Below are 72,089 nucleotides of genomic sequence, written 5' to 3'. Positions count from 1 at the left end.
GGACCCCATTTTCCATAAGTGCATCTTGGAAATCAAGTCTCTGATACTAACTCTCATCTCATGTTTATCCTAGCGAGCTTGTGAATTTTGGTAAAGGAGGGAGGAGGAATTACACTTTTCCTCCCTTCGCTTTCTTGCTTACTTTCTCCTCTTGGTGCTATTCTCTCTCTTTCTCACTTAACCCAAGCTAAAACTAACAAAAAGCTAAACTAGCAAGAGTTAAAACCAAAAAAACTATGAATAGATTGTCAAAAGCCTTTTTATAATTGAGGCCTCTATTTTCTTCATTTTCCCTCAATTTTCCTCTAATTTCCCTCTCATCCAAATATATGTCTCTTCACCTTACTTTTCTCCTATTTTCCTTTATTTCTCATAATTAAATGCCAATTTTCTCTTTTTCTTTGCCAATTTCCTTAGACATTAATAAACCAAATGTTATGCCCGATAGAGTGCTTTGCCAAACATTCAGCTTGGAATACATGTCCCATGGCCTTGGTCTTAGTTTGCCTTTATTAACCTTTATTACATGAACTTTTAATGATCAGGTGCTCATGTCCTAAGTGTCGTAAAAATGCTCAAAATTTAAAGTGCTCAGAACTGGTTCAAAGTTGAATGACTGGAAAGTGCTCGTCCTCCTGATTTCGGCGCCGCAAACGGTTCGAAAAACGGTCGCCGTATGAGGAAGATATGGCAAAAAGAATAATTTGTCCATAACATTAGAAATTTTAATTTTTCAAAAAAAATTAAAAAAGAAATATTCCGCAGAATATTCCTTGGAATATTCCAGGGAATATTCCTTGGAATATTCTAGGGAATATTCCCTTCACAACAGCCAATCAGAAGCTGCCACGTGGCAGGCCCAGAGGCCGCCACATGGCCCCCAGATGACGTCAACAAGCAATGGGCGTATGTAAAAAACAATTTTGGCATCGGTCGGGTTTGAACACGAGACCTCCCGCAAGCAACTCCACAGGCTTACCGTTGCACCAACGTAGCCACATTTGACATGTGGGCAGCACAAACTATGTTTAAAGTTTGAATTTTGCTGGGCGGAAAAACAAAGGGGGCCAGCCCCGCCTTCCATAGGACCATGACCCAGAACCACGGGCTTAAGCCCCAACCGCCAGCCCAAACGGTCAGCACGGAATCCGAGGCAAAAAATTTAATGTAACTGCAATTTTGGCGGAAAATCTGGCAGGAGCGCCAAAATTGGCGGGCCCGCCATATTTGGCGGGCCTAACTGGACCTTCACTAAAGTTAGCTGGAGTTCTTTTAGGCTAAACTGGAGGGGATCATTAAATGGCCATAACTTTGGCTAGGAAAGGCGGTTTTGGACGAATTTTTTTTGTTTTTTTGGGTAATTTCGACCTTCTGAAGCCATTGGTGCAGGTCTTACAGCCATCTGAGGTCATTTGCAGAGGTTTTGGAGCCGTGAAAGTTCTAGGAGCCACTAGGGCCCAGTTTTGTGAAGACTGTATAGGGTTGCAGGTATCCATTGGAGGTGATCCAATAGTCAATCCTGAAGGATTCAAGTGTTATGAATCCATTTTTGCCATCTATTTCACCTGTAGATGCTTCTATTCAGCTGTATTTTCAATTTGAGCATTTAATAAAAACAAGGACAAGCCCGGTTGGGAGCTTTGGACCCAGCAGACGTAGCCCTGGAGGGGGTGAACTGCTTTATCAACTTCTTTTGCATATGTGGTTGATTTATTTTGCAGAACAAATTCATTTTAATGTGTTAAATAGTAAAAGGAAATAACTCTGCTATGCTTGAATGGGTCATGAACAGCTGAAAATTTCATGTGTTTTCTTTCTGCAAGACATGGAAATCTTTTAAACATGTTTAATTCTGAATTGAATACCTTGCAAACAAATTTCAAGTAGTTTCAAATTTAGATCAAGTTGGTATCAGAGCTCAGGGTTTTTGTGCAAAGATCTTCTAACTTTCTTGCAAGTATTGATGCTTACCAGGTTGAAACTTAAAAGAGGGGAAGGACAGTTGACTAGAGAACGAGAGAATCCTCAGTCAAGGAAGGCCAGAGAGCCATCACCTCCACTTTCAATTTCACCCTCAAGAGTCTCAACAGAAGTTTCAAAGATGTCTGAACATGAAGGAGAAATTCCTACAGAGACAGATCCAAGAGAAGAAGAAAGAGTCTTCAGAAAGGCTTTCTTAGATCTCACTGAAATGGTGAGGATATTGTACCAAGAAAGAAATGAGAAATTGGCTAGAGAAGGGTCCAAACATCCACATGAAGGAGAGGGCTCTTCAGGAGGTAAGAAGGATGATGATCATTCCAAGAAAGGACATGGAGGTAATGGTGATCCACCACCCCCATCTTCACCTTCTTCCTCTTCATCCTCGTCTTCTTCTGTTCATAAGCATAGATCCTCTGGAAAAAGTCCTTTTTTGAAGCTTGATGTAAAATTCGAATTACCTATGTTTAATGGTGAAGTGAATGCAGAAAAGCTTGACAACTGGATTAGGCAGTTGTAAGTTTACTTGAGGATCCAAAATATGCATGATGATGCCACAAAGATTCAGTTGGCTTCTTTGAGAATGGATGGAGCAGCATTGGTCTGGTAGGAGGCCAAGACTAAAGAGGAGATCAATAAATTTGGTAAGGTTACCTTAACATGGCCTGAATTTCTATTAGCCATTAAAAAACAATTTTATCCTCTTGCTCACATGCAGAAAGCCATTATGAACTGGCAAAATTTCAGACAACTTAAGGGTCAGAGTGTCCAAGACTACACCCAAGAATTCAGAAGAAGAGCTCTCTTGTTAGGGGTAGATTTACAGACCCAAGAAACCTTGCTGAAATACATCGGTGGCTTGCATAGCTACCTTAGACACACCATCTTGATGTTTAACCCTACTAGCCTGGACGAGGTTTGTGTCCAAGCTACCCATTTAGAGGCAAGGGGAAAAAACACATTTGAAGAGGGTAGAAACAAGCCCCCCAAGGGGAAAAACAAAGAGAAAACCTCCAAGGGAAAGGGCAAAAAGAATGCATCTGTCAAGCAGGAGAGTGAGAAAGTGATCTGTAAACACTGTTCTAAACCAGGCCATGAGGAGAAAAACTATTGGAAATTATATCCTGAAAAAAGACCTCAATCTAACAAATCCAAAGGGAAACAGAAAACTGCTGCTACTACATCTACACCACAAGATTTAGGGGAAGATTCAGGTGATGAAACCAAAATTACAGCCATGGGATTGAAAAACTTGAAGGGAAAAGAAGTTGAAACTCAAGCCAGCACTAGTACCTCAAACTGCCATGTACAAGCTCCTAATGAGGAAGAAAGAATTGAACTGTTTCATGTGAGGGTGATTTCAAAACATACTAAAATTGACACACTTTTTGATAGTGGGTCACAACCAAACCTTATATCAGAGGACTTGGTCAAGCAGCTTAAACTTGAGACCGTTCCACATCCGAAGCCATATCCACTTGGATGGATTTGCAAGGTTGCAAATTTACAAGTTTCAAGAAAGTGCACATTGCGCTTTGCAATTACTGCACATTTTATTGACACGGTTGAACTTGATGTGGTACCTTTTGATATAGCAGGAATTGTTTTGGGAAGTCCCTACTTGTTTGACAGGAAAGTTATCTTTCATCGCCATGAAAACAAATATCATCTTTTCAAAGATGGCAAGGAGTTCATTGTTAGAGATCATCGCAAGAAGACAAATATAGCGATGGTGAATGCAGGACAGGTAAAAAGGCTGGTCAATTCAAGTAAGAATTTTGTTCTTCTTATGATTAAGCCCAAGGTTGATGTGAATCATGAGTCATTTGAAAATTGTGATCCAAAACTTAAATCAGATCTATATGATGTAGTTGATGCATATCATGAGATGTTTCAGGAGCCAACAGGTTTGCCTCCTAAGAGGGAGATTCAGCATGAAATCCATTTGCATCCAGATTGTCCTCTTCCAAACATAGGCATGTACGCATGTCTATTATGGAGAATGCTGAAATAAAGAAGCAAATCAAGGACTTGTTGGACAAGGGTTTCATAAGGCCAAGTACTTCGCCATGTGGGTCACCGATTGTATTGATTCCAAAGAAAGATGGCACTTGGCGTATGTGTGTTGATTTCAGGGCCTTGAACAAGATAACGGTAAAGAATCGTTACCCACTCCCAAGGATAGATGATTTGCTAGACCAGCTGAAAGATGCTCGATATTTCACTAAGCTAGACTTGCGCAGTGGATATCATCAAGTAAGAATTGAAGAAAGTGACATTTGGAAGACAACCTTTAAAACCAAACAAGGACTCTTTGAGTGGCTTGTGATGCCGTTTGGTTTGTGCAATGCACCTGCAACTTTCATGCGGGTAATGGATGATGTCTTGTGTCCTTTTCTTGATGATTTTGTTATTGTCTACTTAGATGACATCTTAATTTTCAGCAAGTCTAGAGAAGATCATGTCATGCATGTTAAGAAAGTACTTGATGTTTTGAAGAAGAATCAATTATTTCTTAAAATGTCAAAGTGTGAATTTGGAAAGACTTCTTTGGTTTATTTGGGACACATAGTAGGAGGAGGTGCTTTGAGAATTGATCCTGCTAAGATTGAAGCTATTATGAAGTGGCCTACTCCCAAATCCATAACAGAGGTAAGAAGTTTTTTGGGTGCAGCTCAATATTGGAGGAAGTTTATCTCTAACTTCTCTTCTATAGCAGCTCCTATGCATGCAGTGACAAGTGTGAAGCATGCTTTCCAATGGGGAGGCAAGCAGCAAAAAGCTTTCGAATCTTTGAAAGAGAAGATTATTTCAGCTCCAGTCCTTGCATTACCGGATTTGAGATAGCCATTTGAGATACAAACTGATGCTAATGATTATGCTATGGGTGCAGTTCTTCTACAGCATGGTAAGCCTATTTCTTTTCATTCTGAAACTTTTAATGGTGCTGTTGTAAATTATCCTACATATGATAAGGAGTTGTATGCATTGGTACAAAGCGTCAAAAAGTGGAAACACTATTTGATGGGTAAAGAAATTGTTATACATACCGACCATCGGCCCTTACAGTACTTGCAATCACAAAGCAAGTTACAACAGTCACGACACTTCAGATGGATGGGCTTCTTGCAACAGTTCCATTTGGTAATAAGGTACAAGAAAGGTACCTTGAATAAGGTTGCTGATATGCTTTCGAGGCCTGTTATTGGTGTTGTTACTTTACTTAAGGATGATTCCATTGTACATGATAGTTACATAGAACAATATGCATCTGATGATGACTTTAAAGATGTGTATGCTAACTTGAGTAAAGGGAATCATGTAGAGGAAAATGATTATCACATGCATAACAATTTGCTGTTTCATTTGGGCAAGTTGTGTATACCACAGGGGGAGAGGATAAATGTCATAAGAGAAGCTCATTCTTCTCTTATTGCTGGCCATTTTGGTGTGAGCAAAACAGTTGCACATCTACAGAGGTATTGCTATTGGCCTCGCATGGTAGATTATGTTTCAAGGTTCATAAGAGGTTGTTCATTATGTGCTACAAGCAAGCCTAGAAATAGGAAGCTTGGTTTGTATACTCCTTTGCCGGTACCTTCTAGACCATGGGAGAGCATCTCTATGGATTTTGTAGGAGGTTTGCCAAAATCTAGAAAGCAGCATGATTATTTATATGTAGTAGTTGATCGTTTTAGAAAAATGTGTATACTTATGCCTTGTAAGAAAACTATAACTGCTGAACAAACTGCTGAATTATTTTTTCATCATGTATGGATTCACTTTGGTTTGCCTACTTCCATTATTAGTGACAGGGATTCCAAATTTGTGGGGAATTTCTGGTCCAACCTATGGGAGATGATGGACACAAAGTTGAAGAAAAGTACTGCTTTCCATCCGCAAACAGATGGACAAACCGAAGTTGTGAACAGAACCATTGTGCACCTCTTAAGATGTTATTGTAGCAAGCATCCCAAGCTTTGGGATGAACATTTGCACTAGATACAGCATGCTTACAACCGTGCCAAGCACTCTTCCACAAACACCTCACCGTTTGAAGCTTGTTTTGGTTACTTGCCAAAATCACCTCTTGATTTCATTCTTGAGAAAGATGTTGCCATTGAGGGACATAGTGATATTGACAAAGCTCGTTCATTCATTGAGAGAATTCAGCAAATACATCAGCAAATTCAAGAACAGCTTGAGAAGAGTCAAGGCAAGTACAAGGAAAGACACGACAAGCATAGAGTCGATCACAAGTTTCAAGAAGGGGATGAGGTATGGCTGTACATTAGTAAGGAAAGGCTGCAAGGAGAAGGTAAAAAGCTGAAGCCTATTCGTTATGGTCCATTCAAAATCCTCAAGAACGTTGGAAATAATGCTTTTCAATTAGATTTGCCTTCCTACATGCAAATGTATTCTGTTGTCAATGTGGAGAACTTACGTTTGTATGAACCTCCTTTGATTGTTGATCATGAAAGTGTTGTTCAGCTACCATCTATAGAAGATTTCTCGACAGAATTCTTAGATGAGCTGACAGAAGATACAATCCTTGACAAAAAGACACGCACTTCAACGAGGGGCAGTGTAGATTATGTTCGAGTTGGTTTCAAAGGCAGCAAACCGAACAAGGCAAAGTGGATGGAGGTGGACAGAGTGAGGGAGCTGTACCCTCACCTCTTTAATAGGTAGTTGAAGGCTTTTGGGGTCCAAAAGCTTCCCAATGGGGAGGCGTGATCAGGTGCTCATGTCCTAAGTGTCGTAAAAATGCTCAAAATTTAAAGTACTCAGAACTAGTTCAAAGTTGAACAAATGAAAAGTGCTCGTCCTCCCGATTCCGACACCGCAAACGGTTCGAAAAACGGTCGCAGTATGAGGAAAATATGGCAAAAAGAATAATTTGTCCATAACATTAGAAATTTTAATTTTTCAAAAAAAATTAAAAAAGGAATATTCCGCAGAATATTCCTTGGAATATTCCAGGGAATATTCCCTTCGCAGCAGCCAATCAGAAGCTGCCACGTGGCAGGCCCGGAGGCCGCCACGTGGCCCCCAGATGACGTCAGCAAGCAATGGGCGTATGTAAAAAACAGTTTTGGCATCGGTCGGGTTTGAACACGAGACCTCCCGCAAGCGACTCCACAGGCTTACCGTTGCACCAACGCAGCCACATTTGACATGTGGGCGGCACAAACTATGTTTAAAGTTTGAATTTTGCTGGGCGGGAAAACAAAGGGGGCCAGCCCCGCCTTCCATAGGACCATGACCCAGAACCACGGGCTTAAGCCCCAACCGCCAGCCCAAACGGTCAGCACGGAATCCGAGGCAAAAATTTAATGTAACTGCAGTTTTGGTGGAAAATCTGGCAGGAGCGCCAAAATTGGCGGGCCCGCCATATTTGGCGGGCCTAACTGGACCTTCACTAAAGTTAGCCGGAGTTCTTTTAGGCTAAACTGGAGGGGATCATTAAATGGCCATAACTTTGGCTAGGAAAGGCGGTTTTGGACGAATTTTTTTTTTTTTATTTTGGGTAATTTCGACCTTCTGAAGCCATTGGTGTAGGTCTTACAGCCATCTGAGGTCATTTGCAGAGGTTTTGGAGCCGTGAAAGTTCTAGGAGCCACTAGGGCCCAGTTTTGTGAAGACTGTATAGGGTTGCAGGTATCCATTGGAGGTGATCCAATAGTCAATCCTGAAGGATTCAAGTGTTCTGAATCCATTTTTGCCATCTATTTCACCTGTAGATGCTTCTATTCAGCTGTATTTTCAATTTCAGCACTTAATAAAAACAAGGACAAGCCCAGTTGGGAGCTTTGGACCCAACAGACGTAGCCCTGGAGGGGGTGAACTGCTTTATCAACTTCTTTTGCATATGTGGTTGATTTATTTTGCAGAAAAAATTCATTTTAATGTGTTAAACAGTAAAAGGAAATAACTCTGCTATGCTTGAATGGGTCATGAACAGCTGAAAATTTCATGTGTTTTCTTTCTGCAAGACATGGAAATCTTTTAAACATGTTTAATTCTGAACTGAATACCTTGCAAACAAATTTCAAGTAGTTTCAAATTCAGATCATTTAACCCGAAGCTATTACACATTCATATAATGTAACTAAGATCCCACCAAACCCTAGAATGGATCCATAACAAGAGCACATCATGTAATAAGAAATATACCATGCATGTAACCAAAATTCCACTAGAATAGCACCATGACAAACAAGTCATAAAATCACATATAAAATCAGAACTTGTGCTCATTAATCTCAATAAGAATCAACACATAATAACATATGAAAATTCCAACCAAGTTAGGGAGTTCCATGTACCACCCAGCCATAGATTGGGATGAATCAAATATTTCTTTCAGCTAATCACCCTCGTGCCATATTCCAAGAATAAATGCGGGATCTCATGGGATAAACTAAATATAACCAAATAGGAACTCCAGAGGTTAATCCACCCCCACCCTTAAGCCACGGTGATCTCACCTAAATCGGTATAGAGATCACCTAACCAAAACAAGCTTGGATGACTCAGAATTTATTCTCCATACCTAGAGGAATTTTCTTGCCTCCACCCACCTGTTAAGGGCTTCCTTGAGAAAGCCATCTCCACTCCCAACCCTTGGGATTTCCTTGAAACTACCTTGTTGGGTTGTGTTATATTCTTTCAACGACTAGCCCCAGTAGTTAAGGAGGGGGGTTAGAGTGGGGGCAGAGACCCCACTTCATTACATCGGGTGTAGCAAGGGGCTCACAGGGGGGACGACAACCCCCCTTGTCGAGGGGCTTGAGGGGGGGTAGCCCCCCTCTACGGGGTCCAGGGTAGCGCCCTCAGAAAAAAAAAATTTGGACCCTATATTAGGTGGGGAACCTACCTATGGTTTTGTGCATGGATTTCGCACATGGTTTTGGGCACGATGGTTATCAATCCATGGTATTTTGTAGATCCGGTCAAGGGAACTATAGTTATGTTCTAATCCAAGGTTAATGGATTGGTGTTTATGGATGCTTCAGCATGTATATATATGTACTGTAACATTGAAAGGAACATAATGAAAAATCAATCTGGTAGTCTCGGTTTTGGGATCTAGGGGAAAATCTCTGTGTATATTTTTTCTATGTGTTATGCGCTCGCCATTGTTTATTTTCTGTTCTTAGAATTCATATGCGGGTAATTTTTGTACGGGGTTAAAACCTACATTTGGTATCAGAGTTGTTTTGGCTTCAAGGGGATGCCTTTGCTGCTGAGGGATTTTGCTTGGGCTTGTGGTAGACCATGTTCACTAGGAGATCCATGGGATCGATTCTTGTGGTGAAAGAATATGGCGAGCAATGGAAAGATAGAGATTGAGAAATTTAGTGGTCAAATTTTTGAGTTGTGTTAACTCAAGATGGAGGATCTGTTGGTGGATAAAGATCACTAGATCGTAGTAGATCCAGGTACTAAACAAACGACAATGTCCGCTGAAGACTCGAAGAAGTTGGATCAGAAGGCAAAAAGCACAATACAATTGTGTGTCTCGGATTCAGTATTGCTAAATGTATCAGGGGAAGCTACGATGAATGCTTTGTGGGACAAGTTAGGGACTTTTTACCAATCTAAGTCTCTAGTGAATAAACTCTTCCTACGGAAAAATTTGTATAACCTGAGGATGAAAGATGGAGACTTAGTAACAGAGCATATGAACATATTTAATAATGTGGTAAGCTAGTTATTATCTACTGATATTAAAATTTTAGATAAAGATAAGTGCATCATTTTGTTGTGTTCTCTACCAGATACGTGGGATAGTCTCGTTATTGCAATAGGCAGCAATGCAACTGCCTTGCAGTATGATGAAATAGTCTGATCCTTACTGACGGAGGAGATGAGATGGAAAAATATGGAGGGAGAAATATGGAGAGCCAAAATGGTGATGCCTTGTCTGTATGAGGATGATCGCAGAATAGAAACAAAAATAATTCCTCGAGTGGGAGATCTAAATCTCTAGGAAAACCTGTAAAGGTGTGTTGGAAATGCGGAAAGGAAGGGCACTACAAAAGGGACTATAAATCTAAAGCTCCTAAGAAAGGAAATGGATACGATGATGCTCCTTCTACAGAGGCGAAAACCACCTCAGATGAAGTTGGGGATGTGTACTTGGCTTCTTCAAGTACACATGTAGATCATGAGGCATGGTTGATTGACTCAGGTGCATTCTTTCACTTCACTCCCCATAGAGAGTGGTTCTGCAAGTATGAGAAATATGATGGTGGTGATGTCTTCTTGGGGCATGACAGGAAGGCTAGAATCGTTGGTCGTGGAAAAGTCAAGTTGAAGTTACAAGGTGGAAGGATTAGAACACTTCAGGGTGTTCTACATATTCTTGCATTAGCCAAAAACCTTATTTCTATAAGCAAGCTAGATGATGCAAGTGTAAAAACAGTGTTCGAAAAAGATACCTACAAGATGGTTTGGGGAGCACTGTTATTGATGTGGGGAGTTCATATTGGAACTCTGTACAAGCTACAAGGTAGCACCATTATTGATGGGTGCAACAGTTCTGTGGTTTCTAAAAGTGGAGCAGAAAATCTAGTGGTCTCTGGAGAAAAGACCATGCTATGGCATCAAAGGCTTGGAAATATTGGAGAGAAGGGTCTTCGAATACTTCATGGTAAAGGTATGCTAGAAGGTATGTATAATAGCTCTCTGGATTTTGATTTTTGTGAAAATTGTGTATATGGGAAGCAAAATCGGGTGAGTTTCTCCTCTAATGGTAAAAGGGCGAAACATATATTAGAGCTTGTGCACAGTGATGTGTTTGGACCTCTGTCGGTTCCATCACTGGGTAAGTCTGTGTACTATGTATCATTTATATATGACTTCTCAAGGAATACATGGATCTATTTCCTCAAGAATAAATATGAAGTCTTTGATAGGTTTAAAGAATTTAAGGCTCTGGTGGAAAACTAGACAGAGAAGAAGATAAAGGTGTTGAGGACAGATAACGGTGGAGAGTTTTGCAAGAAAGAATTTGAAGAGTTCTGTAAGAAGTGTGGTATAGCATGGCATAAGACTACTCCATACACACCTGAGCAAAATGGAGTTGCAGAAAGAATGAACAAGACGTTGACGGAAAGGTCAAGAATCATGCTTAGTGGTGTCGGGTTAGGACAGGAATTTTGGGCAGAGGTGGTGGAGAATGCATGTTACCTGGTCAACAGATCACCTTCATCAGTGTTAGAGGATAAGACTCCACAAGAGGTATGGACTGGTAAAAAACCTTATCTTTCACATCTGAGGGTATTTGGATGTGATGCATATGTACATGTTCTAAAGGAGAAAAGAACAAATTTGGATAGTAAATCTAAAAAGTGCATCTTTATAGGGTATAAGGATGGTTTAAAAGGCTATAAGATTTGGAACCCAGTAATAAGGAAGGTTGTGTACGTCCGAGATGTGGTGTTTAGAGAGGTAAAATATGTTATCAAACATGAATTCCTACCAAAGGAACCTGAGAAGATAGAGTTTGAGCTAATGTAGGAAGAACCAGACTCTATAGCAGAAGAGGAATCAGAAGATGAAGAGCCACAAGCTCTGGTTGTGAGAAGATCAGTTCAAGAAAAAAGGCAGCCATAAAGGTATATTCCATCTACTTTCTGTTCAAAATTTGCTTTATCTATTACTGATGATGATCCCAAAACTGTGAAGGAAGCAGTAGATTTGGAGGATGTAAAACTCTAGAAAGATGCCATGGTTGATGAAATGGAATCTTTGCACAAAAATGAAGCTTGGGATCTGGTGGAGTTTCCGACTGGAAGGAAACCCATTGGCGGCAAATGGGTGTTCAAGAAGAAGATGAATGCAGAAGGAAAGGTGGAGAAATACAAAGCTTGGTTGGTAGCAAAAGGTTATTCCCAAGTGCCGGGAATTCATTTTGGTGATATTTTTTCTCCTGTTGCCAAGGTAGCTTCTATTATATTACTTTTATCTATTGCTTCTACTTTTGATTTTGAGGTAGAATAGATGGATGTGAAGACAATGTTTCTTCACGGGGATCTAGAAGAAGAGATCTACATGAAGCAACCTGAAGGCTTTGTGGTGAAGGGTAAGAAATAACTAGTATGCAAGTTAAAAATGTCTGTGTGTGGGTTAAAACAATCACCAAGGATGTGGTATCATAAATTTGATACATTTATACGGGGATAGCCTCACCAGAAGAAAAGTAGATCACTGCATATATTTTAAATTAATTGGTGACCATGTTATTTATCTAGTCTTGTATGTGGATGATATGTTGCTGGTTGGAAATGACAAACAAGTTATCCAGGATTTTAAGACCCAATTGTCCTCCAAATTCTACATGAAAGATATTGGTGCTGCAAACTATATTTTGGGCATAGAAACTCAACGAGATCAAGGAAAGAGGAAGCTATGGTTAAACCAGAGGAAGTATGTTGAGATAATACTACAGAGATTTAATATGCATGATACTAAATCGGCGAAGGTTCCTATTCCTGTAGGAGTAAAGTTATCTGTTGAACAGTGTCCCAAGACATCAGAAGAGGAAGAGGACATGTCTTGTGTTCCATATGCAAGTGAAGTCGGTAGTCTGATGTATGTAATGGTCTGTACTAGACTAGATATTACACATGTAGTGGGAGTATTGAGCAGTTTTACGTCAAAACCAGGGAAGGAGCATTTGACAGCAGTGAAGCGGGGTTTTAGGTATTTCTGTGGCACTAGTGATTATGGTTTGTGCTACCAAGGAAGACTAGGATTGGATAGAATTTTGTACATCCATGGCTTTGTTGATGAAGACTGGGCTGGAGATATGGATCAGAGAAGATCTACAAGTGGGTATGTGTTTAACCTATTTGGAGGTGCAATCAATTGGATGAGTAAGAGACAATCTGTAATGACACTGTCAACTACAGAGGTAGAATACATGGCATCCACTCATGCAAGAAAGGAAGTAGTTTGGTTGCAGAGATTGTGTTCAAGTATGGGGTTAGTACAACGAGCTACAAGGATAGAATGTGACATCCAAAGTGCAATTTTCTTGGCAAAGAACCCTGCTTATCATTCAAAGATAAAGCACATTGATGTTCAGTATCACATTGTGAGGGATATGGTAGAACTAGACAAAAAGGTGTTGCTAGTAAAGGTGGATGCTTTGAAGAATACCGCAAATGCATTGACAAATTCTGTGAGCACTGAGAATTTCTCTTGGTGTAGAGAAACAAAGGGAATTGCAGGGTTGGATCAATGACTAAGATCTCCTGTGGCCCCCTATGGAAAGAAAACAACAAGTGGGAGAATGTTGGGTTGTGTTATATTCTTTCCATGACTAGCCGCAATAGTTAAGTCGATGGGTTAGAGGGAGGGCGCCAGCCCCCCCTGTTGGGGGGTTACTGCCCCCCTCTACGGGGTTCGAGGTAGCACCCCAAGGAAAAAAAAATTGGACCCTATGGGCAGACCTACCTATGGTTTTGTGCATGGATTTTGCACATGGTTTTGGGCGTGATGGTTTTCGGTCCATGGTATTTTGTAGATCTGGTCAAGGGAACTATGGTTATGTTCTAATCCAAGGTTAATGTATTGGGGTTTATGGATGCTTCAACATGTATATATATGTATTGTAACGTTGAAAGGAACATAATGAAAAATCAATCTGGTAGTCCCAGTTTTTGGATCTAGCAGAAAATATCTATGTATATATGTTTTATGTGTTATGCTCTCGCCATTGTTTATTTTTTGTTCTTACAATTCATATGCAGGTAATTTTTGTACGGGGTTAAAACCTACACACCTCACCCATATCCAAAATATTCTGGCAATCTAAAGCTCTACCAAGAATGGATCCCAACACACCATGGTTATCCAGGAAATGACAAGGCAAGGTTGTAACCCTTGTTAATCCAGGAAAATCCCATGCCAGTGACAACAAAATAATAATGTAAACAAAATGCATACACCATGCATTCAAATCTTATCAAGTAAATGACAAATACGACCTGATACCTGCAAAATCCTCTTGTTGTACCTTCTCTTATAATCTTCTTCTTGAACATCCTTGCTTTTGTTTGCCTGCTTTCTTGTGTCTAAGTGATCTCTTCTCTTGTTATAGTTCTCTCTCTCTCTTCTCCAAAATTTCCAAGAGAGCGTATGATCCCAAGAGTAACTAACAGTGACTAAGAGATTCATAGAATGCTCTCCCTCTCCTTTTATTTTCTTTTTCCTTTTCTTTTCCTTCAATTTCCTTCATTTTCCCTTACATGCATATTCTTTTCTCTTCATCTTCCTTTTCTATTATTTTCCTTTATTCTTGAATTAATTTCCATTCATTGTCCTTTTCATTTTTCTAATGCCAATGCAAATTTCCATAGCCAATAATTAACCACAAGTGATGCCCACTAAAAAATTTTCCCCTCCATCCAACTTGGAATATGCATCCCATGATCTTCGTCTTGTTTTTCCTTTATAATGTCCTTCCATTTACATGGAAAATTAACCCAGGGGCTATTAGAATTACTTCAGGGCATGTATTATTTCCAACATTTCCTTCTCATAAATAGGTTTGTGTAAATGCTTCCCCTTGACTAAACGACTTTCAAAAGAAATGGGTCTTCGTTCATGTATTAAAACAACATCAACTCCATTTCCTAAGGCATCACATTCCATAATAAATATTTTTGTGCAGTCTCATGTAGCTAAGACTGGATCTTGGCATGTTGCCTCTTTAAGATGTTCAAAGGCCTTAGTTTCTTCTAGAGTCCAAAAAATGCATCTTTCTTAAGTAATGTTGTTAGAGGCGCTGCTATATTCCCATAATTCTTAAAAAACTTGTGGTAATGCTTTGTAAAACTGAGAAGTCCTCGAATATACTTTAGGGTTGTGGGGATTTTCCATTCCTACATAGCTTTAATTTTGTTAAGGTCCACCTTAACACCCTCATGAGGTACAATATGACCCAAATATTCCACCTCCTGTAACCCAAAGAAACATTTGGAGGGTTTTGCATCCAATTGCTTCTCCTCCAATAGTTTTGCATACAATTCCTCTAAAACCATAATTCATATTCCTTTTGTCCTCATCATGATTTTCATGGATTATCTTGTCACCACTTGGAAGCCTTTCTTGTAGTGACTTTGTCAACCCTTCCAACTTGACATTCATCATCTCTATGTCTACTTTAAAAATCCCATGTCTGCTTTTAAACCTTCCATGTTTCCTTTTATTTTTTCTTCTAAACCATTCATCTTAGCCTCTAGTTCATTTTTGGTTACTCTTTTCAAGAGCAAAATTTGTTTCACTTGGTCTTGTAATTTTGATATATCATATTGCATTTCTTCATCTTCTTCATGTGTCATAGTAAAGATTTATATTTGCTTACTAGGTGTATCTATTTATCTTTTCAAGACATTTTAGAATCAAAAAACGATATATATGCTTCATTATGCACTTTGAATCACTTCAAAATATTTTTTCAAACAAAAGTTATGCAACATTTTAAAAAAATACACACATTTTTCTTAGTTTTAGGAGCTCGATCTTGAAACTATTGCATCTCCATAATTTCGGTCTCCCAAGTTATGAAATTTATTCCTATGGTATACCTATGAGTATTCTTTCTAATGCCACAATTCATACCAATATTGGATTCTTCGATATAAATTTATGCCAAATCTCCCATGATGACGTGATTATGGACTAGTTTAGTAGAGTGAACTTGTACGAGATTCCATGTGTCATTGTTTCAACTTGTTGAAGCCTTGAAAATTGTTACAACAACATGGGAGAAAACCACCTGGTCCAGACCTTGAAAGCAACTCCTTTTCTGTTTGGTATAGTGGCTCTGACTGGGGATAATGGGACCAATTTCCCAAAAAGGGTTGATTTGATAATGTTGATGGGATGATATAGGATGTAATAGGAAATGATTCAGCTAAGTGTAATCTAATATAACAACTAAACACATGCATATATCTTAATCTAACATTATCTAATTATAAATATACCCAGGAATAAAATACGATATGCGATTTACAATGATGCCATACAATAATTCGTAATAAAGATCATTCAACTGCCAAAAGAAACGAAATTGCTTAACGATAATTGTTTTGGATAAATAGTTAGACAAAACAATTGAGAGAAATATATCGCATATAAAAATTGTTTATGTATTCAAAACAAAATCAGAGCTAACATCATACGAAAGTGAAATAATGCAAAACTATAATTCTAACTTTCATACATAAAACAATTGAAAGAAGAAGTATTGCTTAATACATAAATAAAACATAATCATACGATAAAAGTACCATATATGATAAGTCCTGCTCATGTGCTTCAATAATATTGACCCAATTTCATTCAATCCAACACATTCTACGAGTACAAAATTGCATTTCAGTAGAGCATGCTAGATATTTAAAGAAAATAGATCTTGTTCCATTCATTTTATCAAAACTTCCTCAAAAGTACAGAAGTATAATGTCTTGAAAAGTGTTTTTGATAAAATTTATGGACCCCTCTCTAAATGCATGAGAGGGGTTTAAATCCTAAAATATATTTCTCAAAATAGATTATTACAAAAATAGCTGAGGAGGTTTCAAACAACCTTCCTCAGAATGAGCAAAAATAAAACTAAAAGTAAAATAAATTAATGACTAGCTCCTTTGAACTTGATCTCTAAGGTCGCAAATATCAATCATTGGCTTGAGCTGAGGCGGCTGGCTGATTATAGATTTTAACTGCCCAGCAAATATGGCATTTGTAAATGCTGGCACCATCTTTTGTGTAGATGTTGTTAAACACCTCAAAGTCATCCACTAGCTATGTGGTTTTACTAGAAATTGCGAGTATGCCTCCCAATTCAGGTTGGTTAACTATTTAATAACCTCTTCCTTTCTTGCACTGTTTGTTTCCATTGCTACTCTAGGTTCTTGACATTTGGTATAAACCCTGGTACACACTCTTTGACAAGATTGGCACCATGAAGGTTTTCATTCACAACCTCTATTATGTTGCTTGCTACTCCTGCTGCTATCGTTGTTGCCCTTTGTGCCTGTTTCAACCAAGAATCCCAATCCATAAACAAAATATCTTTGTGAGACTCCTCCAGCTTTGGTAGGTCAACCTTTCTTCCATCCTCTGATTCTTGCCAAGTGATAAATTCAGAAACTCTTTTGTGGATTTGTTCGTACTCAAGCCTCATATCAATTATTTGGTTCGTCAATTTATCACTGGTTTCGCAGTAAGGATTTATTTGTGAAATCTTTTGGTAGAATACTTCCTCTTGTTGCATTAATAGGGAATTGAGGTTGACTGCTTCTTTAATGAATTTGTCAATTTGCGGGTTGTATTTGAATTTATCTATCATGGCTTGTATTTGAGAATCCTTTTCTGCTAAGCTTGCCTAGTGTTGCATCCTCATCTGCTTGAATTCTCTTTGAAGTTGGGCTCCCTATAATTATGCTTGCTGATTAGTTTTTTCTTGGGCTAATTGTTGTTCTAGCAATAGAATTTTCTGTTCATTTTCCTTCAACGGCATTTGAACTTTAGTTGCCTTGTCGATGGTGACTGTGGCATAAGCTCTTGCGAACTGCGACATCTTTGTGAGATTCTTTGATGAGTCGATAGGCGTGTCCTTCCACACAATATCCATTGGTTCATTTTCCGGAGTCGTAACAGCAGTGGTGTCTAGTTTCCTTTTCTTCCTTTCTCTTTTCACTACAACCTTGTGGGTAAGACTGTAGAATATATCTAATGGAGGTATTTCCTCAATTCTTAAGATAGTTTCGGAAGTATGAATAGTAGGAATAACCTCAATGTCCTGGGTACCTGTAGCTCCTTCCCCCTGTTGTTTCTAGATTTTCTTTGTGTTGGGTTTTCTTGGGAGTTTTCAGTTCAGATGTTTGCTTAAGTTTTGTGTATGTATGGAGATTTTTATTGAACTACTCCCATTCCTATTCCACATCAATGATTTGATATTTTCCTGACTGAGTTGAAGTAGAAGCAACCTCTGCTTGTTTATTTGTTAAGGCATGCTCAACCGTCTCCTCTGTACTTCCAGCTGTGTCTTTCTCGGACTCTTTATTTGTGTTTCCTCCCCAATTTTGAGATTGTCAGTCGAATTCTCCTGGGTTTCTCCTTTAGAATTTTCTTTAAAACTTCCCTCCCAGCTTATGCTAGGAGTTGGCTCTCTTATTGGTTCAATTTGCAGTAGGTCCAATGGGACCGTTGATGGTCTCTTATTTCTATACACATGGAAAGAATTAATATCTTCTGGGATCAACAGTAGTGATGCCATATGTAGAACTTGTGAAAACTTTTCTGCTTGTAGGAAGAGGTCATCAAAGGCATCCTCTTCATGGGTGAATTGTCTGACTTTTAGCATAGTAGTAAATTTCTTAACAGTTCCATTTGGTCATATTCCCTTCCTGGAACTGTAGCCAATTTCATATACATAATAATCTTTGCTTCCTTTAATGCATGTCCATAATTGTGTAGTGCAAAACCACCACATTGTAATGGGAAGGTCGGCCAAATGGATTTCTTTTTCTCTTTCAATCCTCTGGTTAAGCCACCTTCCCTTGCAATTTGGTAGGCTATTTCTCTGGCCAAAAGTTTGTCGGGGACATAAAATGGGAGGACATGCGAAGAAGAAATGCTCCCAAAAACTCTAATATAGGTGAATGTTTCTTCCCCAAACCATCTGGCTACTGGCAAGGTATCTACTTTGGCCTCTTGAGAAAACCTAGGGGTTGTTTTATCAAAAACTACTTTATGAATAGGCAGCATAACACCTTGACAAATTTTATAAAAATGGGGGTGGAATTGGGGTTTCCACAAAATTTTATGGTATATATGGATGGGAAGTGGGTTCTGTACAGTCCATTTCCAAACCATATTCGGAAACTGAGAACTAAAGCAAATTGCATCCATAACAAAAGCACTCATAAAGAAAGGGGGGAAATCCTTAATGAATGACTTCTTTTCCTTCTATATTCCACAATTGTCTTTGCCAAATTGTTTGATAAAATTTGAGCCTAGTTCATAATCATTGCATTAACTACTGCATCTATTAATGGGAGCCATTCCATAGAAAATTTGGTGCTATCGGGTCTACTGATAACCTACATATCATTGCTACTGCAAAACTATGAGGGGGAGAAATGGATGCCATTGAGTACATACCAGTTTTATCCTGTTTGAGTTTGCCTCCACTTGATCTCCAGGTTTGCGTAACATATGACGGGTCCTCGTTCTCTTTGGCGAATTGCTCAAGGAACTCTTTGTTGTAGAGCTTTTGAGGCTCTAGTAACTGGTACATTAGTCGTAGGTTGTCTGGTGAGAAAGACCCCATGACTTGTTGCCTTTTATTCTTGAAGGTTCTGTCTAAGATGTCTACCTCATCAATTACCCATTTGACCATATCTGTGTATGGTATTATCTTTGGTCTCGTAGCTATTCGGTGCAGGAATGAACATGTTGTTTCGAAATAGGAGGCGTCAGATGACTCCTAAGCATCAGTCGTGGCATTTGTTACTAATGGCCTAGGCTGCTCTTCTTCTAACAAGTTATACATGGCCTCCCATGTTGTGGTTCCTCTATCCTTGCTACATGTGGTATTAGAGAAAAGTGGTACCATTTCTGATTTCTCAGATGTAGTTGCCTTCCCCTTCTTCGCCATTCTTTCTAACAATGTTTTCTACGGAGGTTTCTTGAAATGAAGCAAATGGAAGTTATCAGATAAACACAAGTGAGAATGACAATGAGAATTAAATGATACAGTTAACCTCAAAAGGTGACAAGAGAGGAGCTTTTATTCAAAACGCAGATGAAAAGATATCGTATCACGTCGAGTCGCTCTTAACATAAATGCCATTAAACTTATTAACTACCCACTAAGGTCTCTTATCATTGCCTTTATTACTCATTAAACTACCACATCGCAAACGAGAAGGGAAAAACTTTAAGGTGGCAAGTTTAAATTGCGAAAATGTCGATTTTGCGATTGCAATAAGATTATCTCAATATCGTAAATCGCACTATCGCATTTTTGGTTGTGCATTTCTCCAGAGTTGTTTAGAATTCTGCGGGATGCGAGATGAGTGGCACATTCTTTATCATTTAGAGTGTACTTTTCCTAAATGAATAATTACTTCATAAAGTGTTTTTTTACTAAGTGCCAGAGTTAACTTATAGTTTATAATATTTGTTTTATTGGGTACAGGTTCTATCGCACTTCGCAAACTCTTGCAGTTCATAAGATTGGCTTTTAAGTAAAGTGTCACAATGCGATAAGTATTGGCTCGCTCTACCGCAATATCAAATTTCGCATATTATGACATGCTTTGTGAGTTACGTCCTTTATGAAAGCCAATATGTGATTGCGATAAGTGCTTCATTTGACAATGAATACCTTAAGTCTTAGTTCTGAATGAAAAGTCTAATAATATCCTAAGTTAAATGTGGTGATCCCTTCCATCACAATTCATGAATTTTGGTTTTTAATTAACTTTTTACACACTTGGTCCAGCGTTATGCGAAAAAAGTGAGAATTGCTAGTCTTTAATGGATTTGACTTGATATCTTGCTTTATTTCTAAAAATTTAAAAGAAAATGCCTAAGTGCTAAATTTCTCTTGGGGGGGTTTAATAAAGGGTCCCCATTTATTAATAGAATATTAACTATTAAATCAATAAATGGGCAGGGATTTGAATAGCACAACACGACCTTCGCCTCTGAAATTGATACATGCGAAACTATATTTCGTGTAATTCCAATAAATTTTTACAAAATTGAAATTGGATGCTCACAGAGAAATTTATGACGATTTTCCCTAGGTCACCTGTTTGAGATTGAATTCAAGGGCATGCAGAAACCCTAACTTCATCAGAATATAAATCATAAAATATAGCAAAACAATATATGAAATTTTACACTAAGTTCACCAAGATTTCTGCTCCACTTGATTAGAAGCCTCATAGAAACAATATTATAGCGAAAATTCCAATATGACCTATTTGAAGCAGCAAAACCATAGAATCCAAAGCTCTGATACCAAATGTTGTGTAACCAGATCACAAAATAGAAGAAAAGATAGATCTAGGACTTGAAAATAAGCCTCTTCGAGGAGAAAACCTCCTTTACATCACATAAATGAAAAATTCTTGGATGATACAAATGGAAAGACCTCGTTGGTAGCTATAGGAGTCTAAGGGGCCTCAATATAATCAGGGCCTACATAACAATAATACTATAAGGGCTCAAAAATAACAATAGTGGGATTCTATGGGGTGCAACAATAACAATATGGGGGCTACATGGTATTATAAGGAACTAACAATATTGTTTAATGGAGTGAATGGTGTCAGCCCTATCAATCTCTTGGACCACAAATCAACTATATATACCCTCATTTTTGGGCTATGAAAAACAATCATGGGAAGCGTGTTGTGTAACAAAAAAATTTATATATTGTTTTGGTTCGAATTTAAAAATTTATGGTTTTGAGTGGAGACCGAGCATTGTTCAAAAATCTTTCTCTTTCAAAGGCAAGTAACCGTGGTCTAAAATTCTTCATTAGTTCATTGAGTATCATTCAATCGATTATTTTCTTACTACAATGTGCTCATTAACATAACCCTAGTTCAATTGATATCTGACATAGTAATCCAGGTTTGAATGGTATTGCAAATGTGGTCGAGGAAGATTTGGTTTCATATGCCATATATGAATACACAATGAAGCATTGGGTTGTTGGAGTTGGGCATATGGTGATATAAATGTTGTATATATTACAACAGATCAAGCTTACTATGTGGTAACAGGCACATTATATATGTTACATCAGATCGATTGGATTGATACAAGGAGTGGTTCGAGGTTGAATCCCTAACTCTTTGTTTAACAGTGAAGCAAAAGTCATGTTGAATGCTACAACATACATTGGAGCTAGCCACGTAGAGGTAGACACGTTGTATATGTTACATATAACATCTCCCAATCAACACACTAGATTGAGATCGCTATAGGTGATTGATACATTGTATATGTTAAACTCTAAATCATACGTGGAGTGGCTTGGGATCGAATATCTAAGCTCTTCAATTTGAAGTTAATTCTACAATAACAAAATCATTGGCCAAGATGGCCTACTAAGCATTGTCACCTGCCATAGTTGGTATGCATTTTATTTTGTAGATTGGAAGGTGCAGGTTCAATCAGTCAGGTTGTGAGGTTTGGATTCAATTTTTATTAATTATTTTTTCCCACCAGAGTTTCATTTTATTGAATATTTAAGCAACCAGTGGTGTACATCTTGTCGCATCGATGCTAGAAAAATTTTATTATGTATAACACACATGAAAAATGACTTTTTGTATAACTGTTAATTTAATATATGGTTTTAAATGGTTATTTGGAGTTTTCGAGCTCATTCTTGAGCCAAATTGGAATCTGGAAGAGGCACAATGATCAACGTTCAAAGGTGGATATTCTAAGGGCAAAAAAAACCTCATTAATATATTTTTTATAATTGAAATCTATGTAATATATTTGAGGGCCTATGATCATGTTGAAGTGGCTTTGATTTTATGGCAGAAGTAAGTTCTGGGATGAGTCATATGTGACCATATTAGTGAAAAGTTTGAAGCAGAGTTGTGATAGGGTATGGCAAGGCATACACAGTAGTATGATAACATCAACTTATTCACTTTAAATGTTTATTTTGTTTGAATATTATGTGGACCTAGTTTGAAAGATTTTAAAATGCAGTCCATAAGAGGTTGAAGGAGGAGGTCGGTGCTTCCACTAAGGTTGGGAGCTTAGAGTAGGTTAGAGTTTGCTCAAAATCAAGGTTTATGCATCAATCAAGTTGGAGCCTAGAGCAAGTTGAAGCTTTCTCATCCTCGAGGTTGGTGCCTCAATTAGGTTGTAGCCTCAATGGGTTATTACTTGCACATTTTCAAGGTTGGTGTTTCAATCAAGTTGTAGCCTACCACAAGTATCAACTTGAACATTTTTTGTGTGTACCTCCTGTTGGCGCTTGAAATTTCACCTCAGGCTGAGAAAGGTAAACCTCAAGGCAACATCAAACCACTTAGCCTCGTAGCTAGCCCTACGGGGCGGGAGAGGGCTCTCTCCGGTCTATCTCGGTGAAATCTTCAATGGATGAGATGACCAATAGGGTAACACTGATTTTGGGCTAGTAAACTGATCAAAAAGGTTGATTTGGGGTTTTTAGGGTTTTTGGTGGCAAATTGAGGGGATGGCAATTTTGGGTGCGGGGATTGGACACAGTTTTTGTAGGGGGTTCTTTGGGGCGAGGTAGGAGACAATATTGATGCCTTTGATTGAGGTGGATGGTCAGGAATGACAGGTGAGGAGCTAAGGAGAGCAAACAATAACTTTGAATTCTCCTTAAACAGTAGAAAACATTGAAATTAAACAAACTTAAAAGCAGAGCATGTCAGTCATGAATTCTTACTTTAACACTTCGTTTGCTTAATGTGCAGAAGGAAAAGAAAGGAAATGATTCACATAACACACTTACAGGTACATAGAGAAACACACCATCAATACATGTAACCACAAGAATCCCAAAAAAGACTGCAAAACCCTGGTCAAGGATAATTTTAGGGGCGAATGTTCGCCCTTTGGCGAAATTAAGGGGTTTTAAATTTTTAGTGGGCGAATATTTTGTATCATAGTACATTTTTACAAATCACCTCAAATAGCCCACCTTATTTTAAGGGAGAGGGTAAAAAAGGTAAATTTAGCCCTTGAAATTAGGACTTACAACCTTCCATTCGCCCATTTTCAAGAATAGGTTTTATTTAAGTGAATCCATTCGCCCATTTTCAAGAATAGGTTTTATTTAAGTGAATCCTATGGGCCAAATACCATATTTATAAAAGAGGTATGGTAAATAAATAAAACATTTTTTATATTTACTCCATAAGTCGCCTTATATACATGTAAGGGTGTAAACAAATAAAAATATAAGTAAAGTGGAGGTATGGTAAATAAATAAAACGTATTTTTATACTTACTCAAAAGGTATGGTAAATAAATAAAAATATAAATAAACTAGACGTATCGTAAATAAATAAAACCTCTTTTTATATTTAGTCCATAACCCTCGTTCTATTTATGAAGGCTCAAGAAAGAGGTTTTATTTAAGTGAATCCTATGGGCCAAATACCATATTTGTAAAAGAGGTATGGTAAATTAAAAAAAATATAAATAAACTAGAGGTATGGTAAACAAATAAAACATTTTTTTATATTTACTCCATAAGTCACCTTATATTTACGAACACTCAAAAAAAGGGTTATATTTAGGTGAAACCTATGGCCAAAATACTATGGGGCAAATACCATGGACTAGATTGTTATTAATACCATGCAAAAAACCATTATTAACCCTAATATTAGAATTAATAAAAATAAAAATGGCACATGGTATTGACCCATGGTATTCACCAAAATGGCACATGGTATTGACCCATGGTATTCACCTGGAATGTAGCCTATTTAAATGGGGGAATTAAACCAGCATGTAGCCTATGCTAAGATTCACTAGGACTTTACAAAGTTTTATTATTTAGTGAAAGACTCACCAAGATCTTACAGGATTTTATAATTGAGTAAAATATTCGCCATGCCTGGTGAGAGATTCGCCAAAAAATTATATATACATATTATATTATTGATAAAATCGCCTTCCATTTTTCCTATATACCATGGAGATTCTCCCATTTATTATATTTATAAATTTAGGGGGGGTTCTTAAAATTTTCCCTGACCGTGGTCTTCCTTAGCCAAAAATTGCAGAGATACAGTGAATAATACAATGATAGCTTCTCCCTCAAGAGTCCAACCTTCCAACCCCTGAAAATGATTGAGAAAATACATAATATAGGCAAGCCAACCTCTTCCCTTGCCTCTAGGGGTCGAGCTCATCCTTCTAGGAGCTGTTTCAACCAATTCTAAACTGAGCACTAAAATCTAGGCAGTCAAAACAACTTGCCTCTATAAGCTAGGAAACCAATTCATTCATTTAATTTTCACCCTTTTCATGAATGAATCTTCTAGAAGAGGTACATAAGAGTAAAAGTGTCATAAAAGTACAATAATTACATCAAAGAGCCTAATAATCCACCCCAAAAAGTCAAACAGGGTCAAACTGCGTTTTTCTGAGCTGTACACTGAAATTTGGAAAAGTTTGCCTGACGGGTCGCGCGCCTCTGCCTGACGGGTCGCGCGCCTTTGGGACCACATTTGGGGCACTTCCAGGTGTCCAAATTGAGCAAGAGTAGGCTTGTTGGAAAGTTCTGTGAGTCTACTTTCCAACCCAACTAGAATTTCTGAATTTGGTGGTCATTTGCCCCTCCAAAATTGCAATCTCCCAAGACTGCTTTCTGCAACTCAAAAATGTGGCAGAAAGTCATTTTTTGCTTGTTTTTTGACTTTCTGGAGGCCTAAAACTTCATAAAATCTCAAGTCCATTGATGAGCATATGTAACTTCTCATGAAAAGTCTGGAAATGCTGAGTTTTTGCAAAATGGAGTTGCCGGGATGAAGGGTCGCGCGGGGGGTGAGACCCGTTAATGGACAAAAACCTGTAAATGGCACAAAAAATTCACAATTGACAAAATTTTCTCCAAATTTCTTGAAATTTGAGTTGAGAGTCCCCAATAAAGTACCATGCTCAGTCAAAGAGGCTTTGGCCAAAATTTGGAGTGGATCGGGCCTTTTCCGTCGTTTTAGTGCCTTGGCCAACCGTCCTTGGAGCACCTTCGTTCTCGCCGGTATTTTTGACATTTCTCTAAAACCATGACACCTGTGCAAAACGTGAAGGAGGTTTTTCTTCTTTGGCATGTTTTGGACAAAAACCTCTCTCCGTTTTGCAAAATTCATCTTTGATTGCTCTGAAACATCATTTGAGTGAAACTTGCCCCGATGTGTGAAACAAGGAATTTTGTCGAAATGAAGCGAAATGAAGGGGATAAGGGGCTTCTAAATTCTTGGGGAAATTTTTGGGAGTGGGGAGGGATGTTAGGAAGCAGGGGAAAGTGGAATCTCAGAGATTGAGCGAGGGGAAGGGGTTCAAAAGGGAAAAACACAGGCCAAACCTAGAAAATTGCCAGGTTGTAACTGGAAACTAGGGTTTATGCAAAAATGAGGAATTTGGGGGATCTCAATGATGGGAAGCATTTGGTAAGGTACTTTAAGGATAGGGGAAGGTGTATGAACATCAGGATATGAGTTTTGCCGATGATTTGGCCGCCCAAGAGAAATTGTCGTCAAACCCTAGGAGAGGGAAATGACCTTGCCTAGGCGCAACTGAAGCATGAATAAGCTGTAGAATGACCCTATGGAACTTGACATGATGATGACAACCCTCTGAATGATGATAGACTCAGCTAAATGGTGACATGAATTGGCATTTTGACAACTTTAAGCCCAAAAGCACAATGGAGACTTTTACTTGCAAATGAAGACCTTTAAAAATACAATCATGATCTTCTTGAACTGTAGCAAGCAATAATTTTTCATGATGGAGGGCCTACTTTGCAAAATTTGGCAATTTGTGGCTCCTTGGTGAATTTTCAGGCGGTTTTACAAAGAGGGCGCTGACGGGTCGTGTGCCTCACCCAACGGGTCGCGCGCCTCTGACGAGTCGCGCGCCTAGTCTGACGGGTCGCACGCCTGTCAAGCTCACAAATTTCACTCAAACTGTCTTGCAATCAGTTGCTCTATCACTTGGATGCATAATGAGGCTTGATAGAGGGAGATTAGGGCCTTTATAGCCTTGTTTGAATTAATTTCATGTCACAACCCACATGGTTTCCTTTTATCTTGAAATTGACTGATTTGATGCTTTTCTTTGATGCTTTTTGCAGGGATATCATCTGAGGGATCTTGGCAAGGGAGCCAGGGTTACATGCTGTCCTTGGAAGCTTTTTGAAATTTCATCACTTTTTACAAAAATTTGAAAATTGACCTTGGCTTTAAAAACAGGGTTTTTAAATCCAAGGTGAAAATTAACTGTACAAGATAGAAATTTGCAAAGAAACACCTTTAAAATCATCCCTCTGGCTTGCTGAGCACTTATTGACCTTCAGAGACATGACCTTGTAAACAAACTTGACCAAAACCCTAGACCTAGGAATTTGACCTCAAGACAAGACAAGACAAGCCTGAAAGAGATTAAGGACTGAAATGACTTTGATCCAGCAATGCCAAGAGGGGGACAAAGACACCAGCTCCTCCATCAGGGTTATGGCATGCCTAATGGGAATGCAAAAATTGACACTGATGAGACACCTACTTATGCAAATGCAAAGAGCTTTGATCGCTGATGGAGGGCTACAAGACCGACTCTAACATTGGCTCCAATGGGGATGGTAGCTCCTTGGAGGTACCAAGAACCTCAGACCTCTGGGAGAGCAGACCAGTGCCTTTCAATCTATTGGGCAATGGAGTCAAAAACTCAAGTTGAAATGCATGACTGAAAACTGATGACTTGACAACACAAATTGACTCTCACTCAACTAAAAACTGACTCAATACTTAAACACAACCGACAAACTGAAAATGATGCTCAAAGTGGAGCTTATTCATCAAAACCTACCCTAACAGTTACATTCATCACCTGATCAAGTGAAATGAAACAACCAATGCAACCAAGTAAGTATCCCGTCTGTTGGTTGAATTCTCCACAAGTTCTCGCTGATGAATAACAAGAGAGAACTGCTGAAAGGCAACTCCCATGACAACTTGGAAACAAATCCGTTGAATGATATGGATTCACTATCCACCTCCAAAAACACTGCATAAGGATCATGAAATTCAAGCACACTGGAACTGAGCTCATCCAATGGATTACTTCTCTTTCCTTCATACCATGAATGCAAACTTTGATCTGAGCCTTGTGACGAGACCTCTGCTGAAAATAAGAAAGAAACTGGCTGCCGGATCAAATTCATATCAGCACATGTTTCAAGCTCACATGTAGTCAATGGAGAAAGACTTTGACTGCAAACCTCATCCAAAACATCAGCTATTGGATCATGAAAAAATTGAAAAGACTGCTGCAATGTATCCATTGAAAATGTATGACATCCTTCTAGCTGTTCATCTTTTTCTTGAGAAATTTTACAAAGATTCTGCCTTATAAACTGAAATGCTTCGAAACAAAAGGGTATAGAATCTTCCTGCATCATCAAATCATGTATTTTGTCTGCCACAACTTCATCTATAATCTGCCCTTCAAGTTCATTTGGTGGCTGCAAATCTGATGCTACAGGCTGCTCAAGAATTTTGTTATCTGTCTCATCCTCAACATTAACACTGAAAAATTGTCGATTTGTTATAGGTTGTTCATTCGATTTACCATGCAATCTATCCTTCAAAAACTGAAATGATTCAAAACAGAATGGTACGGAGTCACCTTGAATCATTAAATCATGTGTGTGCACTTCCAAGTCTTCAGCTGCAACTTGATAATCAATGGCTTTCGGGGGTTGCAAATCTGAATATGAGAAGTCTTGAACAAAATTTTCATTTCTCTCAAGATGTTTCAAATCAAGACTTGTTGACATTTGATTTCTGATTGCATGGTAGTTATCTCTGATGAACTGAAACGAATCAAAACAAAAAGGCAAAGATCCTTCACTTACTTCAAACTTTGATGCACTTTCCTCATCAATGTCATAGCTGATATGTGATGGCTGAACATTGTTTTCAAACTGCTGAAAATGAACTTCTTCCTCCCACAAACTAGCTGCTGATTTGTCTGTAAGATTAGCTTCTTTTTGGAGAACATAATCATCGTCATACTCATCAAAATGAGGCAAATCATCACTATAAAACACATCATCAAGCATGCATGTCATATCAATAGATCTCTCTTCTCCAAGGTGATCTACAAAACAATCATTATCAGATCTATGACAACTAGGATAAGAAACAAAATGTTTTGGATCAGCAACTTGTTCTTCTTCAATCAGCGAGCCATGAGCTTGAACATCATAAGCATTTCTCACGTTGATCTTGTCAATCATCTTTTCCACTGCACTTACCAAAATATCAAGCTTCACCTCTAGAGATGTCGATTCTTCCGGATCTATGTTTTTCATCTCTTCTTCGTTCAACCTTGCCCGTCGGATCAACAGATGCGCCTCTACATTTACTGCATTGTTCTGCATCTCGTGAAGTGTTGCAATATCCCTTTCTCTCAGCTGAAACTCCATCTCCGGATCAAAGGCACCCGGATAGTGCAAGAGAGCAGATCTAGGAGAAGGTCTTATATCAACTGGCATCGAATAATAAACTTGGTTAAATCTGGCTGAAAACTGTTGTACTGTCTCCCCTGGCAATCTTTTCAGCTGGTTATACTCTTCTACAATCAAGAAAAGGTTCTGCCCGATCATCCACCTATCGAGAAAAACTTTGACGAACTGCTGGAAATCTGAGATGCTCGCATCAGGCAGGGTTTTGAACCAACTCTTCACTTTGGCTTGCAAAGAAAGAGCAAAAAGCCTTATACTAACATCTTCTTCATCAACTTCAAAAAGATCTAGAAAATTCTCAAAATTCTACACATGTTGCTCAGCGTTGACATTCTTACTTTCACCATCAAACCTCGGCAAGTATAGATCATAGTTTTTGGGGAAAGGATGAAGAAAAGAAGGTAAAACAAGAGGTTTATACCGATCTGGAATTTTACAAGGTGTAGGGGTATGTACAGCAGGTATAGAATCAGTCTTGGTCTCTTGAGGTTCATCAATCTGAAGATGGTCGTCACAAAATTTAGAAGAAAGGTCTTGATCAAGCTCAAAGGTATGCAAATCTTTGGTATTCACAATCTTCAAAGGGAAAGAATCAACTGCAGGCCGAGGATCTCTTCTCAAGCATAGTATACTTTGCAAAGCCTTCTTGACATTCTTGGGAAAAGAGAAGAAATAATTTATGACAAAGAACAAAATGTCTTGGATGAAATTCCAACTTGAGTACCTGATCTTGCCATATTCTCCTTTCATGTTTCTGCTGGTCGGGATCATCCTCCAGTGGAGTCTTTGGATCTGATCGCAAAAATGATTTAGAGTCGCCAAGTGAATGATTTCAGTCTTTCAAGTGTCTGATCGTTGTTCACTATCAACAATCAGATCTGAACTTGATACATGTACTAGGGTGAAATGCAAATGAAGTGATGTATTCACAAGCTCACGGAGATGGACTGAAGCAGCGTTTATCTACTTCCGCTTATGCAAAGCAAAAGCGTTTCGAAGGCTACCTGGCATAACTTCAGGCTCCATCTAAGACTTATGAAACCAACACATCAATCAACAAACAATTTGTTCTCCCCAGTATGGTCACCAATATGTTAGCGCTTGAAATTTCACCTCAGGCTGAGAAAGGTAAACCTCAAGGCAACATCAAACCACTTAGCCTCGTAGCTAGCCCTACGGGGCGGGAGAGGGCTCTCTCCGGTCTATCTCGGTGAAATCTTCAATGGATGAGATGACTAATATGGTAACACTGATTTTAGGCTAGTAAACTGATCAAAAAGGTTGATTTGGGGTTTTTAGGGTTTTTGGTGGCAAATTGAGGGGATGGCAATTTTGGGTGCGGGGATTGGACACAGTTTCTGCAGGGGGTTCTTTGGGGCGAGGTAGGAGACAATATTGATGCCTTTGATTGAGGTGGATGGTCAGGAATGACAGGTGAGGAGCTAAGGAGAGCAAACAATAACTTTGAATTCTCCTTAAACAGTAGAAAACATTGAAATTAAACAAACTTAAAAGCAGAGCATGTCAGTCATGAATTCTTAATTTAACACTTTGTTTGCTTAATGTGCAGAAGGAAAAGAAAGGAAATGATTCACATAACACACTTACAGGTACATAGAGAAACACACCATCAATACATGTAACCACAAGAATCCCAAAAAAGACTGCAAAACCCTGGTCTTCCTTAGCCAAAAATTGCAAAGATACAGTGAATAATACAATGATAGCTTCTCCCTCAAGAGTCCAACCTTCCAACCCCTGAAAATAATTGAGAAAATACATAATATAGGCAAGCCAACCTCTTCCCTTGCCTCTAGGGGTCGAGCTCATCCTTCTAGGAGCTGTTTCAACCAATTCTAAACTGAGCACTAAAATCTAGGCAGTCAAAACAACTTGCCTCTATAAGCTAGGAAACCAATTCATTCATTTAATTTTCACCCTTTTCATGAATGAATCTTCTAGAATAGGTACATAAGAGTAAAAGTGTCATAAAAGTACAATAATTACATCAAAGAGCCTAATAATCCACCCCAAAAAGTCAAACAGGGTCAAACTGCATTTTTCTGAGCTGTACACTGAAATTTGGAAAAGTTTCCCTGACGGGTCGCGCACCTCTGCCTGACGGGTCGCGCGCCTTTGGGACCACATTTGGGGCACTTCCCGGTGTCCAAATTGAGCAAGAGTAGGCTTGTTGGAAAGGTCTATGAGTCTACTTTCCAACCCAACTAGAATTTCTGAATTTGGTGGTCATTTGCCCCTCCAAAATTGCAATCTCCCAAGACTGCTTTCTGTAACTCAAAAATGTGGCAGAAAGTCATTTTTTGCTTGTTTTTTGACTTTCTGGAGGCCTAAAACTTCATAAAATCTCAAGTCCATTGATGAGCATATGTAACTTCTCATGAAAAGTTTGGAAATGCTGAGTTTTTGCAAAATGGAGTTGCCGGGATGAAGGGTCGCGCGGGGGGTGAGACCCATTAATGGACAAAAACCTGTAAATGGCACAAAAAATTCACAATTGACAAAATTTTCTCCAAATTTCTTGAAATTTGAGTTGAGAGTCCCCAATAAAGTACCATGCTCAGTCAAAGCGGCTTTGGCCAAAATTTGGAGTGGATCGGGCCTTTTCCGTCGTTTTAGTGCCTTGGCCAACCGTCCTTGGAGCACCTTCGTTCTCGCCAGTATTTTTGACATTTCTCTAAAACCATGACACCTGTGCAAAAAGTGAAGGAGGTTTTTCTTCTTTGGCATGTTGTGGACAAAAACCTCTCTCCGTTTTGCAAAATTCATCTTTGATTGCTCTGAAACATCATTTGAGTGAAACTTTCCCCGATGTGTGAGACAAGGAATTTTGTCGAAATGAAGCGAAATGAAGGGGATAAGGGGCTTCTAAATTCTTGGGGAAATTCTTGGGAGTGGGGAGGGATGTTAGGAAGTAGGGGAAAGTGGAATCTCAGAGATTGAGCGAGGGGAAGGGGTTCAAAAGGGAAAAACACAGGCCAAACCTAGAAAATTGCCAGGTTGTAGCTGGAAACTACGGTTTATGCAAAAATGAGGAATTTGGGGGATCTCAGTGATGGGAAGCATTTGGTAAGGTACTTTAAGGATAGGGGAAGGTGTATGAACATCAGGATATGAGTTTTGCCGATGATTTGGCCGCCCAAGAGAAATTGTCGTCAAACCCTAGGAGAGGGAAATGACCTTGCCTAGGCGCAACTGAAGCATGAATAAGCTGTAGAAGGACCCTATGGAACTTGACATGATGATGACAACCCTCTGAATGATGATAGACTCAGCTAAATGGTGACATGAATTGGCATTTTGACAACTTTAAGCCCAAAAGCACAATGGAGACTTTTACTTGCAAATGAAGACCTTTAAAAATACAATCATGATCTTCTTGAACTGTAGCAAGCAATAATTTTTCATGATGGAGGGCCTACCTTGCAAAATTTGGCAATTTGTGGCTCCTTGGTGAATTTTCAGGCGGTTTTACAAAGAGGGCACTGACGGGTCGCGCGCCTCACCCAACGGGTCGCGCCTGTCAAGCTCACAAATTTCACTCAAACTGTCTTGCAATCAGTTGCTCTATCACTTGGATGCATAATGAGGCTTGATAGAGGGAGATTAGGGCTTTTATAGCCTTGTTTGAATTAATTTCATGTCACAACCCACATGGTTTCCTTTTATCCTGAAATTGACTGATTTGATGCTTTTCTTTGATACTTTTTGCAGGGATATCATCTGAGGGATCTTGGCAAGGGAGCCAGGGTTACATGCTGTCCTTGGAAGCTTTTTGAAATTTCATCACTTTTTACAAAAATTTGAAAATTGACCTTGGCTTTAAAAACAGGGTTTTTAAATCCAAGGTGAAAATTAACTGTACAAGATAGAAATTTGCGAAGAAACACCTTTAAAATCATCCCTCTGGCTTGCTGAGCACTTATTGACCTTCAGAGACATGACCTTGTAAACAAACTTGACCAAAACCCTAGACCTAGGAATTTGACCTCAAGACAAGACAAGACAAGCCTGAAAGAGATTAAGGACTGAAATGACTTTGATCCAGCAATGCCAAGAGGGGGACAAAGACACCAGCTCCTCCATCAGGGTTATGGCATGCCTAATGGGAATGCAAAAATTGACACTGATGAGACACCTACTTATGCAAATGCAAAGAGCTTTGATCGCTGATGGAGGGCTACAAGACCGACTCTAACACCTCCAGTACTTTGGTGCCTACAAATCTATGTAATGAATTGAAGCATAAGAAGAAGAATAATTTGTGATTTTCTCCCATATGGGTTTCCATGTAAAACGTGTGTCTCTTATTGTTGATGTGATGGCTTCCTGATGTATTATTGATGTGATGATGGCCTTATGATGCATTGTTCTATATTTTGATATGTTGCAAATGGTTATGGATTATTATTGTATATTTGTTTGTTAAATAAAAGTCGTGAAATTGTAAATTTTCTCTCAGATTTACCCCCGCCCCACCAAATGTGGTCTTTTGTCCAACAATTTGTAGATTTCTAACCAAAAATGATGGATGGAGTTCAGAGAAAAATTTAATATCTACAATGTTATCATTTTCATTGTCAAATTTTATAAATATATCTAAAGCAATTTATACAATATGAGCCCTTTAATAAATTTGAAAAATAATGGATTTTAACCAAAAATACAGTGTTAGACTTAGATCTCATGGCATTACAATTGCAACAAACGCTTTTAATGAAATATACAATATAAAAACCATAGATTTTATAAATAAAAATTAGATTACAACTTGTTTACTTGACAAACAAGGTAAATGTAATAAAAAACACTATCTATCAAGATTCAAGATCAAAATATATTTGATACTATACTTTTAACTACTAAAAATTATTATCTTTCTTTATCACCTCAATATTACTATTGAATTTGGAGAGATATAGGATGATGTTGTGGATACTTTCCTACTTCCTCAATACATCACCAATCCTTCCCATATTATTCAACATGGCTTTGAAATTGATACCATGTTGAAAAAATGCCTTCACGCAAAATTTTATAAAATAAGGAAAAATATAGTTGCAAAGAAAATAGAAGGCTAAAAACTTATGAACCTCACATGAAAAAAGAATTAGTTGATATTAATTAACTCTATGTTAAATTCTAAGAGATCAGCCAATCTTATAATCCAGTGAGTGTGATAAGTCTCATTTACATATTAAGTTATAGATCCTCTCAACAAATTGACAAATATGCTAGAATAAACTAAATCCTAAAACAATTAATTTAGATGTCTAGAACATTAGGATTAGGATATTAATAGAGTGACCCTTCCCTTATTACTCCCTTGATGAGAATATATGCTTGAGGATGGGTCAATCATCTATTCTCGCTACTTCCCCACAAGGAAAAATCTATGCTTGTGGAAGGAATGATCAAACCTTCAACTTAGCCCCCCTCAACAATTAATATTATTCGTCAAAAATGGTTCGCTGATAGTTACCTTGGGATCCTCTATGAAACAATGCCATGCACAAGGGTGGGTTGGTCTGCCCCTCCTTACAATCTCCCCCAATGAAATGACTAAGGCTTTAAAAAGGGCCAATTGACCCTTTCTCTCATGCTTCCTCATGATGTAAATACTATGATCAAGAAAAATTTGGTTGATCCTTCCTTGAGTTCCCCTTTAGTGTATATTATGCATCAAAAAGGGTTTAATGATCATACCTTCGAATTTTCTATGACATCAGTATTACGCTTAATGGTCAATGAAATCTCCCCTTGGGTCTCCCTCAATGTCAATACTAAATTTGAGGAAGAGTTAGTTGAACATGCTTAGTGCCCCGACATAATGAAAATATTTTGGTCAAGGACCTATGATATTGGTTAAAGAGAAGATCATCCCCTAAACAACCCTTCCCTATGACCCCTTAGATTACAATATTATGCCTAACAAAGGGTTATTAGCTAACATATCCCCATTCATCATCTTGATGGAAATATTATGCATGAGGAAGGGTCGACCAACTCATCCAGTGGATATCATATGACATGAATACCATCCTTGAGAAAAGTTTAGTCAACCCTTCTTTATGTTTCCCCTTCATCAAAATAATATGATGAATCTTTGTGATAAGTATACAAACTCTAGAATAACGAGAACATATCCCTATAATGGTTATGGAAGCTTGAAAAAGAATTACGAGAATTTTGAGGTCAAAAAATTGTATGAAATCACACTTTTTTACTTGCATTTTCAAAACAAAAAAAAATTATGGGTCCACTTAAAAATGCAAAGTCGGCACTCATAGGATGCACTTCACATTTGAGTAAATTTATAAAGAGATAAGTTCAAAATATGATTTAAAAAGAAAACTCTCTATTTCTTTAAAATTTCATAAATCATATTTTATTATTTTTATTGGGAGACCCATTTTAGACCTCAAAATTCTCTTAATTGAACGCAATGGTTCCCATGTAATAGACATATAAGTTTGAAAAATAAGAGAACATATTATATAATAGATTTGGAAACCTAAAAAATGATAAAACATATCCCTTATAAGGAAGCTAACTTTGATATCAACTAATACAAAAATAACTAGTTTAAATGGTTGAAAAACAAATCAATTATTATTATATTTTTAATAATTCATCACTTTATGTATGAAATCACAATCTTTATGTCTCGATTAGTCCCTATCCATGGGCAAGACTATAGCAATCACTTTGATCATTACTTTGCATTAGTTATATAAATATTTGCCTATTTGCTGGTTTATAATATTATAGAGAAAATAAATAAATAAATATATATATATATATATATATTCAAATTTTATGTTTATATCAATTTATTGTTGGATACAATGGTGATTACCTTTAAACAAAATATACTTAATCATATTGGTTATTCATTATGCTTTTTTTAACTTTTATATATATATATATATTCAATTTGAACACTAATTTTAGTTCTTTAATTCATCTTCTCTTAATTTTTACACCAATATATTACTTTTATCAATTTATCTTAACATTTATATCTAAAATAACATATACATGTTATAATGCTCAATTCCAGGTTTAGAATATCAATCTTAGACATTGTTTATTCAATCCACAATATGATCATTACTTTTCACGAACAAAGACTATTTCAAATGCTTTCATTTCTAAATAGCAAGATATTTGTGTTTTTAGCCACGGAATTGTATGAAAATAGAACTCATTTTTTTTTAAATAAATTGTACATATTGTAAATAAAATTATGTTTAACATAAATTTTTTAATTTCTAAAAAAATAAAAAATAGGAAAAAAAGAACAAGGAAAAGAAACCCCTTAAAATTTATGAAAAAAATATTTTTAAATATTTTGAATTGATTTGAAAATAAATGAAATATTATTATAGAAAAAATAAAAAAATAAACATCATAATTTTCATTAAAATTGATTTAAAAATTTTCATTAAAAATGATTTATTTTAATAATTTTTAATTTATTTGATTGGATAACATCAAGTTGCAAAATACTATGTCTATAAGTTTTATAAGTTACCTATTTCTTAAAAAGTGGCTCCACATTGATGAACCAATTTAAGTGATTAAATAATGACAATAATAAAACCTTTGTTTCAAACTAATCAACTTATTTGTTTTATAACATAAAACAAACTATTAATGAGAAAATAATTTTTAATTAAAAAATAAACTAGTTTCTTTGTGCTTAAACTAGTGTTTATTCACATTATCATTAATAAATAAATAATTAAAAATTAAACTATTTTCATCTTATAAAAATTGAGCATGATGACAACCTTATATAAAGTCTTTTCAAAAAAATAAAATTTTAACATAAAATTAAAATTATGTAAAGATTTGATTATTAAAATATGTCTCTCTTCAAACTTGAACTCAACTTTTTGTAAAAAGACATGTTTTTAATCATTAAATTTGCCAATTAATCATATAAATTAAATGTTTGGTAAACACAAATAGACATCAATCCATGATAAAAATCAAAACACTTACACCATTATATGTCACATGTTGCCAATTTTTTTTTGAAATTATAAAAATTAACTTCATTATAATTTTATTTTAAATTATTTATTATTAATTATAAAAATAATCAATATGTGAGTTAAATTTATATGTGTTTTAAAATACATGTAACAATATTCTTAACCATGGAAATTTTTCCCCGGATGTGGGTGACACGATGGTTGAAAATGAGGCGCCACATGGACACCATGTGCGGCCCCAAGCCTAAGACTCGCATTTACTGCGATCCGCCGCCATGGATCTTAAGCGTGGGTGCAGGTGCGATAAGGGACGGCAATTCATTGCTCTGTCCGGGGTTCAAGTGCGAATTCAGAGTGCAGTTATGGCATGCAGAGTTCGAGGAACAACAGAGGAGCATAAGAATGGTGAGGGAATGGAATGTAATGTGTTGGGTCGAGCTCAGATTCCGGAATTGGGTTTATGGTTTAAGGAATGCGCATTTTCCTGGTCGACAGTTCACAGAGCTAGTGCTCACGTCGCCCCTTTGGCAATTGACTGTGGCTTCAGGTCTGCAAGGGAGGGTGAAGGGCGTTTCAATCTCTCCAATTCCTCCTATCCTGCTCTGTTTCGTTCTTCTGCTATCAGTGGAAATATGGTCAGGCCTCGACAGCGCCTTCTCAGCCGTCGAGGCTCTAGCAGAGGCGGGTCTTCTCGTCCCTCAGTTGCAACTCCCCCTTCTCGCTGCTGTCGATGTCTCTGCCATCAAGTTGCAGAAGCCCATCCCATCCAATCGAGCCATTTCCTGGACTCTAGCAATCCAGATTCGGACTCGGCTCCGCCACCTGCGTTTGGAACTGCAGTCTTCTCCTTCAGCAGTTCCCAGGGCAATTCTCGCATCAACGCCCATGTCTCGGTCCTTTTTCTGGAAGAACCGAAGGAGGAGGGCGAGGAACAACCCAGCACGAAGATGCACCAGGCAGGAAGCTCTAGGGATGCTGAGGGTTTGCCAGAGGTTGGCCCAGAGCATGCTGTCATTCCACCTTCGACTCAGGCAGCACCTTCTCCAGAGAAGGACAAGACAGCATGGGACTCTCTCCCGGAAGGATGTGGTTGGTGCAGGATCATCGAGGAGGAGCCGGACGAATAGTCGTCCGTTCGCTCAGCCTCTCCCTTTCAGACGCTGCTCAGGTTCTCCCATGATTTTCTACGTTTGCTACAATGGCTTACTGTATGTTTTTGTTGTTTCTGTTTGGTTCGAGAAAAATCTTGTTCAATGTTTGTCAATGCCCCTGCAAGGGATCCTAATGAAGGTCTTCTTTTTCTTTTTTGAGCCCCTGCGTGGGATGTCAATTTTTGCTCTTACAGCACCTCAGCGGTTTAACGCCCCTGCGTGGGTGATTTGTCTCAGTGGTGGTGCCCCTGCGTGGGTGATTTGTCTCAGTGGTGGTGCCCCTGCGCGGGTGACTTGTCTCAGTGGTAGTGCCCCTGCACGGGTGATTTGTCTCAGTGGCGTTGCCCCTGCGTGGGCTGTTTTTTTGTTCACTTTCAGTCCAAAGTGCCATCCATGGCCTTTGGCAGTATGACCTCATGACTGTAACTGTTTTCCTGTTTATGTAAATAATAGAATAGCATAGCCTTAACGAGAAAAAACCATGGAAATTTTGAATTTGTAAATAATTCTTTTTACAATACCATAGTTTATCAATACCATGTCCAGTATGACATGTGTTCATAGCATTTTTTTAATTAATTAATTTAAACTAAATCAATTAAATGAACATAACTAATTTGGAGATATAAAAACTTAATCCTTGAATTATGAATACTACTATAAATATTCCAACCAATTTAACCTCTATCATCCTCTTAATAATTACCCATACTTAAATTAAAATTATAAAATACTTATTATAATTATTAAAAAAATACTATAAATAATAATTATTATTATTTAATTTAAAAAAAAAAAACACAAACAAACAAACAAACAAACATTAACATTAACCTGTATAACCCACGTTCTTTAATGCTATTCACACGAATAACACCTCTCACCAAAATAGAATTTGACAACCACGGAAGTGTTCGAACGGTTGGAGCTTCCAAGTTTTGCCATCTATCTAACCTCAACAATGTCTTCCATGCCATAATTAAAATCTAACAACTAAATGAACCCAATACTCCGACACTTACTACCAAGGTCACGAAAACAGAGAGAAACGCAATAAGGCTTAACATAAAATATTAAAATATACCATGGTCTTAATTTGACATGCTCTTCATTTTTTTTGTTTTTCTATCCCCCTCACACTCTCTCGCTCCACAAATAGCGGACCACAGCCTCTTCATTTTGCTTTCTTTTACATATATGAAATCTTCCTTCAATCGTTGGCGCAACTGCTCCAGTACTCTCCCGCGCCACTGCAGTTTGGGACAGTACCTTACATCAAGTTTTCGTAAACACATTAAATGTTCCACACCTCGCAGCTCTTCTATCTCAGCGCATTCTCCAACATCTAAATATGTAAGCTTTCTGAATTGCTCCAACCCTTGCATGCACTTGAACTTGGGACATCGAATAACAAACAACCACCTTAAATTTTCCAAAGCTGGCAACTCTTCTATCTCAGCGACATCAACAACAAATAGCACTTCAAGCTTTGTGAGGTGTTCCAACCCTTGTATGGTCTTTAGTTTACTACATCCTTCGACTGCCAACGAAAACAAAGATGTGAGATGTTCCAGAGATGATAACACTTCTATCTCATCACAACGACAAACATGTAGTTTTTTAAGCTTTGAAGCTTTGTGAGGTGTTCCAACCCTTGTATGGTCTTCAGTTTACTACATCCATCGACTTCCAACGAAGACAAAGATGTAAGATGTTCCAGAGATGACAACACTTCTATCTCATCACAACGACTAACCTCTAGTGTTCTAAGATTTGGGAGGTGTTCCAACGCTTGTATGCTCTTGAGTTTGCTACACCCAATCACATTCAAGTGCTTCAGAGATGATGTCCACGTTTCAAGACTGGTGAGCTCCTTTACATTTTCACAATCATAGATACCACACAGCCTTCCTATCTGCCTCAATTCCTTACAGCCAAACAAGAAAAGTCTCTGAAGGTTTCGGCAAACTCCTTCAGGAAAGATTACGTCCCTTATTTCTACTCCAACCAGATCTAGTTGCCAGAGCCTGTCGAAGCCAAACATACATTCTGCCGTTTTAAATGGAAGTTCGCCCAATGGACAATCTTCCATGCGAAAGTATTCGAGATTGTTCAGCAGGAGAATATCCTGTGGTAACTTTTGTATCCCACAAGAAACCAAACTCAACCGTGTCAGTTGAGTCAACCGTCCAAAAGTATCCGGCAAGCATTTCAATCGCGGGCAATTGCTCACCCGCAAATCCTTCAAGCTATTGACGGAACCGAGGGAAGATGGCAGCACTTTCAACAAACGGTCCCCTAAATGGAGTACCTCCAAGTTGCATAGGTCACCGATACCGCTTGGCAATTCTTTTAACTCAGCATCCACTAAATATAGTTCTTCCAAGAACCGTTGATGTGCGACCTGGGGAGGCAATTCTTTCACCTCGGAACAACATGAAAGATCCAAGAATTCCAGCGTGGTAATATTTCCAAGTGTCTCTTTGGAAATGGTCACATTCCTACATTCCTTCAAAGAGAGACATTTGAGTCGAGTCAAATTCCCAAAAGAATTTGGCAGCATCCCCAGGCGGGAACAATAAGACAAATCAATGGACTGGAGGTTTGGTAGCTTTCCGATGGAATCAGGCAGCATCTCCAAACTGGTAGCATAAGACAAATCGATGTGCTGAAGATTTGTTAGCTTTCCCAGGCGATCAGGCAACGATCTCATTCTTGTGAAATGTCTTAAAACCAAGTATGTCAAAGAGTGCGTATCACAAAATTCCTCTCGCAAAGTTTTGAGTTGGACAGTCCCATCATAATCCACAACAATCTTTTCAAGGTACTTCAGTTGTCCTATGGACTTTGGAAAATCTGAAACTGGAGAGTAGATGTTTAACTCCCGCAACTGGAGAGGCGGCTGCAATGTACACATTTCCACTGTAAGAAAGATTTCGAGATGATTCTCATCTACAAACAAATTGAGATTGAAATAAAAGAAGTATAAACACGCAAAATTGCGTACCTGAGATTCCTGTTGCCACAACGTTTTCAATCTGCTTCCTCTTACTTCTAAAACTCTTAAATTTTTCAGGGGAACCCAAGAAGGCAGGGAAGAATAGGGGCATTTGTACCAGCGGAGCCATATGAGATGTGGTGACCGCACCCTCCTCAATATAGCTTCTACATAATAATCTTCACTTGCAAGAATTCGCAAACCATGATAACGATCTGTATTGAACAGTGCCCGCTTACAGTTTCCCAACAGCTCCTGAATACACCTTTTGTACCATGACATTTCTGAACGGACACCGAATCCATAATGAAAACCGTCTACACAATGAACCGTCGAAATCCCGCGAACTTCGGTTGTGACCTATTCAATCATAAAAATAAAAGATAGATAGTATCCAGGGCACAGATCTTGCGTTGAACAAAACAACTTTAAAAATTTTGAACCAAAGAGGAATGTTTGAATCACTTACAGACCACGACGATTCTTCAAATAACTTATCAACATTGTTATTGTTGGTGGCGTGACACCAAAGACGATGGGGCATTGATCTTTCCGCAGCAGTATATCTTCCCATATCTCTAACCTGATCATGCATTTTTATCCGCTTTCCGCTGTCCAGTTCCAGAAGACACTTGCTCTCTAAATTTGAAATCCCCACCGCTCCCCATATTCTTTTTGCTGTATCCATATCTTCTCCTATAGAAAAGCAGGCCATATCTAAGAATATTTGCCGGTACTCTTGGTCGAGTGAATTATAACTAATTTTGAGCGTTTCCCGTATGTCCGCGGGTGGTATCTTGTGAAAATCATTCAATAGATCTTTCCAATATGTGTCATCTCTTCCACAAAGAAGAGCCCCAGTAACTTTCAATGACAACGGCAATCCATCACAGGCCGTTACAAACCGTTCCACCAGATGTATAAATCCTGGTGGTGGATGTGGCTGATTGAAGGCATATGAGCAGAACAACTCTTGGGAGTGTGCTCCATTCATCCCGGTGAGCTTATAAATTGATGAATCTGCTATTTCTGAACATAGGAGAGCATGCTTGTCCCGAGAGGTAACTATTATCAAGCTATTGGAACTAAGAACATCCCTAATTGGTAAGAATGCATCCAATTGATCGGCCTTCTCTACATTATCTAAAACTATCATTGCATTACAACAAATTAGGTAACGTTTAAGGATTATCACACCTTGGTCCACAATCTCAATTTTAATATCCCTGTGTGTCAAGTCCTTAATGAGCTTCATTGTTGAAATCTAATTTCAACGCAGACCACCAGAAACCGTGAACCAAGCCAGAAACCGTTCACCGGATTTTCTCGGAGCGATTTGCCGACGAAGGAATAATCCGGGAAGGAGCTCCGATACAATTTGGAGCTGACACGTGGTTCAGCCCTGACGTAACGCAACGTCATTTTCTCGGAGGTTAACTTTCAGCACTTGTTGGTCTTCCGATATGGTTATCCACCGTCGGATCTGCTCCACTTTCCTCCGCCGTTGATCACCTGGAGCTGCATACGGACCCACATCAATTCAATGTTTTGCGTGGAGTAAAAGGTTTATGGTTGACTGCCGTAGGTAAAAGAATTTAATGGTGGTACGAAGATTTTGGTGAGGCTCGTTTTAATATGGGTATGGGTGTATATGCTCTTTAGTTAAGTTTTTTTTTAAATATGGGTATGGGCACAATTAATATATGTCTTTTATATATATTTCTTATATACGGCATGTATTAAATGTGAAAACATATGTAATAAGTCTTTTATGTTTTGAGTGTTGACTTTTTTTTGTATGCATTGCACACGAGAGGAAAAAGGAAGGTGTTCGCAGCAGCGAAAAGAAGAACCAGAGGCTGTATGCACAGCAGTGCACAAATGTTTTTTGTAATGTTTTTGTGAGGCATAGTAAAACAGAGGTGTAAGAAAAACCATGTGTGGTTTTGCAAGTGCATAAAGAAAATGGTGGAGCGAATTTTGTAAGCCTCTGTAAGTTTTTGTTTTTACAGCAGTATGTAAAATTGTTTTACACCAGTAAATGTGAATGGAGGTTTTACAGCAGTAAATGTTAATGGGAATTTTTTCCAGCAGTGTAAATTCTCATATGGAGACACAGTGAATGTTTTTTTTGTTTTAATGAATAGAAATATTTTATGGTGAAATCCTCTGTTCCTCAGTGAAAGTTTTTAAGTCTTCTGTGTGCACAAAAGATCCTGGAGAAAAGTAAAAACAGAGCATTGCCTCTGTGTGTTTGAATATTTGGTTTTTGGTATTTTCTCCCCTTTGAAAAATACCCAGCAGTGGCATCAGAGCAGGACCAGGCTCTTTAAAGAAGTTAAAGAAGCTGAAGGGAGAAGGTTGTTGCTGCAGCAAAACTTCTCAGGCAGACAGAAGACAGTCAACAAAAGATTCAGGTATTCCAAAAGGTTTTTTTATGTTGCTGAAGAAGCAGTGATTTGTTTTAAACACACAGTCAAGGATTTAGAGGCATAGATCAGAATACAAGGAATGGCCAGCACAAGCACTGGTATGGGTTTGTTTAACACCCAGCTCCCACAGTTTAATGGGAAGAACTATGACTATTGGGCAATAACCATGACAGCCCCGTTTGCCTCTCAAGATTTATGGGAAATAGTTGAGGAAGGTTTTGAAGAACCAGCAGATGAAACTGAGTTCAATGCACTAACTCAGGGAGAGAGAGATCAGCTGAAAAGCAATAGGAAGAAGGATTCGAAAGCCCGTATGTTGTTGTATCTAGCAGTAGACCAGAGTGTGTTTCCAAGGTTAGCAGCAGCTAAGACAGCAAATGAAGCATGGCAAACCCTCAAGACAGCCTATCAAGGCATGGAGAGAGTGAAGACAGCAAAGCTACAATTGCTGAGAAAGGACTTTGAGAATCTGTGCATGAAGGAGTCAGATAACATTGACTCATTCTTCACTCATGTGATTGGTGTAATCACACAAATGAGAACTCATGGAGAAACCATTGAAGATAGAAGGATTGTGGAGAAAATATTGAGGGTCTTACCCTCAAAGTTTGATGCCATAGTCACCACCATCGAAGAGACAAAGGATCTCTCAAGTTATTCAGTTGATGAGCTACATGCATCACTGATAACACATGAGCAGAGGTTGAGTAGGAATGAAAACTCATCTCTTGAGCAAGCCTTCAAGACCCAGATGTCCTTTGGAAGAGGCAGAGGTCAAGGCAGAGGAAACAAGAGAGGAAGAGGCAGAAGCCAGAACAGAGGTGGAAGGAACAGCCCAGCAAATGCACAAAGAAGAGGCAGCAATCCAAATCAAAACCAAGGCCAAGGCAGTAGCCAACAAAGAGAACAGTTTCATGCTCAAGGACAAAAGTATGATAAATCTAATGTTCAATGCTATTATTGCAAAAAGTATGGACATTATGCAAGTGATTGTAGAAAGAAACAACATGATATGAACAATAGACAAAATGCAAATGTTACAAGAGAAAACAACAGTCAAAATAATGTCCTGTTAGCTTGTAACATGGCTGAAACACATAGTGAAGACATATGGTTTTTAGACTCAGGTTGCAGCAACCATATGACAGGGAATATAGCCCTCTTTTCAGCCTTAAATCAGAATTTGAAATCAGAGGTCACACTAGGAACTGATAGTAAAGTGTCTGTTATGGGAAAAGGGGAGGTAAAAATATTTACAAAACAAGGAGAAAGGAAAACCATAGCAGATGTCTACTATGTCCCCGGAATGAGATGTAACCTATTGAGTGTTGGACAGCTTATCCAAAAGAGTTACAATGTTTACTTTAAAAATGATGTATGCACCATCATGGACATACCACCCAGCAAAAGATGCATTGCTGAAGTGAAGATGACAAGGAACAGGATGTTCCCTCTCAGGATAAGGGCAGATTTGAAAAACAAAAATGAAATTGCAGCAGTCACCCAAGAGGCCTTTCAAAGCGTGCCAAAGGATGAGAACTGGTTATGGCACTTGAGATTCAGGCATCTAAATTTTGGAGGTCTGAATTTGTTGAGCAGAAAAGGAATGGTAAAAGGATTACCATTGATAGAGAAACCGGACAGCCTATGTGAAGGCTGCATTTTGGGAAAACAACACAGAGAAAGTTTTCCATCAGGGAAAAGCATAAGGGCAAAGACACCCTTAGAGATTATCCACTCAGATTTGTGTGGACCAATGCAAGCTCCATCATTAGCAGGCAGCCTATATTTCTTGACATTCATTGATGATTTTACAAGAAAGACTTGGATATATTTCCTCAAGAACAAAAGTGAAGTCTTTGAGAAATTCCAAAATTTCAAAGCACTTGTGGAGAACCAAAGCGGGCTGCACATAAAAGTATTGAGAACTGATAGAGGAGGTGAGTATATCTCAAATGAATTCCTAAAGTTTTGTAGAGAAAATGGAATTCATAAACAGTTCACAACTCGGTACACTCCGCAGCAAAATGGAGTTGCTGAAAGGAAGAACAGGACCATCATGGATATGGCGAGGAGCATGCTAAAGGCAAAGCATTTGGGAAATGAGTAGTGGGCTGAAGCTGTACATTGTGCAGTGTATATTTTGAACAGGTGTCCTACAAAAGCAGTGATGAACAAGGTGCCAGAAGAAGCATGGAGTGGGAGAAAGCAAGGTGTCACCCACTTGAGAGTTTTTGGGTGTGTGGCCTATGCACACATTCCGGATCAGCTAAGGAGGAAGTTGGACAGCAAAGGGGAGAAATGTCTTTTCATTGGATACAGTGAGGAATCCAAGGCATACAGGCTGTATATCCCATCTACCAAGAAGTTTTTTGTCAGCAGAGATGTTCAATTTATTGAAGAGGAAGCTTGGGATGGAAGCATAGAGAAGACAGTTAATGTTAAACACTGTTTGTCTCATGATGAAGATGAAGAGGAGGTGGCTGAAATGCATCCCCAAACAGCAGCGCCAACACAAGGACAGCAAGGGACACCATTGAGGATCAATGAGAGTGCTTCTCCAAGCACACCACAAGGAGGAAATTCAAGTGCATCATCAAGCACCTGCACACCAAATGAAAGAGGTAAGAAATTTAGAAATCTAAGTGATATTTATGATGAAGGAATGAATTCCTTATTTGCCTTGTATTGTCATGTTGATGATCCTATTCATTTCGAAGATGCAATTAAAGATAGGAAATGGATAGAAGCTATGGATGAGGAGATGAATGCCATAGAGAGAAACAAAACATGGGATTTGGTTGAGTTACCAAAAGGCAAAGAAGTCATTGGTGTGAAATGGGTCTATAAGACCAAGAGCAATGCTGAAGGCAAGATTGAAAGGCATAAGGCAAGGCTGGTTGTCAAAGGGTACAAGCAGCAGTATGGGAGAGATTATGAGGAGACTTTCGCCCCGGTTGCAAGAATGGAAACCGTGAGAGCAGTGCTGTCCATAGCAGCTCAAAATAAATGGAAAGTCTACCAAATGGATGTGAAATCAGCATTCCTAAATGGAGTGTTAATGGAAGAGGTCTATGTGAAACAGCCTCTCGGATATGAGAAGAAAGGAGAAGAGCACAAAGTGTGCAAATTGAAGAAAGCTCTTTATGGGCTGAAGCAAGCGCCAAGAGCATGGTACAGCAGGATAGATTCATATCTATTGGATAATGAATTTGACAAGTGTGAAGGAGAACCCACAGTCTACATCAAGGAAAAAGATGGTAAAATTTTAATTGTTGTTTTGTATGTTGATGATGTGATTTTCACAGGTAATGATGATCAGCTCATTAAAAATTTTAAATCAGTCATGAAGGATGAATTTGAAATGACTGACATGGGTTTCTTGAGATACTTCTTAGGCATAGAAGTAGATCAAAATGAAAAAGGAATTTTTATATCTCAAGCAAGATATGTAAATCAAATTTTGAGCAGATTTAAGATGGAAGAATGCAAGGCAGCCATCACTCCCACAGTAATGGGATTAAAGCTCAGCAGAGAGGACAGCAGCAAGGATTTTGATCCTAGTTTGTACAAGAGTATTGTAGGCAGCCTCATGTACTTAATAGCTACTAGGCCTGATTTAATGTATGTTGTTAGTTTAATTTCCAGGTTCATGGAGAGGCCAAAGGAGGCACATTGGCAGGCAACAAAGAGAATTTTGAGGTATGTCAAAGGCACCAAAATGTTTGGAATTTTATATCATGCCTCAGAACATTCAGATTTGATTGGATACACTGACAGTGATTGGGCTGGAAGTGTAGATGATCGGAAGAGCACTTCCAGTTATGTTTTTAATATGGGTTCAGGAGCCATTTCATGGGCTTCTAAGAAGCAGTCCATTGTAGCATTGTCTACAGCAGAGGCTGAATATGTGGCAGCGACAGCAGCAGCTTGTCAGGCAGTGTGGATGAGAAGAATGTTGAGAAGCTTAGGCCAAGAGCAGGCAAAAGCGACAGTGATCTTTTGTGACAATAGCTCAGCTATTGCATTGTCAAAGAATTCAGTGTTTCATAAGAGAACGAAACACATTGATACAAGGTTTCACTACATCAGAGAATTAGTGAACAATGGAGAAATTGTCCTAGAACATTGCAGGACTCAAGAACAGGTAGCAGACATCTTGACAAAGCCACTTGATCAGAAGAGCTTTGAATTTTTGAGAAAGTGTCTGGGTATGACTGAATGCCCAGCTGTTGAAATTAAAGGGGAGTGTTGAAATCTAATTTCAACGCAGACCACCAGAAACCGTGAACCAAGCCAGAAACCGTTCACCGGATTTTCTCGGAGCGATTTGCCGACGAAGGAATAATCCGGGAAGGAGCTCCGATACAATTTGGAGCTGACACGTGGTTCAGCCCTGACGTAACGCAACGTCATTTTCTCGGAGGTTAACTTTCAGCACTTGTTGGTTTTCCGATATGGTTATCCACCGTCGGATCTGCTCCACTTTCCTCCGCCGTTGATCACCTGGAGCTGCATACGGACCCACATCAATTCAATGTTTTGCGTGGAGTAAAAGGTTTATGGTTGACTACCGTAGGTAAAAGAATTTAATGGTGGTACGAAGATTTTGGTGAGGCTCGTTTTAATATGGGTATGGGCGTATATGCTCTTTAGTTAAGTTTTTTTTTAAATATGGGTATGGGCACAATTAATATATGTCTTTTATATATATTTCTTATATACGGCATGTATTAAATGTGAAAACATATGTAATAAGTCTTTTATGTTTTGAGTGTTGACTTTTTTTTGTATGCATTGCACACGAGAGGAAAAAGGAAAGGTGTTCGCAGCAGCGAAAAGAAGAACCAGAGGCTGTATGCACAGCAGTGCACAAATGTTTTTTGTAATGTTTTTGTGAGGCATAGTAAAACAGAGGTGTAAGAAAAACCATGTGTGGTTTTGCAAGTGCATAAAGAAAATGGTGGAGCGAATTTTGTAAGCCTCTGTAAGTTTTTTTTACAGCAGTATGTAAAATTGTTTTACACCAGTAAATGTGAATGGAGGTTTTACAGCAGTAAATGTTAATGGGAATTTTTTCCAGCAGTGTAAATTCTCATATGGAGACACAGTGAATGTTTTTTTTGTTTTAATGAATAGAAATATTTTATGGTGAAATCCTCTATTCCTCAGTGAAAGTTTTTAAGTCTTCTGTGTGCACAAAAGATCCTGGAGAAAAGTAAAAACAGAGCATTGCCTCTGTGTGTTTGAATATTTGGTTTTTGGTATTTTCTCCCCTTTGAAAAATACCCAACATTCATTTGCAAATCAACCAGAGATTTTCTAGCTGCAGTTTCACTAACATCAGATAAAAAAGAGGATCCATCATACTCAGAGCACCTATGGTTGAAGATCTGTTTCACCAAAGTGGTTTTCCCAATACCACCAACACCTATAATTCCGACAACCCTGGCCTGGACGTCACGCTTCTGCCCCTGCTGCATTAGCACTGTACTTTCAAAGTGCTGTAGCTTATCATCCAATCCAGTTGGATATTTAGCCACAAAAAGCGGTGTTTTTGGAAGTTTTTTCAATAGGCTTTGAACAACTTTGTCCAGAAGCTCCGCCTCGTTCCTGGATGAATAACCAACGAGAAATGCCTAGGTAAGTGTCAAGTACCAAGCAGCACTTCTAAATTTCTGTATCCATATGGGATAATTCCTATTTTCCGCTTGTGAGTGGCGAGTAATAAAATCATGAACGTTACAAATCATTCCAGAGGTCCTTTTGAAGTTTTATTCTTTATATCTACCAAACAGGTACATCGATCGTGCAGGAGTAAGTGGAGAGATTCTATACAGTTCAGAAAGCTACAAAATTTGACAAAGCTATGGGCGTCTGATAATCTATTCACATGAGGAATACCAGATTTCATTCAAAACTGGAAGGACCACATTGAACTTTGGGTTTCATTCAACTTAGTTCTCAATGCTAACAACATGCAAAATGTCTCTGCTTACCCTTGTAACCATTGCTGAAACATAAGAGGCAACACACAATTCCCCTGATTCAAATGGATTGAATTCAAACTACATCAGGGAGGAAACACACATTTCCCCTGATTCAAATGGATTGAATTCAAACTACATCAAGGAGGAAACACACAATTCCCCTGATTCAAATGGATTGAATTCAAACTACAGCAAGAGAATGGAAAGGAGATTGCGAAGGGAAAAAGTAAACAAGAACATACATCAAGAGACACCATATTTACCTGGGAGAAACCCAATTTAAGAAAATCCCTGCAGGGAAATGGACTCGCTTTCCAATCAGCTTGTCCAATTCAAATTATTGAGATGGACTTTTCATTGGAGCCAATGGATCACTTAAAAAAAAAATCTCTTACAGCAATCCCCAACATTCATTTGCTCCGCAAGATTTCTCAGACCACCTTCAAGTTGCTGATTTCCTCAACTGATCGAGAGAACTGGAAGGTTCGTAGTTAAATGCTTTTATTCTCACGTATAGCACGTCGCAGGGCGTCAATCACAGGATCAACATTACACTATACTTTTGGAGATAAACGAGCAGGATAATACGAAAGGATCGCAGCCTTTCTGAAGTGCACAAAAAGACAGATGGGATTATTTTGTTATTAGCTTGGTCTAGGGCGATCAGCTCATTGAATTAAGGGGATCGACGGAGGAGATGATTTCAATTACTAGTTTTTCTGGTGTTGTGTGGTCATAGTGGAATTAAGTTTCATCATGTGGTAGGACTTCTCCTGGATCCTTTGTGAGAAGCCGATTCTGTCATGATATCTGTTTTTCCTCCTTCGTTTCGGCTGGGGTTCCCTTCATTTGCAGAGATAAAGCTTCAATAGCTGGATCGTAGCCGTTGGGGTTTGGCTGAATGGACAGGGGACTTTCTTCGGTAATCTGTGTTTTTGCGCGTAGTCTTAAAATCCCATAAAATAACCTAGAAATCCCATAAAATAACCTAGGAATTTGTAATAATTGTCAAATTTAAAAATTTTGAATGTGCCGAGAAGATTGATTTTTGATGATGCTGAATTTTTTCCGCAATAAACTAAATCGATTCAAACACTCCAACTAACTAACTAACAGATTTTTTGAAATTTTAATACGAGATTCCGACAAAAGCGGTCGTCGAGGCTATTTTGTTGCGTCGGTAGACAATTCCGTGTTTCCTGGGGTTGGACGATTGGGAGTGATCGCTCTTTGCGTGGTGCGTTGAAGGTCTTTGACCGGGGTTCTGACCTATTTCTTGGTCAAAAGTAGTTGGTGGGGCTAAGGGCTGGCTCTTTTCAATTGGGCAGAAAATATATTTCGATATTTGTACCCATCGCGTGGCTAGCAGTAGGTTGGCGTATCCACTAGGAGATTTCTGGGCGACCTTTTTAGGCTTGGGATCTGCTCCTTTTCGTTATGTGGGGTTTTCGATCCCAGGTCAGTTCATAGGTTCTGTACTGGGTTTGTGGCGACGTATCTGGCGTAGACGTATGCTACCTATCCTCTCTTCATTAGGTGGTCCGTTTTCTCGATTGGAGTTGAAGCTTGCGTGGCTACCTGTTGTAAGGCCTTCCATTTCTTTTTTAACACCTCCTTTACACTCGGTACTTTCCTTGGGAGGTGGGTTGGTACTGGTGTCTCGCCGCTCGGTTATGGATTGCGATGGGGTACAGTTGGCTGGCATGCATGATGGGATGTCACCAACTGCCGAGGCCTTGATCAAAATCACTATTTGGGCGGAGCGGGCAGCATTAGCAGTATTCTGTCTGGGAGTCGGAAATATTGCAATTCACCCAGAGTTCTGTTGCGTGTGATATCCCTGCCTCTCACGAGAACTAGAGAGACAAAAACTAAACATAAACCTTTGGAGGCGATTACAGCACAACCACCTCTGGTTTTGGGTGAAAATGATTTATGGGAGAGTACAGAAAGGCTCAGGAATAAGGCGCTGGTAGGGCGGTGGCACCCTCTGAAAATGTCGGGTGAAAAACCTAAGAAATGGGTGGAAGATAGATCGTTTCCGATACAGACGAAGGTAAGCGAACTTGACCGAAGTTAAGCCAACTTTTGAACGGATGTTTATGCTTTCACTCCCTGAGTTTGGAGAACGCCGACAGGATTTTAAGGGATCCTTGGGTCAACGGTAGAGGGTTTCTCCTAATGCAGTGGTGGAAGACCAGTTTCGACCCTCTAGCTGGGATCCCTAGACGTAATCTGATTTGGGCAAAACTGTCGGGTTTACCGCTGGAGTTATGGAATAGGATTAGGAAATTTTATTACTGGGATGACAGTTCTGTTGGTCAGCTGGATAAGCGCTTGGCTTGGGTGTTATCGAAGTCGACCTGGGGCGAGGTTAGTTAGCAGAAATTGATGTGTAGTGGAGCAGTTATAAGATTCGGCTGAAAATTGATCATTGGGCTTTGCCATATCGGTGCCTCCTATACCAGACGGGTCACTTGATGGCTACATGTCCGGTGCATGGGGTCTCGTCTTCAAGGCGCAGACACAATGGACTTCGGGACTCTTCATATTCCGGTCCATCGGCATGTGCAGTTCAAGGAAGTGAGGTCCTCTCTAGGGCTTCTCCAGGTATTTCGGCTTATTCCTCTGAACTTGTTAGCGAGCCACCTTTAGACAATCTTGTATCAAATATTTCGCATACAAATATTTCGGGAAATTCTCGGTCTAATGGGCTCGGTCCCGCCTCATCTGTTGATGTCGTAGTCTCTACCTCTTCCCTTGGGGTTGACAGGGGTTTGATCACCCCATCCTCGGGTGCTGGGTCTTTAGATTCCTCCCTATTGCTAGATCACTGTTTCCATACTCCCCATCCTGGCGAGAGTGGGTTAGCCCCGACCTTGAAGGTGGGTTCTGAACCTTCTGGAGAATTATTAAACCCTGCTTCGTCTGTCCTTGAAAAGGAGGTGGAGAAAGTTGCGTCCCTATCTCCAGACCGGGAACTAATCGGTGTTCTGGACTATGCCGAGGAAATGGAACCACTTGTCATCAAACGGTCTTTCTTTGTGCCCTCGGAGGTTTCTGGACATAAGCCAAATTTCCAGAACTTGACCCATCAGAAGAAACGTCACCCTCGATACAAGAAAGTCACAGGCTGTAGATTGACAGCTTCGAGTTCTCATCCGGCTCTCATCCCTGGTGATTCGTGTTTTTCCATCGATTCATCTTGCACTGCTGGTTCGGTCTCTATCTCGGATTTTGATGGTACTCGGGTACTTAGAGGGGATATACTCGTCTTTGGGTTGTCCCCATGACCATTATTTCTCTGAACATCCTGGGGCTGGAAGCTTACCCCAAAATCATCTCGATTAGGGGTATGATTAGATTATACCAGCCGTCTATGATACTACTGCAGGAAACGATGGTGAGGGTTGACAGAGGTTGGGAGGTCATGTTAAAGATTTGTTCTGACTGGGTTGTTTGCGCAACAAATGCGATAGGTATCTCAGGTGGGTTGGGTGTGATGTGGAATCCACGTCATTTTGATCTGAACGCATTCTATACTTGTGCAGGTATTCTCTTAACAGGTTACATGAAGGGTTCGAGCAATAGGATCAGAATATTAAACACATATGCACTGTATCATGGGCGGAAAAGCTTTTGGAATAGAGTGGCTAATTCTGGGATTTTAAGTCTCACCACATTAATACTGGCGGGGGATTTAAATTTCACATTGAACCCATTAGAAATCTGGGGTACGAAGGCCACGGAAGATCCACTTTCTGCTTTCTTTAAAGAAATGATGGACGCCAATCCTTTGATTGATGCAATCCCAGATACAATGGCTCCAACTTGGAAGAACGGGAGAATTGGAGGGGAGGGCATCTCCAAGCGGATTGATCATTTTCTAGTAAGTCAGACCCTGTTTAATAACATGGTGGAAGTCGAGTCTTATATCATCCCAATGGATATATCGCACCATATTCCGATAGCGCTGAGGTGGAAAGGGATGGAGGGGCGGTGGGCATATCCATTCAAATTTAATCCTCGGTTGCTGAAATTTGAATCTCGGAGATGGATCAAAGCGAAAAGGAGGGAGGAACAGATTCTATTAGTGGAGTTAGAAAGAGCTGATATACCTTAATCTGGTCCCATTATATTTCTCGGCTTTATATCGTGATAAGATCGCAGTTTTGGAGGGTCATAGGAAGATGTAGACATTCTCCACCTTTTCTTTCATTGCCCTTATAGTCTCCCTCTATGGGAAGGGGTGTTGGACCATTACAAACTAGTATCTAGGATACAATTCCAGACAATGTACAGATGTATTAAAGTTTGCTTGGAGCAAAGTGCAAGATTATCGTGCGCTTCCATTATACGTCTTTTGGACTATATGGCAGAGAAGAAATGCAATCTTATTTGATCAGAAAAGCCTGGAGCTCCATGAGGACATTAGCAAGATGGTGACCTACTACAAGGAGATTATAGCTTCCATTATACGTCTTTTGGACTATATGGCAGAGAAGAAATGAAATCTTATTTGATCAGAAAAGCCTGGAGCTCCATGAGGACATTAACAAGATGGTGACCTACTACAATGAGATAGGGCCGACGAAGGGAAGTAAAATGTACATGATTCCAAAAGTGAGGGATCTATGGCAAACATATCTGCCTGGAGCTCCATGAGGACATTAACAAGATGGCGACCTACTACAATGAGATAGGGCCGACGAAGGGAAGTAAAATGTACATGATTCCAAAAGTGAGGGATCTATGGCAAACATGTTGGTTTTTTTGATGGAGCAAGGGGCACTAGAAAATGTCGTTGTGGAATGGTTATATATAGCCCTGTGGGGAGTGTTGATTGCTGCCAAATGACTTGGAATTGAAGAGATTCAGATCTTTGGGATGCGAAAGGCATTATTGAGTGGGTTAAGGGGGGCCACGAGTTTAGATTGCCTATTCTTATTAACTCGATTGAGTTGAGTGGTTTAAGGGGCGCAACGAGTTCAGACTGCCTATTCTTATTAAGGGGATGAAGCGCATCAAAATCGTAATAAGAACTTTCCAGCAGGTAAACTTTGACCACATATACAGAGAGCAAAACTGGTCTGCTAATTTACTTTCAAAAAGAGGCAATCATCGAGAAACAGGTAAGTTTTACTTTTCAGTTTTTTGAACAGGTTGTCATGACTAACACTGTCAGCATCAACTACTCATAAGGAGAGACATGCCAAGGTCTCATTTTGATTACTGGATGCACTAATGTAATCGAATTTCTCTTCCACTAGATAGGCAGCAATAAACTTTTGAATTTTGTCCAACAAAGAAATACAATCTCATAAGATATAGTTTTTTTGAAAGTATGTTGATTAGTTTTTAGTCTCCTGTATGCAATTTTGCAAAGAAGAAAGACAGAAAAATGTTCCAATCTATATATATATATGCTACTTTTTTCTTTTAATAAAAAGTTTTCCTCCTAAAAAAATGTGTACGGACGCGAGATAGTAGAACGTTACCCATTAAAGGTCTTCAGCTCGAGACCACTTATGTCGGCGACATGAGAAAGAGCATCTCTCCAGCCTTGAATGGTAGCGGAGTCGTGGCGTGGCTCCTCTCTATTAGTTTGAGGGTCGATTATTGTCTTCTGTTCGAGTTTCTTCAGGGCTTCAGCGTATACTCCTTTTTTGTCGCTCCACCTGACCTCGAAAGGCTCTACATTATAAAATATCGGCACAATAGGTGCCCGGGACTTGACCATGAGAACTAGTTCATCGAGGCACCATTTCGATTCCGCATAAGCAGGGGAGAAAATGGCTATTTGCACAGAAGCCACTCGAATAGCGGCTTCGATTTGAGACTGGAATTTGTGTCCTGGCTCAAGTTCAGGCTTGTCAAGAAACACCCACAATCCATGGTCACGAAGGCGCTGGTAGAGATGGGACGCGAAGGTGTTTTTAACATCCGATCCCCGATGATTGATGAAAACATCATATCGGGGATAAGAGGTGGAAGCAGAAGACGATGAAGCATCGTGCTTCTGTTGCGGTGCGGTGGGTAGGTTTGCCATTGCAGAAGGCGGATTGGGATGAATGGATGGACTGATAGGCCGAGTCAATGAAAATAAGATGAACAGCCGAGACAATGAATAAGACGAATAGCTGAAAACTGCAAGAAGCTGCAGCAAAACGCGTATCGCACTATGGGTGGAAAGGATGTGCTGAAAACTGCAAGAAGCTGCAGCCAAACGCGTAGCGCACTATGGGTGGAAAGGATGTGCTGTATCTCAACCAGTATTGTAATGTGGGGAGAAGGATGTGCTGTATCTCAACCAGTATTATAACGTTATTTTATAACCCCAAAAAAAAACTAGTAGGGTGGATATTAGCACTCGTAATCAAAACATGTAACAAGAAGTTTCTTGGTTGGAACATCCCTGGAGGTTTCTTGTTTGAAATATTCCAAATAATTAAAAGTTCCATCATGACAACTCTTTTTCGAAACCTACCTTTCACTTTTGTCAGGGAAACGACGAAATGTGGATACATGTTAGAGGTATTATTATAAACAAATTTATTGTTAGATTTTTCTTTGGGTCATAATGGAACGGGAAACGACGGAATGTGGATACGTGTTAGAGGTATTATTATAAACAAATTTATTGTTGACTTTTCTTGGTTCATAATGGAAGGGGAAACGACAGAATGTGGATACGTGTTAAAGGTTTTATTATAAACAAAATGTGGATACGTGTTAGAGGTTTTATTATAAACAAATTTATTGTTGATTTTTCTTGGTTCATAATGGAACATTGTTACTACGGTTTGTGGTTGATTTTATTTTTTCACTGTACATCTTTTATTATTTTTTATTAGTTTATTTACTTACCCTCACTATCTTAAAAATCAATAATAAATCCAAATATTAAATTAAATAAATAAAATCGTGAATATTAAATTAAATAAATAAAATCGTGAGAATTCTTCAAATCAATTATTAAATTAAATAAATAAAATCGTGAATATTAAATTAAATAAATAAAATCTAAAATCGTGAATATTAAATTAAATAAATAAAATCATGATTAAATTAAATAAATAAAATTATGAGAAGGATCTAGTTTCTCTCCAACCTGTAAATTGAGAAATTGTCTCAACCAAGTGAGTCTAACAACCAAGTGAGTGAGTCTAACAACCAAGTGAGTCTAAGATAGAAGATGTATTATTAACATAAAAAATATATTATTAAATTATTTGAATAAGAGAGAATTCCACATAATGGCTCTCTGCTTTCTATGTTATATTAAAATAGAAAATATATTATTAAAATTTCTCAACCAAGTGAGTCTAACAACCAAGTGAGTCTAAAATAGAAGATGTATTATTAACATAAAAAATATATTATTAAATTATTTGAATAAGAGAGAATTATGTCCAAGTGAGTCTAAAATAGAAGATGTATTATTAACATAAAAAATATATTATTAAATTATTTGAATAAGAGAGAATTCCACATAATGGCTCTCTGCTTTCTATGTTATATTAAAATAGAAAATATATTATTAAATTATTTAAATAAGAGAGAAAATTCCACATAATGGCTCTCTGCTTTTTCTGCCCGTTAATGTTATGTGTGTTAGTTTGCTGTGCATATGGTGATTTTCCTTCATGTGGTATCTGCGCCACTTCTCAGTGAAATAGCATTTGTCGTGATATACATTTGCATTGATTGTTGACCAACCCGAGTAATGGTGCCAGGAGAATGTTGCATGTGATTCTGGGCACCACCAGATTTGGGACGAGCCATAATGAGATTTCATATTAAAAGATCACGTGTAGAGCGATTGAAAGAGTCCACGAGTAGTCTAGGTGCGCACAGCGAGATCGGGTTCGTTCACATGGAGACCAACCGTAGAAGCCAAGTTGTTGTGGTCGTTACAAGGATTTGATCAAAGAAATCAACCAAGATACCATATGCATTCACCAGTTCAGTTGTTGTTCTGCGCTGAAGTGCAGTACGATGAATTTGATTGGTGTGTTGTAGATGGCCGAGTCAAATTGTTGGTCTACTTCTAACTAGCTCGGGCCATTTCGAGTGATAGCAGCAACATTCGGCTGATTGTATTATTCGGGCTGGCTGTTCCTGTGGATTGAGTGCCTGAGCAGAATTCATTGTTGGAAAGGACCGTATTTTCCTTTTCGCATGGATTGATTTGCTGGTTGATATAATCCACGCGGGGAACACGTTAAATGCACCCTGCGTTAGATAGGACGGGGTTGCACCAAGACACATCCGATTGTAAGGTTGTGCGTTCATATATACCTGTGGGTGTCAGAGATTTTGAATGAATATGATGCATATATGATCGCTAGATCGTTGGCAGAGTTGAGGAATGAGATCCGGCGGATTTTCAGAATATATATGTAGCAGAGATCTGACTGAGTATTTGTGTGTTGCAAGGACACAACCTTGATTATTTAATTATTGTTTGTAGATGAATTACTGTCATGAGTCAAACACCTATGCACTAAATCTTCTTGAATTTCTGTCAGTCAGACTAGGAAGCGATCTTTACAGCATCTGGCCAGCACATTCGCCTGCATAACCTCCGGTGTTGGCTGGACAAGAATATAAACGCACTGGTAGAAGTGGGTGCCGCGGGCCACTTGATTAAGGCGGCAAGTGTGAGGTGCCACGGCCCTGCATGCGACTTCCAGATTTGCACAGGCCTGGGATTTTGTCAGCCTCTGGACGCCTACTACGGTCACATGGGGTTCAAATGAAGGCCCTCCGAATTCGCTCTTGAGCTCATTCATCAGTTTAACAAATTCCTCTCTGCGCTCAGGCGACGGCGTTGCCCACCCAGAGTACATCCCCACCTCTTCCGTCATGTCTGTAAAACCTCACTCGCTACCTCAATCCAGATGCCACGCCATTATCACAGATTGATGGTAATATCTGTAATGTTGAATATTCATTCTGGTGCTAATATTCCTAGCGTGAGATTTCAGCTCCAAAATACACTCTACGTGGCGGAAATTCCTTCAACACAGCAATGTGAATATCAAGAAGAAATTTGAGATGTGAAGACAAAGGAGAGCTAGCGTGGAAGAGAGCCAACTTTTCTCAAAAACAAATGGGTTGAAAATTCAATTTCAGCCATAGTCAACTTTTTCTCCAACGAAAATGTATACTTTATGAAAAATTTAAAGTCTCTTCTGACTTTTTAAAGTGTTTTGACTTTTAAAGAGATTCATTCACTTGAAAAAGTTACTTTATAAAGGTTAATTCTCCTTTTAAAAGGAAAATCACTAAAAGTTTTAATGGGAGTCTAAAAGGCATTGAACACCAAAATATTTTTTTTTGGAGACCTAAGCTGTATAAATTTTATGTTTGGAGGGATGGAAGATTTAATGAAATTTTTTAAGATATATGGTGAAAAGTGATAAATGTTATTTTCTATGTAATGGAGTAATAAGGGTATCAAGTGTGATTTTGTGGAGTAATAAGGTGAAAATATTTTTTGTATTTGAAGTGATAAGTGATTTTTTTGGAGAAAGTTATCAAAAGTAATATTTTATTTTGAGAGAGATTTTGAGAGCAATTGAGTGTACATTTAATATTTTGAAGACATTTTGACGTCAAGCAGTTCTCAGTCTGTGCTTGAGATGCTTCACTGAAAACATTGTCATGATGATGTATATTGAAGGTTAATAAAAACATCTCTTTTTGTGGTGATCGTGTCTTAGATCCCCCGAAATTGAATAAGGGGATCATAGGAACACTCTGTGTCGTGGATGTGTTTGCATGACTTGTGTCGAATTTGTAAAACGCTCTTTTTCTTATGCTTCAACAAAACAACTACATGCACATAAGAAAGTTTACATATACAAATCATCGATCAAGCTCTTGAAAGTAAAGCTCCCATAATCAATTAAGTTCATAAGCACAAAGCGTCACATCATCGACTTGATAAATGCTACTACAACATTTCACAACAGCTAAATCACGTCATCAAGTTAAGGACGCTACACACTCAAGCATTTCAAAGTACAATCGCCATCAATTAAGTTCATAAGCACAAAGCGTCACATCATCAAATTGTGTCAGTGGACACCGATGTTGTTTTCAAGCAAAGGATAGTTGGATCCTTTTGCAGCGTGGCACGATGGAGTTGTCAAGCAACATTCAGAGATGAATCAAACATGCAGCTGATTCATGTTCTCTTCAGATTTGAGTTTTTTCAACATCCAGCTTTGGCGGTTTTTCAGGCAAATGTTTTTTGAGGATCAACTTGAGAACTTGGAAGATGGTTCCTTGTTCGTTTTGGATTTATCATTGAGGGGGGAATGTTAGCCTCACTCTCTTAAAAATCAATAATAAATCCAAATATTAAATTAAATAAACAAAATCATGAGAATTCTTCAAACCAAGGATTCTAGTTTGGATGAGAGATTCTCTCCAACTAGTTCTCCTAAATTAGTGTGTAAGTTGAGAAATTGTCTCAACCAAGTGAGTCTAAGATAAATGCACTATCTTAAGACCACTTGCTCATGTATTTAAATGTATTATTAAATTATTTGAATAAGAGAGAATTACATGAGCATGAGAGACCACATTATGGCTCTCTACCTTTTCCGTCAGTTAATGTTCTATGTGTTAATTTGTTGTGCATATGGTTATATCGCTGTGTGATTTTCCTTCACTTAATAAATTGTAAATTGAATTTTATTTCATCTTTCACCATATAATCAATAGTCTGAAAAGCAATTGCTTGAATTTTATTTCATCTTTCACCATATACTCAATAATCCTTGATTTCTTAATATATAGTCAATAGCATAAAAAGCAATTGCTAGAGTTATAAGAAATCACAAAAAAAATGCTATTAATAGATGTTAATTATTTTTAATCTTATTTATTTTTGTTTTATGATAGGTGTAGTATGTTTATTTTTTTTAATGTTATTTATTTTTGTTTTATAATACGTGGTTTTTATTGTTGGATATTTTTTTTCACATAATTTATTCAATTTTATTTGATATTTTAATCTAATATTACAAAGAAATGCCATTAATGGATGTTCATTTTTTTAAATCTTATTTATTTTTTTCGTTTTATGATAGGTGGTCCTCTTTAGGGTTATGGTTACTTCTATTTATTATTTTTTGTAGTCATCATAACAATAAGACCATGGCGGATTAGGATCAATAGAATATTAAGAGAGAAAATAGATCAAATAAGGGGTCAAGAGAGCATTTTAACTTATCCTACATGCAAGATATAGCATTGTAATGAATACGAGATCATTTCATGCTTGTGACTAGACTAAGTTTCAAGTTGAGTTTTATTCCAAAAATGAGGGTAGTTCATAGAAATTTCTTACTAATGCTTTGTCATTAGAGAGAATGCATTATCATTAGAGAGAATGCATTACAATTAGGGAGAGAAACATGGTATAGGAACATAATCAAAAGCCATATAAGAGAAGACATAAAGACATAGGAAGGAGGAGTAGAACAAGTCACAAACTAAGCTATACTGATGTAACAATCCCACTAGTGAGAGAGCCACACACAAGGTAGCCATAACATTTTCTAGCCTTATCATTTTTATTCTCTGTCCAACGTATAGATTTTTGCTTGCAACCATGAACTCTTATTGTGTAGTTTGTTTTCCAAACAATTGGCTAGAGAGGACAACAACAGAAGGTATATTAAAAGATTATCAACACACAAAAAGTTTCCAAAATGTAGAGATAATTTCCCTTGTCTCCCTACTCTACTCAACATGTACTCCTACAAGAGATAGAACAAACCTTAAGGTTGATCAATAGGCATACATAAGCATACAAAGGATTATGGCCAAGACATGTTAATTATATTGCATGTCAAAGTGAATTATCCATGTAAAATAATATAGTGAAAGACATTATATACTCAATAATGACTAGCACTAAAGCCTCATGGTGTATCAATGTCTTTACTCATTCTTTACCAACCTCTTAAGTATCTCTCTTAGTGTTACTAATAGAAACTATCACCTAACATACATCCTAAGTCACTCTCTTCATTCTCTACCATCCTCTTGAGTATATCCCTAGTGTTACTAGTACCAATTGTCACCTAACATACATCCTAAGTCACTTTCTTAGCATAACAAAACTTGAGAAAAAAGTGCAAAGCTACCATATTAAGAGTGAAGATAGAAATTCTACCACTTCCCATATTTTTATGAGGTAAAGATTCATTACTTATAATATAACACTTGCAGTGGAAACCAAGAATTTATGTTTGCCCAGCATAACAAAATTTTATCTCTTTCTCTTGCTCACATCACAATCCAAAAAAATGCCAACATTCCAAACTATGTTAGAAGTTTAAAGCAATGAGGTTGGGTGGAGAAAAAGGTGGCAAATAGTGAAAAAATAGACTGAATATGTGCAAAGCTAAAATATTCAATAGAAATTACTTTTCAAGTCATAGTTTAACATAGGAGATCTAAATTATACACTTAAATGAATGCTTGAATATATGATATTTCTACAATAACATTATATATATATATATATATATATATATATATATATATATATAACAAAGAATAGTTACAATAAACTTGAAAAAAAGAGAGTAAATGATGATAACACAAAGTTATAAGGGAGAGTAGGCTACCTCCACATGGAAACCTGCATGGCCATCCTGCTACTGCAAAGGACGAAAAAAGATGGTAAGTTAGTGTATGTTGCACCAACATAGAGAAGAAGCATGCAAAGAGTTGAGCCGGCACACTAATGTTATGGTTTGCACTTTCAAGGACACAATGTTTCAATTATGGAAGAATATAGGTCAAATCATGATCATTATATAGAGGAATGGGGACAAGGCCAAAACACAGTGAAGAGGAAGCGTTTAAATATATTTATAATCCACCAGCCATGGAAGGATACAATCAGGATTTGCAACTCTAGATTATTAACACCATTTCAAGGAGAGCATGCAGGCAAAGGATCTAATTATCACTATCCATCACGATAGTTCCAGTTCTTCTCACTCATGTGCATCACTCCTCTCCATGGGACCTTCTCTCTCAGGTTCAACTTTTTCTTGCTCTTACCCTGCAATTCTATTTCGAATCTACAACATTTTATGTCTACTTCTCCATCCTTTGTGAGCTCTTTTGGTTTCTAGACCTCCATCCCTTTCCTCGACCCTATGTATCTAGGAGGTTACTTCTCACCTGTATCTCTATGGTTTCCCTACCTATCTATTGTTTCTTCCCTGTTATTAATTGGTCCTATTTCTAGCTCCCCCTCTTGTTTTGGTCCAGTGCTTACTATTTTCATCCCCTGATCTTAGGCCTTCATCCCTCAATCAGTCCTCCATTATTTATCACTGCTCGCTCCTGTCATGTCCCTTCTCAAACACATTTGTAACAGGGTGCTGCTACACAATTTTGGCAGCGATTTTGGTTTAAGAGGAGAACCCCACACGCAGAAACTTAGGAACTATAGGCAGTTCGAATTATTTTTGGCAACTAGTGGAATGTGGAGGCCACCCATGCATAATTTGAATTTGGCCAAGGAGGACGTTGGAGGGAATTCGAGTTAGTGGAAGGAGGGGCCCACAAGAGGCTAAGGGAGCCCAAGGTGATAAAAGGGGATGGAGCTCTCATTTTCGAGCATTCTGATTATTTTGACAAACAAACTCATTTTGTACGCTCTGTTGTTCAGCGAGTCTACCGGTTGTTTAGCCACAAGTATTCTACAGGGAAGATTCAACCACTTCTTCGGGGTACCATCCATCCCCGCCCTAGGGAGGCTGTTACATAGGAGTTTCCAGGGAGTCTGGTACATTCACACACTTTAGTCATCAGTGTAGGGAGCAACTGTGTATTCCCGGGCAGCGAGAGAACACGCAGGAAGGGTTAGAAACCAGCGAGGGGGATTCACAGCTTACTGGGAGAGTCGGGAATAGACCAACAAAGGGATTCACAGCGTGCTGGGAGAATCGAGAGTTGAGGAGACAACGTAGAAAGGGAAACTTTGTTGGAGTAGCAGCTAGCTAGACCAGCGCAGAGGCCACTGTAGCAGCAAACTCATAGTGCTAGGAGAGCAGTCATCTGGACCAAGGGTCATCTGGGAAGCAAGGAGTTAGTCAGTACAGGACGCAATGTTCTAGGGGTATTTTCAGAGGGCTTGACAAGCTATTTCCTGCAAGTCGAATTTGGCTGTAGCAGCTCGGGAGAGGCTCCAAGGAGGCCCAAAATCCAAAGTCAAAACTAGAGAAACTCCCTTCTAGGTTTACCTGGGTTTTTGACAAGGATCCCAAATCTAAAGTTTCATAATTTTCTGAGCACCAGAGGTGGGGTTTTAAGTCGTATCTTTGCAGCAGGCAATGTAGAATTGTTGGGAATTGAATAGTGCCTTTGGCGGTCGATTTTGGGAAGTCCAAATCAAGCCAACCCATTTCTGGGTTTTGTCCGAGGAGTCTAATACTAGAAGGATATAAATTTCTGGGCAGTTTTTTGACACATTCCAGCAGGTCGAAATTGTAGATCAGCAGTTTGTTGGGACAATGCAGTGCAAAGTGGTGCAGCCACTGAATGACCATCATCTCAGCTGTTCCATCACTCGGGTTTAGTACAGCTTGTCCTTGAGACAAGCCCAGGGGCACCACCTTGTCATCCATTGTATTTTGCCTTCAGAAAATTAATAAAATGGCTCAGAAGTTCTCCATTTGCAGCGTTTATATGGGTGTTCGCTGAATATTTCATTTTTGTAATTTGTTGCATGTATTATTTGCTTGTTATCACTTGTATTCCTATTAAGGATCATTACATCTCCCTTCTATTTTGGCTCGTCCCTCCCACCTCGATTTCTCTTGCCACACCTCCATTCACTAACATGGTGAGGCATCATCTAGTTAGACCCTCCCGACATGGTTGAAGAGGTAGACTTGGGGCTCCCCCCTCTTTTGTCTCTAGTCCCCCAACCTTGTGAGGCACTGATGCAAAACCTTTGCAAAGGAATCCATGGAAAGGTACAAGGATATCATCCCTAAGGTTGTCCAAAGAGTAATATTGACGTAGAGGAGCAAGTCAGACAAGCTCACAAGTTCATGCTAAGCACACACATGGAACGAGAGACCGAAAATTGGATCTTTGATGTAGGAAATTCCATTAGAGCCATAGCATTTATTTACATGCAGACTATCAACCTGTATTGGTACACAAAAACTCTTATGGGAAGAGTTCTTAGAAACAGGGTTGACACCCAACAAGAAAGTATCGTTGTATGGTCGAGCTCATAGAAAAAACAAACAACATTAACATGAGGAGTTGTCTAACGAGGCGGAGGAATTGCCCGGACGGCTAAAAGTGGTCGGAATCCGGGTAAAAAAATTCAAAAAATCTTGTAGATGTAGTGTTTGAATCATGTTTTTGATGGTGGAAATAGATTCAGCACCATCAAAAATGTCTAAGACACCTAAAATTTTGAAATTTAACAACTTTAACTTGGATTTACAAAAATCCTTGCCAGATTTTCTCTAAATATGACCATAATTTCCATAACTTTCCAGGCAACGCCTCTGCCTCGTTAGACTATGTGTTAACATGAAGGTGAAAATTTTGACTAAGCGAATCACAGGCACAAGCCCCTCAACATAAGATACTAATAGTGATCCTTGGCTACTAGATTAGGCACACAATTCAGTGGAGTGAGACAATATATGGTTCATGCTCAAGCTCATAGTTTATTTTCCAACCATTTGGCAACGTCTTTCAGTTTATGTAGTGTTCTTTGTGTAGACATTTTTTCTTTGCTTGTTTTATTTTATCAGCTTAGTAAATCACAAACAATAGAGACAATCTTAAAATTTTGAGTTTATGCTATTGGTTTGGTTTCCCTAGCAAAAAGCCAATAAAAACTATCAACATTGTAAATATTTTTTTTTTTCACACTAATATAAATTCTTTGATGACACACAAACACAGATAACTAATTTAAATTCAAACTATTGATAATTTCATATTTAAAAAACAAATTAAATGACCTTAGGGATATAATATATATTTTTGTAAATTTTAAAAGTATGATTCTTACGTGGGAAAATCACTTATCACTTAAACAAAAAACATTCACGTATCAATTTAATATTTATACCCAAAATTATAATATATTAAATCATTTTGGAAAAAATTATCATGCTTTCAAAATAAAAGGGATAGGATTGTTAAGGGATCCTGAATTAATCTAATATTAAATTTAAATATTGGGTGAGATATTTAATGATCACAAATTGTATATTTCAATAATATTTATAAAAAATTTATAAACAAATATTGTGATTTCTTTTTAAAGTGGAATTTTCTTGAGAAACCGCAATCTAAGGGCATCTAAGTCGTCAAAATTATACAAAGATCATACCAAACCTAGGTCACATCAGCCCTTAACATGGTTGGATTTTTTCTCGCAAAGTTTCGAACCAATGGCCTTCACATTACCGAGTGCTTTAATAATACACCCACCACTGTCTATTTTATGCCTCGTGGGATTTAAAGTGGATATTTCTAATTTGTAATGAACAAAGTCTAATTTTTGCATATTTTATTTTTCTAATATTTTTTGATTAATTTTATGGGAAATTGTATAGATATTCATTGGAATAGTAAGATTATGAGAATTATAAATTTGATTTGTATAATTTAAAGCATCTTTAAAATTTTAAAATCTATTTTTTATTAAAAAACATAATTTAAATAATTCAAAATTACAATCTCTTCAAATTTATATTTAAATTCCAAAAATAAATAAGCACATAAAAAATTAAACTACATGCTTGGTCACCTATATTGCCTATGTTACTTAATATACTTATAAAGTCAGCGTTATACATGTAATTATATATAAGGAAATCAATATTTTTATTTCTAAATTTTTTTGTTTATAGATGTAATTATAATTAGGGAAATAGATATATTTATTTAGGAGAGTGTATCTGTTCTATGAATTGGGAATCTGGTGAATGTAATTTTTTTATTTTTTAGTTTCTGGCAGTTCCTCGACCTCTGAACCCCTACACCCTTCAAATGACTCTCCCCCATCTTACTGTCACAATACATGTGTCACATACTAACATCAAACATTGAAACAATACGCTTCCATAGTCGCCAAGACATAGTCCCACATTTCAAATTTGAATTTTGAATCTTGGTGCTCCATGAAGAATTTAGATTGAGGTTGAATTGAAATATTTTGTATTTGAGTTGAATCTCTCAATCAAGGATTTCATGTATACTCTAGTAGATTTTAGAATGTAGGGCCCACCCTGAAATATTTTGTCCCTATCCTCTATGCTGTTGAAGATGATTGTGAAGAAATCTTTTGAGCTTGAGCCTAGTTTAAATTTTATAAATTCCTTTTTCTGTTGGTATTTCCTAATCCACCTTGTGAGTAATTTATATAAGGGCAAAATTCCCACAAATTTGCAAATTAGTGTATGGTCCTTGATATGTTATCTTTTTTTGTTATTTGATTTCATACAACATAGTTTTTGTTGTTAGTGGGAGGCAAGTGCTTGTATTCCTTGAGCCTTTCGTTTGTGGGGCCCCTTGCCCTAATTCGTTCTTTCCTAGTTCTGCTTGGTATTTTGATGTTGTTGAGAAGCACTAATTGTTCGTTACTGAGCTGAGATGTTTGAGTCTACGAGATATGTTCCTAGTGGCTCTCCTCACCAAAATATTACTGAAGGAGGGGTTTCCCCCACCTCCCCACGAGAGAGACATGTGAATTCAAGAGTAAGGTGGTGTAGAAAACCTAGCTAAGATTAGTGGATTGATTTCAAGGTTGTTCACAAAGAGTTTCTAGTATAAGTTAAATTAGCAAAATTCAAAAACAATTAAATAAAATTGGAAACTCATAAATGATGAATGTCATAGGTGAACAAATTAGCTTAAAACAAAAAGTCATTCATTAGTCTCCATTTACCAACTTAAAGTAACACTAACGAATGAGCAATTAAAATTACAAAACCATAAAATCATAGAAGAATTGTCAGGACATGAATAATACAACCTTATTGTTGTGAAGGTGATAATAGAAATACTAGAAGCAACCCACGCCAAGAAAATCACACAACACCAATTAATCCTCATCTAAAATGGTCATAAGGGTTTCTTCTCAACTAATTTTTTGGAAATAGTTCCTCCAAATTACAAAAAGAAAGACCCCTTCAATCAGGTACTCTTGGACATATATCACTAATGAGTTGAAATTGTTTTCTAAGAGTCACAATTGTTTATTTACTTTGCATTGGTGGTTATAGCTTTTGGACTTCCATTTTTTTGTCTTAGTTTGATTTTGCAAATAACTATACATTATGACTCAAAGGAAACATTACACTTAGCTTTGGGCATTTACACTAAAAATAGGTGGTCCATACTTCCACAGAGGCTTCACTGTGGGAGAAATACCATACCACGTGCATTCATATTGGAGGATATATATTGAGGAAAAAATGACATAATATATTGAGCATATATTAAGTGGTAAAGAGTTTTTATATTAGCAAGTACAACAAATGTAGCTTAAAATTAATGAAAAAATATAAAGGGGTGTAAAAAATATTAATGAAAAAATGGATACCTACAATATCTATTGAAAGTAAGGGTTTTTAAATTGAGAAGGTGTATTGGGTTTGTCTTGGTAGGGGGTTAAATAATGTGATTTTTAGAGGTATTTTCCAATATGTAGTCAAATTAAGGGTATTGTTTAATATGCCACGAACACATGTGATATGTCAGAGCTTCATTGAGTGAAGCCCTTGTGCATACTGCATGCTAGATGCAATAGCTAATAATTGTCTAAATAGTGTATTTTATTATAAATCTTGATAAGTGATTGCATCCCTAGTCATAGGAACCATTTCCCATTCGATCTTTATTTCATGATGGATAATTTTTCCATTCTCACTTTCCAGGTTACCATATCTGGGACCTATAATACACTCATTCACAACATCAAGTATTTGTATTGTTAGTATTTCAAAGTAACAAATTTCCTATATAGAAATAGATACATGATTACAAATTATCTCATCTATTATTGATAGCCTCTTACAAGAAGTAATTTTATACTAGAAACCAAAAAAACCATTAGATAATCCCCACAAATAATAATTTACGTTCTTTATATTATTCAAAAATTAAAACCACTTCTATGATAATGGTGGCAGGGCATCTGTTTTTCCTGATATATAACACTTTTGATAGTATATCTGAAACTAAAAAAAATTGAGAAAGTGCATTAATTTGAAAAAATACTTTTACACTTCAAAACCCTTTAAAAGAAAGTTTAAATCATAACATCAAGGGTCAATTTGATGTATCACACTAAAAGAGACTCCAATGGAACATGTCTTTGGAGCTTGTGAATCGCACATAATTGTTTTTTGGGTGCAACATCTCTTTCCAACATTTTGCATCATACTTAAAGGTAACTTAATGTGATGTGTCAAATCTTTTAAAACTTTGGCTTCGCGGAATAAGCTCTTTTCGTTTATGCTTTGCACTTACACAAACTTCAATGTAGTGTCATAATGTGAAACTCAAAAAAATTCAAATCTCATCTATATGGCATTTAATAAAACTTTGATATGATGCAATAAAATGTTGTCGCAATGGAGGAGTGGAGGACGGATTGAGCAAGTGTGATGGGTCGCATGACGAAAAAACGTGGACAAAATGTGATATGCCATACAAGTTGAAAATTTTGACAAAATGTAATATGCCACACAAGTTGAAAATTTTGTCCCAGGTGACAATGTGTAAAATCCTCTTTCATTTTTTCAGAAGGAAAAAACGGCATGGTATTATATTAAGAATATATAATAGGCAAAATACAAATGACGGACCATATGAAAAATCATTGGCCAGGAATAGAACAGATTCTGAGCGTAATGGGAAGAAAATGAGCCACGCTGGCTGATAAATACACCAATGAGAGAGAGCCGTCCAAACAAACCTGTTAACATAAGAGGACCAATGATTCAGGATCAAAACGAGCAGAACGGTTATGTAAACCATAAAACGGAAGGATCGGCAGCATCCAGAGATAAGGCTGAAACAAAGCATTGACAGCTGAGAAGCAAGCCCATTGAATGCGGCATCCAGAAAACAGATTCAAAACTGTTCAGAGAACGCAGATACAAGAACCGGAATGGAGGAAATGGGGATCTTTGAATCCTGGAAAATGAATTCGTTCCGCCATTTCCATAAAAGCCAGCAGGTATAAATGAAAATCGATCTCCATTCTGATCGTTGAACGGACCACCATCTGAAAGCATGCTGGACAGAGGCGAACAGCTGGAACGGAAAACCAAAGGAAAGGGAAAGATCATACCAGACCTGGGATGAAGCCGAACATTGGAAGAACATATGGAGGGATGATTCAGAAGCCTGGCAGCACATTGAACATCTACCGGGCCCCAACCATCCCTTTCTCTGCAGAACTTCCCAAGACAGGATCCTATTGGAGAAAAGCAGCCAAGAAAATAAAATCGCCTTAAGCTGACAGTTAGATTTCCAGAAAATGAAGGGAAAGGCTGGGCCGGTAAGCGGCGGAAGAAGGGAAGAAGCAGCCGAATACAAGTCCTTGACTGTAGCAGACATTCTGTTTGGCCCCATCGACCATACTAACTCGTCAGATGAACCTGTTTGAGTGATGCCTTTCCCATCAAAACAGTTTACAGCCAGTTCCCATGATGGCCGCAGGGGAGAGGGCAAACAAAGATCATCGCTGTTCATCCAAATAGGTGCCGAAGACGACCATGCACGAATCAGCCTATTCCAGGTGAAGATCCCTCTGGAGTGTAAAAAATCTATAAGGTCAGGAGGCAGCGAGGACTCCAGCCCATATATGGTAGAGTCGATGCCGAGAAGGACGCTAGATCCAGAGGAGAAGCGCCATTTCAAGAAGCCGAGAAAGAGTGCCTGAGCCTTTTTGAGGCTGTGCCAGATGGCAGAACCCCTTTCCGACCCCAGGGTGTTCCTCCTGTACCAGTGAGCCAACGGCTTTCCCTTCAGATATTTGTGTTTAATAATCGAGCTCCAAACGCCTTCTCCAAAGATGCCTCTGTGCAGAGACCGGCATAGGAGAGCCAAGCCGAAGGACCTCATGTGAAGAAGGCCCCAACCGCCTTCACGCTTCGGACGAGAGATGATATCCATTTTGACTAGATGAATCTTGGCTTGATGCGATCGTCCGCCCCATAGGAAATTTGCAGACAAAGAAACAATTTTCCTAATTATGGAAGCCGGAAGAAAATACAGATGAGCCCAGTAAACGGCGAGGAGGGAAAGGACCGATTGGACGAGAGTAAATCTGCCTCCCAGGGAAAGAAAGCGCATCTCCCACTTTGAGATTTTGCTGTAGAACCTGTCGATGAGCCAGAGCCAGTCCGATTTGCGATTCCCTTTAGGTTTAAGAGGAAAGCCCAGATATTTAAATCCTTCATTTATGGGAGCCATATTAATGCCAAAAGCCTCAGCAATCCACTGAGCAAGCGCCTGGTTAGTGCCATTGTGGTACAACATTGATTTAATTTTGTTTATGACCAGTCCCGTAGCAGATTGGAACCTGAGAAAAATCTCATTGAGACAGAGCCAAGTAGATTTTTGAAGCATGGCGCAAATAAGAATGTCGTCCACAAAGAGGTTGTGGGAGAGGAATGTTTTCTTGCAGATCTTGATCGGAATACAACGCCGGTCAGCAACCGCCTTATTAATCCGAGTGCTCAGAGAGTTCATGACAAGAATAAAGAGCAGGGGCGAGAGGGGACAGCCCTGCCGCAGCCCTCTTTCGGCCTGGAAGAAAGGTGATGGGATGCCGTTTATGATAACAGAGTATGAGACATTTTCGACACAAGCCATCACCCAATTGATTCCGGGAACCCTCAAACCAATTCTTGCCAGAAGAATTCTAAGAAAACCCCAATCAACACAGTCGTAAGCCTTTTGGAGATCTATCTTTAGGATAGCAGCATCAGAGTTTTTGGATAAGACTGAGAAAAGACACTCCTGTGTCGTGGCCACTGCATCGAGAATGTTCCTGCCTGATAAAAAGGCATGTTGATCCGTGGAGATGTAGGCACTGAGCACAGGTTTCATTCTCTCAGCGATAATCTTTGCTATTACTTTGTAAAGGATGTTACATAATGAAATGGGCCTGTAGTCTGCCAAC

The 72,089-nt window shown here is 38.4% G+C and overlaps 1 protein-coding gene and 1 pseudogene across 1 annotated transcript; both read right to left on the bottom strand.

The window, feature by feature from the left end:
• Positions 1-40,038: 40,038 nt before the first annotated feature.
• Positions 40,039-56,477, bottom strand: LOC149266019 (disease resistance protein RPV1-like). The gene is made up of 5 exons (XM_089406798.1): positions 55,369-56,477; positions 49,170-49,493; positions 41,918-42,674; positions 41,458-41,808; positions 40,039-41,352 (listed from the first exon to the last, which is right to left on the bottom strand). Exons 1-5 carry the CDS (start codon positions 55,917-55,919, stop codon positions 40,039-40,041), a joined length of 3,297 nt encoding a protein of 1,098 aa, XP_089262924.1. The 5' UTR covers positions 55,920-56,477.
• Positions 56,478-57,911: 1,434 nt separating this feature from the next.
• LOC149266018 (cyclic phosphodiesterase pseudogene) lies at positions 57,912-59,026 on the bottom strand (annotated as a pseudogene).
• Between the last annotated feature and the right edge of the window lie 13,063 nt (positions 59,027-72,089).

Source organism: Pinus tabuliformis, chromosome 6 (genome assembly GCF_031772625.1).
Source record: "Pinus tabuliformis cultivar Carrire ecotype Pingquan chromosome 6, CPIR1, whole genome shotgun sequence".
Lineage (NCBI taxonomy): Eukaryota > Viridiplantae > Streptophyta > Pinopsida > Pinales > Pinaceae > Pinus > Pinus tabuliformis.
The sequence above is the reverse complement of the archived record's forward strand: the minus strand, read 5'-3'. Positions and strand labels throughout refer to the sequence as shown.

Excerpts from the sequence above, each read along its gene's own strand:
- LOC149266019 (XM_089406798.1), bottom strand. The coding sequence starts at position 55,919 with ATGGCAAACCTACCCACCGCACCGCAACAGAAGCACGATGCTTCATCG. Across the intron at positions 42,675-49,169 it reads GATTTGCAAATGAATGTTGG|GGATATTAAAATTGAGATTG; the intron begins GTATTTTTCAAA and ends CTTGACACACAG. Across the intron at positions 41,809-41,917 it reads TTGAAGAATCGTCGTGGTCT|GTCACAACCGAAGTTCGCGG; the intron begins GTAAGTGATTCA and ends ATGATTGAATAG.